Consider the following 72089-nt stretch of genomic DNA (forward strand, 5'->3'; position numbering starts at 1 on the left):
TAGGGAATGCTAGGGTGCTGTCTGCAGAACAATTCTGAGGTTCTGTTTCCTGCTGGGGGTGTTGGTAAATTCTGCGATGGATTCATGTGATTATTGATGTCTGCTTCTGAGCCCAGAAAGAGGAGTGGTGACCCCCTGATCCTATTAACTCCCAACCCTAAATGCTGAGCACTTCTTCCTAGACCTGCAGCCTATCTCTTAATGCAGTTGGTGCCACCAGGAGCCTGGGTTTAGCAATTCAGTCCTTAGCAATTCTACACCAAATGTGTGATGTTAACACCTAAGGTAAATTAGCCATGCAGACATTCGTTGTGGCTTTTCTTTTTAACAACAAATGCCATTGTTTATTAGCATGACAATATACTACAATGAAATGACGCTTATTAAGAAGCTATCATTTGGAGAATGATATCAACACGAGGAAGTACTTCAGAAAACATGATACTTCTTGTTTAAAATACTGTTAAGCTCTGCTTTTTAATTTACTCAAGCCCGGCAGGTCCTCTGAGAACGAATCGAAACTCACAGTGAAGCTTCCAGGTACCACCAAGAGCCAAGGTTCTGACCTACAGAGCCAGGAAGCCAAGTGATTCCCCACGGCTGTGACTTTCCCTCCGACGTGCCCGGGGGTCACAACTTACCATGAAGCGGGCTTCTGGGTATCTGACCAACAGGTGGCTGCCCTCTAATCTTGGGTGTTGGTCCTTTGGTCCTATTGCTTTAGTTAGTGAAGGTAACAGCTACCCACCCAGACCTGCAAGGGAAGGCAGCTTCTGGAGCTTGATTCTGTATGTTGCTCTCCTTGGTACCCCACACAGATGAGGCAAATGTGATGTGTATGCATATGCAAATGTGATGTGTTTGATCTGTATGTAATATATATATATATCGTGTGTGTGTGTGCGCGCGTGCGCGCACACGTGCACATATCTCCATTGTCCTTCTCCCTTTGGAATTGCTTTCCCCCCACTGTTCAGGATGAGAAGGAAAAGAGCATCCGGTGAGTGGGTGGGTAGTCATCTCAATTCCCTGACCCTTAACGTTAAGTCAGTTTGACTGGACAACTTAATTTGGCCTTCTGGCTTCTACTTAACCATTCTTCAGAGACTCTATTCCTCCAAATAACCTCGTTGGCAGTGAATTTGACTCCTGATGCTTCCGAAGCTTGAAATGGTAGTGTGTTTTGAGATTGGCAGGAAGCTCTCCTCCATCCATTTCATCCCCCTCACTTGTGAGTTTGAGGCTCCTTTGATTTTTGACACTTGGACCAGCTTCACATAAAGTGAGAGCACCTCCTGGGAGGCAGCAGGAGAGAGGAGATCCAGGGCCTTCCCCCCTTTCTCACTCATCCAGGGCAGACTGCACTCACTGAATGCAACACTCTTTCCTGCAAACCTGGGGCTGGCCTCAGAGTCCTTCTGAACATGTTGGAAGCCAACAGTGGAAGTCAATGTGTAAGGGGAAACCTGCTTGCCAACCTGACATTGAATGAACCCACGTCAATGAACAGTGAAGGCATGAGGTTTGCATAACTGATCACTAGCTCATGGTGCAGTGGAAGGCTGTGTCCCCCAGCTAACGCTTGAAGGTCAATGTGTGTGCTTCTTAAACAAGCAAGTTAGATGCTCCTGTTTAAGGGCTTCTCTTAAACCACCACAAAATATCCACCTTGTCCATTAATCTCTGTGGGAGAGCCTAACGGAGAGGATTGCTGGGGAGTGAGATGTGTCACTCCCCTGTGCACTGGGAGGTGCTCCGTTCCTCAGGCATGTCCAGCCAGTCCTGGCACGGGACAGCCCCTGTGTCCCTCTCGCTCAGTGCCCTGCCTCCTGGCCCCTGGGGTTTGCCCACCCCAGCCCCATCGGCCTAGGAGTGCTAGCTCTTCCATTTTCCCTAGACCTCCCCGGCCTTCTCCTCTGAGCATCATTTGCCCACCTTTGCAAGAACCGAACTCCCTCACATCTCCCTGTTATCTTTGGGAGCAAGCACAGTTTTCTAGCACACCAGGCATTGTGTTAATCATTAGTGGTGTATGATGTTTCATTATCACAAAATCCCCCTTCCCTCCACTTTGCTTCTCTCTTTACAGCCTCCCTGATCACTAGGTTGGCCGTTGGAAGGTGTCCCCTTGCTTAGTAGAGATAATCCCCTTGCTGAACAGAGGTACTCATTCATACTTTTGTACCCAATAACCCTCTGTCATAGATGACTCTCCTGGAGCCAAGCTCTTCTCTCCAGTCCAAAACCATGCCTCAGCACAGTCTCCACCCTTGCACGGTTAACCTCTTGATTGTCTGATATTTCAGGCAGCAAAGGATCAGCCCCTGCTGCTGAGAGCAAGTCAGGCAGTGGGGTCAGTCCCGTAAACTAACGGCTTCACTTAGCTGCAGCCTTGTCTTCTACACAAAAATCTTCTCTCTCAACGTTGTAGGCTTCTCAGGGTGGGGAAGAGAATAAGAAACTCATCCTCCGCCTGTCAGCTTTCACCCAGGCAAGGAGGGAATCTGAATGGGAATTCAGATTCCCATTCTATCTTCTGGAACACAGTTTAGGCTGGGGCCTTCTGAGCCTCCTAGCTAGTAAGCCTGACTTGGGAATCTGAGAATCTTTCGGTGGGGTGCAGGAAGTACAATGGTGTGCAAAGTGTGGGGTGCCACCCTCCCCGCACCCCCCCTGTCCATCCAGCCCAGAGAAGTAAAGTGAGCTCAAAACAATTAGCCAAAGGGATCAACTGTCTGTTTCCCAGACATGCTTCTGGTTAAAGCTACAGCAAAGTACAAAAGGTGCCAGGCAGCGAAGGAAAACATGGATAATCCCAAATGTTCACATTTCCTCAATTTCAAAGTTTTCATGGTGTCTTTCCCACGGCCGCTGTTCCAATAAGCAGAGGAACTGCTGGGCCATGGAAAGGGCCCTGGCTTTGGAATGAGAAGACCGGGGATGCGTACTAGCCTCTGCACTTGCTGGGGGTGTGACCTTGACCAAGGCCTGGGCAGAGCAATCTTGTGGAACCAAAGTGCCCCACTGGTAAACAGGGAACCATTAGAATGTCTTGTTCTCTGCAGCATTATGAGGTTCCAATAGCATGAGGTAGACCAGTTATGTGCTGCAATTTGCATTACAAAAACAAGGACTTTTTCCTTTTTTTCTCCATCATTCAACAGCCCATGATCCTCCCAGGAGCCCCTCTCCCCCCAGCTCTCCTGCCTTGCTGTATCCAGCATTTGCCGGGGCCACCCAAGGCCCGGTTAGTGGGGAGCTCAGTGGGGTGGGTGGGGGGTGAATTCGTGATGCTTCCATCTCGCCCATGCAGATGGGTAAGGCAGCTGAAATTAATGACATTCCCAGCCACTGCAGTGCTCATCTGCTTAACAATCCAATTTCTAGGACATTTTAGAAGTTGTTAGCTGACTGCCAAAAATGAGGATCATTAAAAATAGATTCACAGCTGTTCAGGAAGCCAGAGATATAATTTTACCTTCATTATGCCTTATTGCAGATGTTATTGATTTAATCTCATTGCATTTTACTGTGTAATATCAATTCACACTGTCTTTGACTTGGAAATTAGGAACTGTATTTATTCTTCTTATTCTCATAGCACAGATATGCTGAGACTGACAGCCACAATGACACCAGGCTCCAAGGTGGTGGCACCATTTGGCCAAAGCCTAATTGTAGGGGTGCGGAGCTAATTCCGTGTCATTGCCCACGAGAAAAATCATCTAAAGATGGGGGTCACTGTGCCTTTTAAGAGTGGGTCTACCCACAAAAATAATTTAAATAAATGAATCAAAAGAACACTTGGTTTGGCTTGCATGTCACCAAAAAAGTTGGTTCAGTGAATCTTTCACTTCTCTGGCAATTCTTTTATCCTGAAAATTTCACATTGAAAATTGCTAGAGAATTTAATCTGAAATAAATTAGTGTACATTAGGATATTGTTTCCCAAGAGGGGTTTCTCAGAACATTTGTCTTGAGATACTCTCTGATTTTTAAAAAAAAAATAAGGTCCAGGGGCGCCTGGGTGGCTCAGTGGGTCAAGCGTCTGCCTTCAGGTCAGGTTGTGATCCCAAGGCCCTAGGATCAAGCCCCACGTCTGGCTCCCTGCTCAGGGGGAGGTCTGCTTCTCCTTCTCTCTCTGCCCCTGTCCCCACTCATCCTCTCTCTCTATCATTCTCTCTCAAATAAATAAATAAAAATCTTTAAAATAAAAATTTAAATAAAAATTTAAAAAAGGTCCAGTGCTTGTTTGGCACACATATACTAAAATTGGAATGATACAGAGATTAGCATGGCCCCCTGTGCAAGGACGACATACAAATTCATGAGGCGTTCCATATTTTTATATAAATAAAATAAAATAAAATAGGTCCTAAACCCAAAAAGTCTGGGAAACACTAAATGATAAGTCCTTCTGTTAAGGAGTTACAGTATATGTTGGCATATTAAAGGTTCCAAGCATGAAAGAAATTTGCTTACTTTGTTTAATCCAGCGTTTTCCTAACTAAAGTGATGCAGAATCGTTTGTTCTCCCCACCCATTTACATCTCTGAGTGCTAGTGTATGGAAGAATACCATTTGGGAATCACTGCTTTAGGACAGTACTGGAAGAAGGAAGCCCAGCTCATCACTAGGAAGTCCCACACCTTTGTTGACTGCCAGTATGGCCGCCATCTTGAACCTAAATGAGCCATTCCTGATTTACAAAGGTTTGGTTCATGAACTTTTTGACCTGAATGTCTGTGGCTTCATCTTTCTTCCTTTCCCTATTTCACTGTCTCAGCCTCCAGACTCAGGTTCCATCCCATTCACTTCCAATTTCCAGCCTCCCCACCACCCCATCAACTCTGCCTCAAGAAAACTTGCCAAGCTCATCACTCACAGGTGCAGAGGGGTTCAGGGAGGCCCATGCCTACTCTATTTTTACTAGATTCAGCCATTTCCTCAAGTAAGTAGCTCTACACGAGTGAGAAAATTTGTTCATATGGTGTGCTCCAAAGCCTATATGACATCAAGTATAAAATGATTCCAAATTTGCCCTATTTTTTTGTAACATAAATATGTTTCATGGCCTTTAGCAACTCATTGAGCCACTCTGTCTTGATGAGTGGTTGGCATAGCACGCCTAAAAATGCACAAGTGTCTCTGTCTATATTTATAAGAGCTTAGAAAAGAGCCCCATATTGCCAACAATGGCATTTGAAGGGGTTCCATATGCAACACTTGGTTTGATGAGCTCACACTGGAGGTTTTACCAACCACAGTGGACATCATCAAGGATGGTGTGGCCCAAGGAGTTTTACTCCCTTTCTGCCTACTGCCTTGCAGACTTCCAGATGTCACTAGCTTCCAGGCTGCTGAAGGTCTGTGGGGTCCTCATATGTTTATGTCTATGTCACTTTCTTTTATTTCATAGAAAATATTATCCCTTTGATCATGACATCTAACATTTGCTACCAGGTGGCAGAGAATGTTAAGCAACTTCATTGCTATCTCTCTCTAGCCCTTCCTTGCTCTTCCCCACCACAACTTGGCTGATTTCCCTACACCCAGCCAGTCCCCAGTGGTGACTTAATAGCACTTCTCAGGATGACGACCAGGGGCAAATTTTGGGCAGGGTTTAGGCCCAAGGCAGGGTTCAGAGCACAGACCTAATCTTATTTGGTACTTGTTCCCCACAATTACTAACTCCCCAACAACAGACAACTTGTGCCTCACCCCTGGATTGTGAGCCACACCGTGCCTGGCCTTTTACTTCTCCACCTGTCCACAATGGTGACTAGCACTGAGTTCAATGCCTCCTTACTCATTGCTGGTTTAGCCTCTCCCAGCCAGTAAGGGATAGAGCCAGTGTGGGATTCAAAGTCTCTCGGTAGGCAGATTCATCACACTGAACCAGTTCATCCCGAGGTGTGATTCTACAGAGCAGTCAGCTTACTCCTCCATGGGCCAACTCCATTCTTACAGAAATTCCACTCTAGTAACGTAGGTTGAAAAGCTAGCTGGGGATCATAACTGCATACATTGTTGTGCCATGGAAAATTATCCAGTTTGTTTGTTTGTTTGTTTGTTTGTTTTTTAGCAATATAGCTTATGCATACAGCTTCAAGAATGGTGTTTGGGGCAGGCAGGTGGCACAGCTATACTGACAAACTCATAGGGTCATAGGTGGTCCAACTGGAAAGAGATCATGGAGGACATTTAGAGGAATGTCCTTATTTTTGTAGTTAGGAATTTGAACTCCAAAGACTGGCACAACACAACTAATTGACTAAGTAATGCTGGAGAATTCCTTTTTACATAAACCCAAATGGGAGAATTCATTTTCCATTCTTTTATTGATACCTTTTTTCTTTCCAGTATTTAAGTTATGTTACATTTTAGTAGCTCTGATGTGGTTCAGAATTATGTCCCTTTTGAAATCAAACTAAAGTGAAATCTCCAAAAAAATCTCTAAAGAATCTGAGACAATGACAGACCACAAAGGAAAACTCAATTTGGACCCATATTTGAATGTCCTGAAAAATTAATGCAAGAGCAAAATATAACTAATCTGTACACTGTACAGAAAATAAGTTTAGGACCTACTTTATTTTATTTATATAAAAATATGGAATGCTTCAGGAATTTGTATGTCATCCTTGCACAGGGGACCATGGTAATCTCTTGTTTGAAAATTTGTGGTCATTATGAGCGATTGAGGTTTAGACTTAGGAGCCAGAAATACAGAGCAAAATATAACTAATCTGTACACTGTACAGAACATTGTTTTCCTTCCCCTAGCATACTTATATAAGTATATAAGTATATTATATAAGCATATACTTATATATGACAGACCCAGACATATTAAGAAAATAATAGAAAAATAAAAATGCTTCTTTACAGGACTTAAGCTACTCCATTAACGGTGCTACTAAACAAAGGAATAAAAAAATAAATTAAAAACAGGCATAAAGAAAACTAGCAGAGCGGCGCCACCTAGTGTCGATAATCTGAAAAAGCATCTGCCCTTCCCTGCGCCCTCCTGTGGTAGAATTTACCATTCTTCGTAGTCAGAAAAACGAATTTCATAAACCTTGGTGTCTTTTCTCCGCTCCAGATGGGAGATGGAAAGAGATAGCATCTCAACACATTTTCTTAGCAAGGTATATCTTCATTCACTATATTTAAGACAAAACTATGGAGATCCAATTTCCCGTTGATCACACAATAGTCTTCCTTTACACATGATTTCAAGTGAACTGTACTCATTAACCTTTAAAATTTGAATAATCTTAAAAGACGTAAGCCCTTCGGTTACCATGACATCCTGTTCACATGAAATTTTATGAACGTCATTCCTGTATCAACATTTTAGTAACACTTCAAAGCCAAAACAAACTTTAATGAAAAAAAACTAATTTAGAAGTAAATGTGAGAGAATATGAGCCAGAAATAAGATTCATCTTCCTCTGTGCCTCGGTTTACCTATCTGTAATGTGGAAAATATTCTGACTCCAGTCTACCTACCTTCCTGTAGGAGTGGGGAGAGTTGCCATTGATAGGATTACATGAGATTGTCCATGGATGCTGTCGAAGAGTAGAAAGTATACGATTTAGACAAAACTGAGACATTTTATTTTTATTAAGAGTTGAAAATTTTGGTGTTGATCTCTAACATCAGCACTGCCTGAGTGAAGGAAAGAACGGCGAATGAGAGAACTAGATGAACTTTACCAATCCCGTGATTTATCCTTGGATAAGTCGAGTCCAGACTCTGTTCTCCATAGGGCCTGTTTTGGCTCTAATATCCTACAGTTAGATAATACGATTGCAATCTCCCTGCCGCTGTCCCAGCACAGGCCCTCGTTACCTCTTATCTGGACTATAGCAATATCTTCCTAACACATCTCTCCCAGCTCCAATCCATCCAGGCAAGTAATCAAGGAAGACAGGTATTTCCAGCATCAATCTTCCTAAAGTGTAAGTCCAATCATCCCATTCCCCTGCCAAAAAGCCTGAAATGGCTCCCCATGGCGTTTTGCAGGACAACCAGCCTTTATCGGCATCTACTCTGTGCCAGACAGTATAACTGGTGCTTTCCGTGCCCAGTGTCATTGCATTCATGCAATGACACTTTAGTTTGTCAGGGCATACCCCATTTTCATGGGGGAGGAAGCTGAAGCTCCTAGTTGTTCAGGGAACTGATTCAACTCCCAGTGAAAGAATGAAGAGTCTGGAATGCAAATGCAGGTCTCTGGTTTGAAAATTTCTGGTCATTGTGAGAGGCTGAGCTGTAGACTTAGGAGCCAGAAATGCTTGGATTGGAATCCAGGCTCTGCCAAACACGGTTACACATTGTGTGACCTTTGGAAATTTCCTCACCTCCCTCTGCCCCAGTTTCCTCATCAGTAAAATGGGCGCTTAGTGAGTGTTTTGTGTTACGATTACCACATTTTTTTCATTGAACTAGGTATGAAGTTCCTCCCTTAACATTCAAGGGGATTTTAACCTTCTGTTTTTTCTCCTACTACTTTCCTAAGAGTCCAATGCTGAATTGTTCCAATCCCTCCCAACACCACCCTCACCCCCCAAGATCTCTGCTTTTGCCACTGCTGGTGGTCTCCCTCTTCAGATCTGTTTCCTCCTCTCTACTGACCCCTAGTGGCTAGCACGGTGATGGGCATATGGCAAGCATGTAATAAATACCTATCAGTATTGTGGTAACTGACGGTATTATTAATATTCTTCAAAGCCCAATGCCAAAGCCACCTCTTTCATGAAACATTTTCCAATCCTCATGTGAGGTGCTATCCTCTTCTGAGCTACCTGATTGTTGCCCTACCTATTGCTTAGCACACTCTCTCAGGCGATGCTGACCAATTCAGTACTTGCCAGCCACAGGTGGCTATTGAGAGGAGGCTTGAGATGAGGCTGGCCCAAACTGAGATCTGCTATAGGTGTAAGGTCTATCCATATCCAAAGACTCTGTATAAATAAAAAGAAGTATTAAAAAGTTTCATCAGTATTTTATTAATTTTTAATATTTTAATTTTTATTGATTACATGCTGAAATGATAATATTGAACATATTAGGTTAAATAAAATATATTATTCAAATTAATCTCACCTGATTCTTTTTATTTCTAATTAAAATTACATGCATGATTTCCATTATCTTGCTATCAGAGAGCACCTTCCTAGGGTACGGTTATTTTTAACTGTTCTGATTAGAAAATGTAGTTCATAGTCATGGTATAAAGTTGAGAAAATATAGAAAAGCACAGGGTAGAAAAGGTGGTGTGTCTCACTACTCAGGAAGAAACACTAATATATATGGTCTAGGATTTTTATTTATAAATATATATTTTTTGGTAAAACATATTTTTTGACAAAGCCAAGATTATAACCTAAATGTTTTGTTGCCTACCATTTCCATTTGCCATAGTGTACGTCTTTTCTAGTTCATTAAATCTTCTTCTACAGCTTCATTTTTAATGGCTGCACAAGTATCCTGCTCATGGATCTACCATACTTCATTAAGCCAATCTGTGAATGTGCCAGAGATCGGCAGATGCTCACCAATCCTGTTTCCTCTTCTTGGGCACAGTGGGAGATTATGTTTCCCAGCATCCCTTGCAGTTAGTTGTGGCCACATGACCAGGTTCTGGCCAATAAAATGTGGTCAGAATGATGTAAGCCATATCCAGGCCATAACAGATCCAGGCGTTCCTCTTTGCTCTCTCTCTCTCTCTCTCTCTCTCTCTCTCTTCATTCATCTGTTGGATGAATGCAGGGGTCTAGGTGAGGGCTTTGAAGTTCTGAAAGATAGCAGAACTACAAGGTAGAAGGAGTCAGGATCCCTAACTCACTATATGGAAAGCCACCAAACAACCACCTCCAACTGTATCATGAGTGAAAAATAAACTTGATTGTGTTAAGCCCCTGAGATTTGGTATTATTTGTTAGAGCAAACTAGTGTTAATTCCTTTAACAACGAGTATGGCCATTTGGATTACTTCTCATTTTTGTTACTATAATCTGCAGCATTAGGATAAATTCCTAGAAGTTGAATTGCTGTGTCAAAGGATATGTACATTTTTACAACTTTTGGAAACTATTGGTAAAATTCCCTTCATATTTCTTGTATTCCTTAGCAGAACAGAAGCCATTTGATACATATTCACTTCAATTGCTTCTAAGTATCTTGTAGATAATAGGTATGTGTTAAATACTAAACAAATGTACATATGCCCAAAGTACATATGCAAAAGGAAATACTTTCCAAATAATGACTCCAAAGTATAGATTTCAGAAACTGCATGAATTGTAGAGATGCCTTTAAGAAATACAGGTTATAGAAAAATGGCAGCAAGTAACATCAATGTGCTTGGCTGAGAACTTCTTTTAAAAAGAAGGTGTGTTCATTTCTAATTCTCATGGTGAAGCCATGAAGAGAGTCAGCCAGTTTTGGCATACACCTCCCACACCGTGGGTTGCTGATATGCAGTTGGCCACTTGCAATTTTTTTTTTTTGCATCTTTTTGTTCCTCCATGGATTCTCCATATGAATCTCATTGCATATACCTGTGCTATGCATTTTTTCATGTATCACAAATGGTGATTTATTTGTAACTACATTTAGTCCTTTAAGAGACATAAATATTAGATTTGGGAAGGGTGAAGTTAAGAGTAAATAAGTTTTAAGATTCTTTCCGAATCTAAAATTCCACAAAAGGTTCTGCAAAGAAATGAATTTAATTATCTAGTGCATTGGCCTCCAGTCTGGAGGCCAAATTTTAGTCTATTGGAAGTTTAGTTTTCTAGAAGCCCAAGCAGTGACAATAGCCTATCTTTCTTTCAGCCACAAACCAATGCTGTTTCTTCATGTTAAAAATCACTGAAATAACTCCAACCCCTCATTACCCAACAATGCAAGTTTATGTGCAAAATTCTTTCAGAAGAATATGGTTTCAATCTGAGTGGAGTTGAAGTTTTCAAGTCCTCAGGATGCTGAGAACAGCAAAAACCGAAGTTCTAGTCTTCCCGTAATGAGATAATTCTCATGCTATTGTAGTAAACACTTTCACTGAGGTGAATGAAAAAACCTAGCACATTCTAAATAAATGGGTCCACCATGGCCCTTGATCTTATTTCTGGAAATTTTATTAATGGTTGAGACACAACAACCACAGAGGAACGAGAATAAAATCCTATCTTATTCTTTCTTGAAGGAAATTTGAGTTATAGACAAATGGATTTGAGAACACCCTATGATAACAAACCAGCTGCACAGTTAAAAATATTCTTTCTATGTGATGCTAAACAACATTGCTGGGTTTGTTTTCTGGAGCTGAATTAGCCTGACTGCTCAGCTATTTAGTGTCACAAAGGCACACCTCATTGTGGGGGATGAGGAAAGAAATAGTATCTTGTAACTAAACATTATGTCTTTTGAATCGGTCAGAAAGAGATGGGTTTTGGGGGAGCAAAGCTGCTGGCACAAGCATTTCTTTGTCTTATTTTGACCTTTTCTGTTCTTCCGTGGTTAAATGGTGTTATTTGAATGATAAACCCATCATCTTCTCAGATGGCCTGATGGCAGGGCTCTAGGTGAGACATCCAGCAACTTCCTTTGCAATCTCTCTCTCTTTCATACTCAGGCAAGACCAAGGCTAAGAAAGGTTCCTCTGAAGGACAAGACACCATCAGGCCAAAGAACAAGAGCTGAAGTGTGACGCATGAGTAAAATGAGGCACAAAGAAGAATTATCTTATTTCCTGCGTTGACTATCTTCCACCTCCCTACCTCTCCTCCCAGAGTAGAAGTTCTATCAACCTAGGGATCTCATTCTCTGGCACCTAGAATATGCCTGGCATATAGAGGATGCTCACAAATATATTTTTGAAAGGTAGAGAGGTAAGAAAAAAGAGCCATGAAACTCTTCCTGGAGAAAAAATTGCCAGATCTCCTAACACCTGGGTGGTCAGTATTCATCGACCACCTATAATATGCCAGATGCAGCACCCAAAAGAGAAACAAGAGTAGAAGCAATAACAGAATAAGATTCCAAACATTTTCTAGTCAGAAAGCAAGTTTCTAGCTTACATCAACTTACACCTGAGAAATGGATCTCAAAAAAGGGCAGAAAAATACTCTTTGACATTAAAGTAAAGCATGTGCCTTTCATTACGAGCATGCTCTCTGCTGTTTTGCATAAGTGACTTGCCCTATCTCTAAATCTATTTATGGTATGAGAACAGCTCCCCAAGCTCCTATCAAATGACACACTCCAAATTTTCTTTGCCATTTAGTATACATTTTAAATAATATAGGAGCATTGAGACTTTTTAAATAGGGAAAGTGTTTCAGGGATCCATATTGCATTGTGTTGATCATCAAGAGGATGGCTAGGCAAGGCTCCTTTGGACAACTGTGGGGACAAAGAGTCGAGGGAGAGTATAATTCTTTCTTATTGTAAAGAGTTTTACCCACAAAAATCACTTGGCCTTTCTTATGGCTCGTGCCGTGGGTGATTCCTCCTCATTCATGGACAAGCACCCAGCACCAGGCCCTTTGCAGATACAGTGTTTATTAAGTTTAGCAAAATCCTCCCCCTCTGGCTTGAGCAGCTATCTCCCAGATGCTCTCTCTACCCTCAAAAGAGGCTCATTGCCCTTCTCGTCTCCTTTCTTTGTCCAGGACACCTTCATTTTGGCTGATACTTGGGAAAATGACTGCCCTAATCATAATCTTTAAGATCTCTACAGAAAGTGTCTATAACTGGAATTTCCTCATTACTTTAATGTCCTTCTAGTCATAGCTTCATGGGCCTATTATGTGTAAATTAGAAACACATTATTCCACCAGCAAAGCTTTTCTTTCAAATGCATAGAATTTTATAACCTGTCACAATCTATTAAATTCCAAATTGTTTGTACTGAAACTGACTTTTTTCTGTAAGAAGATGTCAAAGGATCTTAATTTCAGCTAATTCTGGCAACCAAAACGAGTCTCCTCTACTTAATAGCTGGCAGTGGTCTCTGCAGTAAAATGCTTCCAGGAACAATTGGAAATTACTAAGATAATAGTGTGTTTCTTTAGATTAGTATCACCTCTGAAATGTGAAGCTTTTGCCAATTCAAAGCCCCTTTGCTGTCTTTCTAAAACTGAATTTCCTGAAAAGTTCTTAAATATTAAGAAGAGTTGACGTAAGTAGACAAGAAGACAGCAAACAGGAAAGCTAATGGACAGACTGTGAGTGACCTGTAGAGAGTTCTAGAATTTCATATGGGCTACTTCCAAATAAGGGAAAACTTGGCAGGCATGAGTTTGGAATTCTCTTTAGTTTGTCGCTCTTTTCAGAGCCCAGTACTACTTTTATTACTATTGCTCTATGGCTTCATGACCATCAACTGGAGTATTTCCAGAGATGATATATTTTTGGGTGGGAAAAGCATCATTTCCTTCACAACCAGCTCATTAAGTGTGATGTAAAGTCAGCACTGGAGTGAAGAGTTTGCCATTAGTCATCTGATCTCTACTTTGGATGTGAACTCAAATAGCTAATACCAAGAAGTTACTGTGGGACGAACCAAGGAGAACTCTGTGCTTTATGCTTGATGAGGAGTAACTAACAATAATAGCAAATGTTAATTAAATGCCAGGCATGTCAGTAAGTGCTTCATGCGTGCTAGCTTATGTAATCTGCAAACCATAAAAATAAAGAAATAAAAAGCCTCTGAGGCAGATTGTGCTGTTATTCCCATTTCTTTTTTTTTAAATTTTTTATTGTTATGTTAATCACCATACATTGCATCATTACTTTTGATGTAGTGTTCCATGATTCATTGTTTGTGTATAACCACCCAGTGCTCCATGCAGAACGTGCCCTCTTTAATACCCATCACCAGGCTAACCCATCCTCCCACCGTCCCCTCCCCTCTAGAACCCTCAGTTTGCTTTCCAGAGTCCATCGTCTCTCATGGTTCGTCTCCCCCTCTGATTTCCCCTCCTTCATTCTTCCCCTCCTGCTATCTTCTTCTTCTTTTTTTAACATATAATGTATTATTTGTTTCAGAGGTACAAATGTGTGATTCAACAGTCTTGCACAGTTCACAGCACTCACCATAGCACATACCCTCCCCAATGTCTGTCACCCAGCCCCCCCATCCCTCCCAGCCCCCCACCACTCCAGCAACCCTCAGTTTGTTTCCTGAGATTAAGAATTCCTCACATCAGTGAGATTATATGATACGTGTCTTTCTCTGATTGACTTATTTCGCTCAGCATAACACCCTCCAGTTCCATCCATGTCGTTGCAAATGGCAAGATCTCCTTCCTTTTGATGGCTGCATAATATTCCATTGTCTATATATACCACATCTTCTTTATCCATTCATCTGTCAATGGACATCTTGGCTCTTTCCACAGTTGGGCTATTGTGGACATTGCTGCTATAAACATCGGGGTGCACGTACCCCTTCGGATCCCTACATTTGTATCTTTGGGGTGAATACCCAGGAGTGCAATTGCTGGATCATATGGTAGCTCTATCTTCAACTGTTTGAGGAACCTCCATACTGTTTTCCAGAGTGGCTGCACCAGCTTGCATTCCCACCAACAATGTAGGAGGGTTCCCCTTTCTCCGCATCCCTGCCAACATCTGTTGTTTCCTGACTTGTTAATTTTAGCCATTCTGATGGGTGTGAGGTGATATCTCATTGAGGTTTTGATTTGGATTTCCCTGATGCCGAGCAATGTCGAGCACTTTCTCATGTGTCTGTTGGCCATTTGGATGTCTTCTTTGGAAAAATGTCTGTTCATGTCTTCTGCCCATTTCTTGATTAGATCATTTGTTCTTTGGGTATCATCAAGACAGTATGGTACTGGCACAAAAACAGACACATAGATCAATGGAACAGAATAGAGAGGCCAGAAATGGACCCTCAACTCTATGGTCAACTAATCTTTGACAAAGCAGGATAGAATGTCCAGTGGAGAAAAGACAGTCTCTTCAACAAATGGTGTTGGGAAAATTGGACAGCCACATGCAGAAGAATGAAACTGGACCATTTCCTTACACCACACACAAAAATAGACTCAAAATGGTTGAAAGACCTAAATGTGGGACAGGAGTCCATCAAAATCCTAAAGGAGAACACAGGCAGCAACCTCTTTGACCTCAGCTGCAGCAACTTCTTCCTAGAAACATCGCCAAAGGCAAGGGAAGAAAGGGCAAAAATGAACTATTGGGACTTCATCAAGATAAAAAGCTTTTGCACAGCAAAAGAAACAGTCCACAAAACCAAAAGACAACCGACAGAATGGGAGAAGATATTTGCAAATGACATATCAGATAAAGGGCTAGTATCCAAAATCTATAAAGAACTTGTTATTCCCCTTTCATGGAGGGCAACCCTAAGGCTAAAGAGGGAGAGTTAAGTTTTGAACGTAGGTCACTCTTTAAGGTTTTGTTTTAGAAAAAGTCATCAGTTTCTCCAGTATGAGATGACCTGGATCACAGAAATGTTGCAGATGCTGGAGCTTTCTTGTTGGTGCTGGTAGGTCTCCTTGAATTTATGTGGCCACAGAGCATTTGTTCTCCATTAAGTCGGGGTGGTATGTGTCTGAGGATATTCCCAAAGCAGGAGAGGCACTGTATTCAAAACAGACATGTTATAGACAGATTCTCAAGGCATTCCAAATGACTGGTCAATTCAGTCAATTTAGGACTGAACAATTCAAACTGATGGGTTGTCTTTGCATTGTGCCAACAAAGTTTCAGGCAAAAAATCAGTCAATTTCTGTGAACCCATCATTCCAACTGCTTGGCCCTGTGTACCTAAACTGATTGCTGGATGTTTTTCACTTTTCTCTCATTTGTTTTTTACATTATATGATTTTCCTTGCTTAATTTTCCTATTTCTGTCTGATAAATCCTGTCTGAATAACTGAGCTTCTCATTAGAACCATTTTACCAATTATGCTCATGGCAACGCCAAACGTGGGTGTACTTAATTTACGTGTTGGTAGTGAAAATAATGACATTTCACCCAAAATAATAGCGTATGTTTGCCATGTTTCATGGATTATAATCCTTTTATCTGCTTTTCTCTGAATGTGGTTTGCAATAAAATTCATTCTCGGTAATAAAGTCTCCCAAATGAAATTCCCTATTTTATACTCTTTTATGTGGCCTGAGACACTTGGGCAACACGTCCTTTAGAAGAGATGTAATTTGAATGCATTGCACTTGAACACAGCTGTCTTTTATTCAGGTGACCTTTGGGTTGCAGTGAATAAAAATTCACTCAAACTAGGTGAAAAACAAAATGCACTTTTTCAGGAAAGTGAAAGATTTGCCAATTAATCAGAACATCCTTTTACGAAGTTCTAGCTCATCAAATTTCACTTTCCCATTTGTCCATTCATCTACTCATCCATTCCCTTAAGATCCACTGAGCATCTATAATGAGCCAGGCACTGTGGACACATGAACAAGGGCTCCACGATCCTTGCTCTCAGGGCGTCTTGTCATCCCTCGCCTAATCTTCCTTCCTTCTGAGCATTTCTGTGTGTGCTATTGAAGGATGCTGGAAACTCGTGCAAGAGATAGGAGTGCAGTGAGGAGAAGCTGTAAAATGGAAAATCTCATTCACTCTTAAATCTATTAAAGATTAACGTTGGAAATCCAAATTGTGCATTTGGTTAAGATGAGAATATATTTCTATGGAATGCACTATTCATTGACTTCAGGGCAAATACATTTCAAAGCTTAAATAAAGAACTGAGCTCAGTGGTCACTGAGACAGACCTAACCATTTTCTTGGAATGATACTTGAGGCTCTAATCAAGTAAATCTCCTAACCTAGCTGCTGTTGTTCGCTTTTTCTCCTGTCCAACTGTGTGGCATCCTCACAACCACCCAGAGGCTGATAAAAGTCCAGATTTGTGGGCTCCATCCCCAGGGTTTCTGGTTCCTGAGGTCTGGAAGGGAGCTTGAGAATTTGCATTTGTAGCAAGTTCCCAGGTGATGCTGATGCTGCTGGTTCAGGGATGAGATTTTTGAGAAACATTATTATAAATAAATGTTACTCAAAATGCCAACTGCAGATGTGAACTCTTCATTGCTAGTCTGCAACAAGATGAGTACAGGAACTGAAAGGAAGCAGTGGGAATCTTTTATAATTTGACACTGCCGTGACATCCAAGTGCATGATCAGTGGGCCTATCTCACTGAATAGGGTAGAGATGAGCTCCGGGCTGTCAGCTTTACATTGTGAGTCACATGTGTACAAGCTACACACTAGATATGCACAGGGAGCCCATATTTTATTCTGCAATTGACTGAAAAGAGAAACCCAGGCTGTTCACCATATGTAGTTTGAGAAGCACCACTCTCTAAACCATCACACCATACTGCCTCATTTTTAAAAAAAGTGGTTAATACACAAATGAGTCAGGGCATTCCTTCTCACACAGTTTGGGGCAGGTGGGAGGAGGAGGAGGCCATGTCTCAGCCTGGTGCCCTCTGCTGAGGGAGGCCCAGAGGAAACAGACAAGGCTGTTTTGGGTGTGACACCACACACCAGTGGAGTGGGTCAGCCCAGGGGCCAAGGAGATCAGGCTTTTTTGAGGCTGGAGGCCTGGAAAAAGAAACTGACCAGTCAGATTTTAGGATTTCCAACCCTCTACAAGGGTGAAACCAGGTAAGCAGGAAGGTTGGATGCTTCCAGGTGAGATCACTATGGGTCCCTCAATTGCAGACAGCCAAGAAGACTCAAGACCCAGCACTGGTAATTCTTTATGGTCACAGAGTCACCTGATCCCAGGTCTGAGAAACTGACTTCATACCTGGCCTTAGCAGCTTGGGTATGACTATGTCTATGGGTGGAGACCCAGAGCAATCCCCGTCATGGGTGCACCCTAGGGAAAAGGGAAAGCTAAAAAAATCATCCTTTTATCTCAGCTACTTGGGCTGGCATTTTCTTTTACCTCTTCAAACATTTTTATTAAAATTTCCAATGATCTGATTTCTGTTGGGATTCAGCTGTTCTTGGCCTTAAATTCTAGGATCCTCTTGGGCTGGCTAGACGGAAACCCAGGTGATGGGGCCTCCATGATTTCAGACTTGATGAATGTGTCTCAAATTGACTTTGCTAACTGTCTTTTCAAATAGATCTCCTGATAGCTTTACGATTTTACTAGCAGTGATTTATTTTTTAATATTTTGCACTTCAAGCTCTGATAAATTCAGTGTTCTTTCTAAGCACCTGTACAAATTAGATTATAGTTAGAGGAGGTTAGCATTTTTCCATGTTCAATATGTCAGGGCCTGATAAGCATGCACTGCAGCTGGCTATTTGCTTTTTTAGTCCCCACTGAAGTCTGCCCTTCTCTAAAGCCCTCCTTGGCTGGAGTCACCCCAAGAAGAGGCTTTCATTACCCTGTATCCAGAAGTAGCCATCAGCTTTGTTCTAATGGCCTCCAGTCACTCATTTGAAAGAATGACCTTACATCACCAGCTACCTGCCAGGGCCTTGTCCTTGGGGCCGGAAAACTAACTGCCCCAGAAATGCTGCAGACTGGCTGAGACACAGAGAGACTACCAGGCTGCTGATAAAGATGTGAGTTTCAAGATGATGACCCAGAGAAGCAGAAAGGACTGTAATGTGGGGGGGGGGGGGGGGGTATACCCTGGTCAGGGGTCAGATCTGGGCTTGATGGCTGCCATATCATTTAGAATGCTTTTGATTGCAAGTAACAGAAAAACCAAGTCAAACTGAGATAAGAGCGAAGGAAATTTAGTGACTCATATTGGTCCAAGAGGCAGAGCAGGCTTCTGAGTCGATTGTTCTAGGGGCTCAAGGACATCAGTGCCTCTTCTCTCTACCCTACTGTTTGAGTTTCATCCTTAAACTGATTCCCTAATTCCCCTCAAGGCTGCGAGACTGGATGCAGGTTGCCATCGGGCTTCCTCATGAGAGGCCCTCAGAAAAAGAAAAGGGAGAACTCGTTCTCACAGCCAGTGCAGGAAAAGTCAGTCACTTCAATAAGATTGGCTAGGGGATATGCCCTGAACTGATTGGCTAGGGTCTGGTTTACTTGAGCCAATCGCTGTGCAGAAAGGATAGGACTTCCGTGGTTGGTTTAAACCAATTAGAGTCACTCATTGGAGTTAGGGGTGGAGCTGATGGCTCAAAACCGAAAGTGTGCCAGACCTCAGGGGAGGAAGGAATGGCCGGAAGTGGGCAACCTCCACGTGGTGATCCTGGCTCGCTACTCTCCTCCCCCTCATCTCTTCATTTAACCTCTCTGAGCCTCTGCTTCCTCATCTGTAAACTGAAGATTACCTTGATACCCACCTCCTTGTTGTGGTAGAGATTAGGAAAGAGAGAAGAGTAATAAGGAGTTTTGCACTGTGCCCAGCACACCGTTAAGTACCCAGTGAAAATTATGAGGGAGAAGATCAATGGAAGTAGGTGCACGTTAATGCTTTCTTGGGCTGGTTTCCAACAGCTCTTCCTGCTTAGTGGATGCGAGTGAAATGGCTATAAAAGGACAACAAAGACTGTTTAGAGAAAACATTTATGCTGATTTATCCGGACATTATTTAGGTGGAAAAAAACCTCAAACCAGGCAGTTCTAATACATGCAGAGGGTATTGCTTAGTGAGTTTAAGCATAATAGTAATAATGGCAGTAATAATATTAAAACAAAGATGAAATGAAGAAAAAAAAGAAAACGAAGACAGAAGTGGAGTAGTTGCAGTTCATCGAGCACAGCTGAGTGTTGTCCTAGGCACCCGACGTGAGTCGTGAGCTCTTGACCTTGGCTTTATTATATCTATTTGTACATGAGCAACGAAACTTTACCCAAGCTAAGGTGTTTGCCTGAAGTCAGTAGCCGTTATGTGACAAAACCTGGATGTGAACCCAAATTACTATGATTCCAAAGTTCATTTCATGTCTGTATTTCAAAACTACTTGCAAAGGACGGTGCCCTCATTCATTCATTCCCCCACTCGGGCTCCCAGCAGCTGGCCCCGGGGCCCCTGCCATGATTGGTGTTGGTGAAAAGAAAGATGAATAGGACCCAGAAGTGCCGCCAAGAACCAGACAGTGTCCACGTCCTGGGGATTCCTGGCTCATTCGACGAGTTCCCAGGGCCAGGTTGTCTGGAGCAGAGTTTTGCGCTCTTTCTCAGTCAAATGAGAACTGTTGAATCACTAATGATGATGGAGGCACAGCGTGCTCCACAGCTTGCAAGACACAGGGGGCTGCCCTCTCCCCCCCAGCTCCCTCTGCCATCTGCTGTCCTCAGTGAGACAGTTTAATCTTGAGCTATCTCAGGGCGAAGGAGGTCGGACCGTCAGAGGTCACCTTAACTCTCCATAACTCTGCTCCAAAGAAATAATTGTTTCGGAGGAAAATGGCTGTGACCAGTCAGATTCTCCTTTATTCAGAATCTGGACTAGATGGAGAGAATGGGTCTTAGGGGTTTATATTGTTGATTCTGTTCAATTCCCCCAGCTGTGTTGAGATGGCCTCTGTGCTAGGGATATGCAAATGAGTATCACAGCGCCTCTGGCCTCTGGGGTCCACAAGCTGACAGAGTAGACAGAAGCACGTAGAATGTAGTGCGTATTAGAAGAGAATTGTCTGGCATGCCTCAGTATGACTGAACAAGTTGTTAAAATTTCGGCAAATAAGTCCAAACGGATGAACACATGCTGTCCTGACTGCCGATCCACCTGCCCCATAGTATCCATTTTCTACCTTTTCTGCCCTGACCCCTCCTCAAGGATCCTTCCCACGCAGTGGCCCCCAACTTCCCCATGATCCCCAAACTTCCCCTGCCCCAGCACCGCAGTGGCCCTGTGTTTTGATTGGTCGGCATCTGAGCATGCATGGAACATCTGTTGCGGACTTTGATGTCTGGCCACACTTCAGCCATGCTCCCCAGAACTTCCCCCAAGTCTTGTCCCTTTACCCCCATTCTGCAGTCATCCTCCTCTGAGTCCCAAGAGAGACACTTACTGCTAATGTCAGCCCAAAGGAGTAGATATGGGTCAGAAATACAGGGCTCCCACGAATTGAGGTCTGCCTCCTGGGAATCAGCTTTAGTGTCCCCTGAACTTTGGTTTTTGTAGGAACACAGGACTCAACAACCAGATGGCTGGATCCTTTTATCTGGTGATTGGAACTCTATCCATTAGGATGCTTTCAGCTACTAGTAAAAAAAAAAAAAAAAAAAAAAAAAATCAAACTGGCTGAAACAAAAGGGAAAATTCAAAGGAAAAACACTATGGATCCCAAGCATGGTTCTGTCTCATTGTCTGAGTGATCACAGTGACCTCAGTGTCCATGTTCTGCCATATTCAGTTGGCTTCAGCCTCAGGTGGACCCCTCTCATTGTTGCAAGATGATGGGCAGCAAGCAAAATCAGAAAAAGATTGTATGTTCTGGTGTTTTTATCCTCAGTAAAAAAGAAATCTGTCCCCACAGCCCTTCAGTTGGCTCATCCTTCTGTCTCATCATCAGAAATGGATCACACGTTCCCTCCTGTTCAATGGCCAATGAAAGGATTGCAGTCACCATTGCTGGCTTTTTCAATCAAGATTCCCAACTCCTTCACCAGCAATCAGGAATGTTTGCTACTAGAACCTACTGGAAAGAGAAAGGTAGAATTGGAGAAGATGAGGTTGGTGAGTAAGGTAGGGAACATGGGGGTATGTCACTAGAAATCAGAAATTAAAAGGCAAAGGATTTTGTGGAGTAAAGAAACCTGGTTTGGAATGCTAGTATTACTTAGGCCATTGTTTCAGTTGTTAATTACTATGTAACAACCACCCCCAAACTTCGTGGCTTAAAACAACAACCATTTATTATTGCTCACTGGTCCACAGATCAGCTTGGTGGTTCTACTAATCTGGGCCAGGCTCATCTGAGCTCGTCTGGGCTTTTCCAAGTATCTTCAGGAGGCTGGCTGGGGTGGGTTGGTCTCAGGTGAGATGGCTCATCTCTGTTCCACATAGGCCCTCATCCTCCAGCAGGCTTTTCTGGGTTGGCTAACTGGACGGCTCACCTGAGTTCCAAGAGAAAGAGAAGAAGGAAGTGTTGGAGGTCCAGGCTCAGCATCGGGACACTATCAGCAGAACCTCATTCTAATGGCCAAAAGCAAGCCATGGAAGCGGGCAAAAGCTGCAAAATCACATTGCAGAGTGTGTGCGGAGTGTGGATCCTGGGAAGCGTGAAGAATGGTGATCACTTTGGCAATCAATCCACCACCGTGACCTTTGCAAGACATTTCTTTTCTCTACACCACCATTCATCACCTCTAAAATGACACTAATAATAGTATCGACCTCAAACTCTTATTTAAGGATTAAGTGAGAAAATGCGTGCAAAGTGCTTAACCCAGTGGTGGGCACATAGTAAGCATTAAATAAGTACTAGCTTTTATTACACTTGTATTTAGGATTGCAACTAGTCTTATTATCATTATTATTATGGTTGTTTTAATGATTATTATGATTTTGAGTATCTGTCTGCTGGGTTATGTCTCCCCCAAGGATAGAAGCCTAGTGAACTGATTTCCAAAAAGCCCAGACTTTATGGAAATCCTAGCTGACTCCCCAGAAGCCTGCTAATCAAGGGAGGGTGATTTCTGAGAGCTCCCCATCTGCCTTCCTCCTGCTGTTTGGTGAGTGCCATTGTCTCTGGATTTTTGCTGTGCTGGCTCCTTGGAGCTCCCTGAGCTCTGTAGCTCAGTGGGAACCCTCCAAGGGACGGTGGTTAGCTGCTATTTCAACAGAAACCACTAGTTTTTGGAGGAAGGGAGCAGTCTTCTCTCCTGGGACAGCTGATTTTTTCTCCTTTCTGCTGTTCCATCTGTGCCCAGTGCAGAACTCTCTAGAGGGGATAATAGAGTTCATGGTGCCCAGTGTGGGCTGTGAGTGAGGGAAGGAGAAATCTGGCAGCCTCGTCTCACACTTACTCCAACGCAAGCCTCCAAGAGTTAAAACCGGTTGGCAATTTCTTGGAAAAGGGAATTTCTCTCTTAAATCTGCAAAAGAGAAAAGTTTATCGTTTCATGTTTTAGGGGTTTTTTTGTTGTTGTTGTTGTTTCTTATGGTGGTTTTGTTCACAATGGAGGAAAAAAAAAACAAAAAAACCTCCCAGTGACGGTCCTGGTGTTTATAGGCCATGCAGACTCTGCAAGCACCAAGGAGCAAAGGTGCAGGGGCTCATTCCACGAGGCAGCCTGCTAATTTCATTTGCCACCACGGTTTTCCCATCTGCTAAGGGACCAGCCCAGACAATTTGCCATGTATAATTCACAGTCCTTTGTAATTTCAGCTCAAGCCGAATCAACAGCTTGCTCAAAATGCCATGGTGAGGATTCAGAAGGTGACGCTCCCATCTTTTGTCCTCACTCCGTGCCAGCGAGGGCCCTTCCCTGTGCACACCTTCTCTCTGTCCCGCTCTCCGCGTCTCTGCTTCTCGCTCCCTACCTTGTATCAGGGCCGGCCCAGGGCTTCCAGGTCTCTCCTGTTTAGCAGGCTCTGTATCTCTGCCTCGAAAATAGACTGCCACTGAGGCCATTGTCGGGGCTCCGCAAGGTAATTACGGCCCCCACCCCCGCCTCATCTGGCCAGGGCTAAGATGGATGCTCCATTTGCATTATTTATGTCTTTCCTCACGTTCCAGTGATGTGTTTGTGCATAACATATGTAAAATTCTGCTGACATGGGGAATTCATTTGGTTCGAGATGTTCAAAAAGCAGGGCGGGAGGCGACCTGGTTTGTGTAAATTCACAAGCTATCAGACAGCTTTGCTTTCTTTTCCCTGAGACACAGAAGATGGCTCCTCATGAGAGTTCTTTGTATTACGCTTGACAGTCGGATGAGCTCTTTTGCTTAAAGAGCCTTGGTTCCATTTGGATTGTCAGTCTTCCACCTTCACATGGGGCCGGTGAGGGACTGAGGCCTATTTTGAAGTTCAAATGCAAGCCTGTCCCTGTGTTGCAACTACAGCCAGAGAGTATCAGAGCCACGAGGCCTGAGAGCATCTCATTGAATCTCTTCCTTTTGTAGACGAAGCCACTGAGGCTGAGAAGCAGAAGGTGGCTCGCCAAGCAGCGAGCCGTGGTATATCAGGTGACTCAGTCCTTAAATCCCTTCCAATAACACAGTGTTACAAGGGGGCAGGCACCCTTCCAGGCACTTTACTTACTGTCTCACTTAATTCCCACGAAAGACTCAGACACTGGGACTTGCTATTCTTCTCGTTTCATAGAGGAGGAAACTGAGCACAGAGAGGTTAAATAATTTGTCCAGGGTCCTATAGTACTGAGAGCGGAGCTAGGACTCAAACCCAGGGGGCCTGGCTCACGAGTCCCTGATCTAACCACAGTATGCCTCTGTCCTAAGGCTTCTCTGAGCTGCCACGTTGATTACAGAAGGATGCCCAAAGCTCCCGCTTTGCAACATAAGGCCTGCTATGATCCTGCCCCTTCTGACTTTCTGAGCTTCGTTTCTGCTACTCCTCAGAATGTAGCCCAGAGTTGGGAAGGGCAGTCTTGTGCATGTCGTCTTTCAACCCCTGCGCAGCCGCAGAAGAATGGGCCCTGGGCCTGGAACATTTCCTTGACAAGACATGGGGGGGCCCGCATAGCCTCTGTGACTAGCTCTCCTTGCTTCAGAGCATTGTGTGCTCCCTTGTACCGCTAAGCGCACATGTCAATGGCCCTCAGGCACACCCCAGAACTCTGTAGTTCAGGCCCCAGGGGAAGAGAGAGAGTCACTTTGTTGCAGCACGAAATGGGGACTGCAGTCACACTGCCCGTGGGGGCTGCTGGGTGGCTCCAGGGGCCGTGGTGGGCCATGGCAAGGGGCTGGATCTTCCACACGCTTTCAACAGAACGCTCATTACACCAACTCGGGCTTTCTTACCTCCCCAACTGAGCACCGTCCTAGCCCATTTTCTGATGTTGGAATCACCCCTTAGGGCGCAGGTGATGGACGACAGAGCAACCAACTCCCCAGTGGCCCCGGGTATGAATCTACCTCCTCTGTGGACCAGGGCAGGGGGAAAGGACACAAAGAAAGGGCCAGCCCCTACCCCCGGGGTCAGGTAGTACTCAGGCTAAGGGTACCTTCCTCAGCTTCACCTTAACCTGACTTTCCTACGATATTGGAGCAAGGGCTCCAGCTGAATATTATGAGCCAAATATCATGAATATTATGAGTTTATTATTGAATAATAAACCACTTTTTATGACTTATAATAACACACATCGCTGTATTACTGCAGTAAGAAGCAATGGCAATTTTACTAAGGAAAGTCCTAGGAGATAGTCCTTAAGTGCTATAGACATATATTTCATACATATTCTGACACACTTCTACGTCGTGCTATGGGATGTATTCAGAAAATATAATTGATAACTGTGTTCTCTAAGCCAGTTGTTTTCAAATGTCAGTTCATAACAAAGCTTTCACAGACCCACAAAAATAAGGGCAGGATATAATGTGTGTGTGTGCTTCTAAATTTGTGAATGTCCTTTCTTGGGAAGCAATGTCACTTATTCAAAGATGGTAGGCTCTTGTTCTTTTAAAATTATCAAGGCAAGAGGAAAGGGCAAGACATTTCTTTCTTCTGTGAAATAACAGTGTTCGTCCTATTGGGAAAGTCTCGAGATAGTGTATTTCAATTTCTTCATTTTTTTGATATTCTATTAGATTCTTGGTTTATTTACTTTATTTTATTAACTCATTCGAAAGCTAAGCAACCTCTGTGTCACCTCACTGAGAAGATGATCCATGCCCTACGCTCTCCAGTCCAGAGTATCTGCTCAAATCTGGTGGGACTCGGTCCTCTGTCTCTCCGGCAGCCTCCTCCTCAGAGCCCTGCCTCCACGCAGGTTCGCATGCTCTCACAGAGCTCATGATGGGCCTGTCCTGACGTCGCCTCGAAACAAGAGGCCTGTAGCCCAGATGACCCTCCACTTTTCTACTCTTCTGTAGTTGGTCAGGAAGCTCTGCTTGGTGATCACAGCTGCTTCTTCCATGACCCTGTCCATGGTCCCCCTACTCTCTGCCCTCAGCTCAGCCGGATAGGTTCTTCGTCTGTGGGATGACTAAACCTTCCATCACATGATCTGTGTACTTCATGTCCTTGCCCTTAATGGGTTGCCTCAATTTCCCTTTGCCAGGGATCATCTATCTGAATTCTATATGATATCATTATCTTCCATCTTTTTGATAACGAGGATGTGTGCTTACCTGCCTATGTAGCTTGCACAGAAAGGCAGATACACACTGAAATTTAAAACCTTAGGAAAGGTACACAAGTACCTATCATTAGCTAAAATAAAACATTGTTGCCAAAAAGTTGAACTTGAATCTGGTCAAACTTCTAGATTTAACTAATAATTTACAGGAAATTCAGGGAAAAGGGGCCTGATATTGTTAATAAATTGGAGAGAGAGAGAGAGAAGTTGAGATTTAAAGGCTGAAAGAGACTTAAGAGACACATCAAACTATTGCCACGTATAGACCTTATTTGAATTCTGATTAAACCAAAAACTTCTTCCATCTCATTAGAAGGTGAATATTCAGTAACTTACTTTTTGTGTTTAATAATTTAAAGGAAAGTTTCTAAGAATAGATTGTTATTTGTTAAATATCAATGGTAGAATTTTTAAAAATATAGCATTATAGGCAAAATGAAGAAAAATATCCACTTCAAATCACAATGTATTTTTGTTACAAAACAGTAAAATAGAGTGTTCAATGATACGACATTTAAGCATAAAAATACTTTCTATTGGGATGAAATTATGAAAGGTGAGTAGAAAACAAATGAATTATGAAAACTTAGGAAAATAAAGAAATATAAAATTTCAAGAGTTTCTTTCTATATTAAAAAAAAAAAAGTAGTGAGCTGGGTATCACCTGCTCTGGTTCTTAGATTCTGTAGATACTTTTAAAAGGATAATGTAGGGGCACCTATGTGGCACAGTTGGTTAAGCATCCGACTCTTGATTTTGACTCAGATCATGATCTCAGGGTCCTGGGATCGAGCCCCATGTCTGGCTCTGGGCTCAGCAGAGAGTCCGCTTGGGACTCTCTTGCTCCCTCTGCCCCTCCCCCACCCACGTGTGTGTGTGTGTGTGTGTGTGTGTGTGTGTGTGTGTGTGTGTGTGTACTCTCTCTCTTTCTCAATAAATAAATAAGTAAAAGCGTAAAAAAAAAGGATAATGTAACAGTTTTGTATTTAATGTCAGTATTTAAAACATGCCAGACATTATGTCCTCTGTAACTGCTATAATTTGGGGTGAAACCATTTAGATGCCTGCCTAACAGTGTGACAAGGGTACACAAGTTTCAAAATTCTTTCAGGGGAGACACAAGCACAAGAGTTTGAAAAGCCCCCGTGAAATCCACCACTCCTCACCCTGTTTGAACAGGAACTCCCTTCTCACACACAGCACTTCTCCGCAGTGTTCAGAACGCGTTGCAGGAAGCCCCCCTGCAGTACCCTCCACAGCCTCTGCCTGTGGCCCTGCGGTGGCAGATGGTCTGCTTCTCAAGGTCCGTCATTCATCCCTTCACTTAATGAATGTTACTCGGGCAGGTACTCCGTTCAAAAGCCTGTGCTGGGCCCTCGGGAAATAACCTCTGGAATCACATTCAGTGTTAAATTCTTTACTTAAGTCCTTCTGTGACTGAGGCTAACACCGACCAAATTGTTCCGCTCCAGCCTGACTCTGCTGGATGGAAAATAGTGAGACAGACGCATGCAGTGTCTTCTTGAAAACAGAAACGATCTTAGGATGGCCTTGCACAAGCATTGGACGTACACGGAAAAAAAAGAGTATTTCGGAAGGCGTGTCAGTGTTCCAAAAATTGAATTCTACTCTTAATTAAAATGACCTCTTGGTTCTCTGGCAGGACCCCTGAAAAGGTGAACTAAAAGCCAATTCATGAGGAGGTCCATGTCAGAAAATACCTCCTTATTACTGGTGGAAAAGAACACACGCACACACACTCAGGTGAGATAGGCGATGAGTCATATCAGTATTCCAGATCTGTCACTCCGTGCCTCCAGGCTTTGTAAATGCTCCAAAGATTATGTGTACATGGAGTTCTGATCTGGAGATGATTTACCTGCCGCAGGCTGACCAGCTCTGTTGAACAGAGTCGGCTGTATTTTTGGGGGCTTAGAAGATGACATTAATATTGCCCATATTATCACAGAGAGCAGACACAGAGTTGCAAGCTGCATTTCTGAGACGTGAGGGCTTCAGTCATGTGTGTGCGCTGTTTTCCGGTGCGTGTGTGAAACCCAGCAAGCTTTTTTTTTACTCTTGGTTATGTATTTATATGCACCTACCTTCCTTATCCTACACACACACACTCATTTGCACACTCTTGTGCACTTCAGTGTGATTCTTGCACACAGCTATCCCTTCTTTGATTGTTCAAAGAAAAAAACCCCTGGGGATGAAAACTCACTATTCCTTCCTGAACAACACACGAGGCCTGCCTCCTCTGGGCGTAGATGGTTGGGATGCGGTCTGCAATCTAGTTTTTTGCCTCTTTGTGTTTTGTTTGGTTTTTAGCAATCAGAGAGCCGGCCCCTGTCCTTGCACAGTGATTACTTAAAGCATCAAAAAGAGATCTGATCCACTGTTCTCAGAAGCTGACTCTAGGCATCATAGAACCCGAGGGATTTCTGCTTGTCCCCTTTATTTACTCACCCTTTCAACAAATATTTATTGACCACCTATAATATGCAAAGCCCTGGGCTAAGTGGGAGGCAGAATTATGTGTATTCCATAGATCCTGAGCCATGTATTTTTCAACATCTTATTGTCTCTGAATTTGGGCTGTTTCCATGGCAATGCCTTTTTGCTCAGTGGCACCCAAACGATTCCATGTCCTCTGACCAATGGCCTCTTAGATTTGACGGGGAAACTACATTGTCCGCGACTTCTCTGCTTTCACCAAAAGGAAAAATATGCAAAACAGGAGAAGGTAAAACTCCCAAATTGGCAGACTTTCCACTTATCAGCTCTTGCAGCAAAAAAAAAAAAAAGAAGAAGAAGAAGAAGAAGAAGTCTTAGATGCTTGTGTGATTTGAAGATGATCTGTGTGTTTCATTTACTCACGCTCTCTGTGGCCTTAGAAATAGATCATAACTGAGTATGGATTATCTATTGTGATTCTGTGGTTCTTAAATTCACAAATGACTTTTTTATGGCTGTGGAGTGAGTGTGTGTGTGTCTGTGTGGGTGTAGTGCTTTCTACCAAGAAACTTACTTGGAAATTGATTTTTGATCCATTGTTGAAGCCATAATTTGAGGAGACAGTTTCTTAGGATACATCGATAGTATGTCAGTAGAAACTAGTTAGCATTATTTTTAACAGAGCAAAAGAAAGGTTTTTCTGTTAATACTATTCATTCAAACGTTTTTCGAGTCCCTGTGATGGGTCTGGGGCACCACAAAGCACTGTTAGGAGACAGAAACAAATGGGATACTACTTTTGCCTTCACAAGACTTAGAAAAGGAAAATCTGTAAACTATGAATGGTCACATAAGGGAGAATAAAATGAGTCAGGTGATCAAGACCCAGGGATGCCTACGTGAGATCTGTATCATTCCACAGCAGTACACTGACTTTTAAATATAAACAAAATGAAGGTAGTTCCATTTCCTCTGAAACATGGCTACATCAGAGACAAAGACCCCAAGGGGAGCTGAGAACAGTGTCCCAAAGCAGCCCTTCCATGGTTGATACAGAGGCAGCTCCCTTCCATAAGGGAGGGGTGGTGAGGACTATTTATTTTGGAAACTTCATCATCAGCCCAATTCTTTGTGCCTCCTAGAACTGCTGTCATGACTTTCTACCCAATGATAGGTCTTACCAGTAATGCCCTGCCTCTCATCCCAAGAACCTTGCCCCTTTCTTCCCTGCTCAGCTTCTCCTTGACCCTCCCAATGCTCTCAATCCCTTGCAGAATCCTTTCGATCTCCTCATATAATGCCACCTTCCCTTCTTTTGAACTCCAAGCTCTTCCCGGCAGGACCTGAGCCTGTGTGACACCGAGTAGACCCTAAAAAGAAATGTTGCTCTATCAAGGAGGAAAGAAAGGAAGAGAAAGAAGAGAAGACAACCCCTCTTCTTGACTCTGTGAGTTTACTAACCTGAGGGGAATTGGGGACCGGCCACAAGCAGGACACGGTAGCTTGGACAGCAGAGAAAGTCCCCCTCTGGGCTTCCCTACGAGAAATATCCGGGAGCAGTGGATCTCAACCAAAACTTGTGCCCCCAGCACATGTGACAGTTGATTTTTCACCTGAATGACCGATGGTTTGGGACCTAGTCAACTCACCTGGAATCCCCAGAGTGTTGACTTTTAAGTCACTTTTCTCTCTTGGTGTGCAAGTGATTAAAAGTGAAGTGATGGAAAAAGATAATATTAAATCCACTCTCACTTATGGGGAGAAAGGCCGGTCACTTGCAAATTTTGCTGTTTTATTGTTAGTAATGGATTTCTTGAGACGAGCTGGTTTGTAGACACCCCAGCACCATCATCAGCCCCCTCCCCAGCACACTTCCCACCAGGCCTTGCTTGCCTCCCCCCCGACCCCAGGTCAGACACAGAAGACAGAACCCAAAGCAGCAGGAGTTCTTCCCTCACCCAGTATCCAAAAATCCAGCTTTCTTCTTTTAACTCCTAAAATATCGATAAACCTGTCAACAAAAGGTTGACAGGTTTATTGACATTACCAGTTTAAAGAGAAGATCACCCATTCTAAATATGTTCATCTCATTGAAACATAAGACGCAAGACCCTTTATTTCCCGTATGCTCAGGTTTAGGCTACTTGATTTGTAAACCATCAGATCCTTTAATAGTTCTGGGGAAAGGAACTGGCTCAGAGCCCTTCACCAGTGGCGCGGGGATATCCGCTCACGTTACAGTCTCATTTTCCCACCCTTCTCAGCCATGGGCTTCCTCACCCGTACACCACACCGTGGTGCTCACTAGATAGATAGGGTTCCCAGATTCAGCCAGTAAAAGTACACAGTTCCCGGCTAAATTCAAGTATCAGTTAAACAACAAATAATTTTTTAGTATGTATATGCCTTATGCAAATTTGGGACATATGCATACTAAAAATTATTTGTTGTTTATCTGAAATTTGAATGGACCTGAGCATTTGTATTTTATCTGGCAATCTTATCACCAGAGACCATTGCTTGGGATTCACCAAACACTTTTATATCCACCATTTCTTCTGAGCAAAGGGTTTGGAAGTAATAAGTACCAATAATGGTAGCAGCTCAATCATTGGGCAGTCTGTGGAAGGAGAAGGATGTGGAGACTTCCTAGCATCTCAGAAATCCCATATGGGCACAGGTCCAACCTGCCTGTGAGAAAGAAGACCAGCCATAGTGATAAGGGAGAAGGGAGACAGTGGGCAAGGAGGTAACAGATCAAAAGAGGGGCAGAGCATCTTCCAGGGACCACAGCAGACACGATGTGCCAGGCTACCCAGAGTGTCATGCCAGGAAAAGCCGATTCTGTCCAGTTCTGGCTCCTCCCTCCTGAGTCTCCAAGGAAAGTGGAGAACGTGACAGAGCTTTGGAGACCATAATATTCAGACAGAAGACCTCAACTGATTTTCAGCTTTCTTCCCTTTGCATCTTGGCCCAGGACTTTGACACAAGTTCTCATAAAGCCTTGGCAAATATCTATAGGTGGGAAATGGTTATAGGTACCTTGATTAGCTCAGAGAAACAGTTAAATCTGAGTGTGGATCGTTTAATCACAGTATCTGGAATATATAAACATGGCACATATTATCTCCACCACCCCCCTTTTTTGTGGCCTCAAAATTTGATCCAAGTCTGGGAGTTAAAAAGTCCCATTTTGTGTAATCAGGTTCTGGTTGAACATGATTGCTGAATTATTTTAAATTGAAGACACATGTCTGGAGGCTGAGCTGTGTGTATTATTTCAGGATGGCGTCCATTAGGTCTTATCCACAGGGGCTATCTTCAACTTTTGCCACATTCAATGCATTCTTTATACATCAGTATTTGCAAAATGGTGAATCATATATAAGGGAAAATTGGAGGGAATATGGTACTCGTTAAAGGGTGATTTTTTGAAATTATCTTGAATGCATTATTCAGACCCGCTTCCAGTCTCCCCTGCTAAGGGTCCCAGTGCTGACTGGAAATTGTCTGGGGGGGGGGAAGGAATATTTTAAAGACAATAACAATGCATAAATAAACAAAACCCTGCAGTTGTGCAAGACCCTTTTGCAAGGATACATCTTTGAAAACTTTATAACTGAATCAACATTTACTTTAACTCCCTGTCAGCCCCCAACACTTGAAGTGTCTTAATTGCAGACCTAATTGCCGCAGCCATGGGCTTTTTCCCTTTGAATGCATGTGTCCCTGAACTGAGACTTTTGTCAGGCTTCACTTCACAAGGGCAGACAGTTGATTTTATAAATTGTTGCATCATGTCAAGGGCTCCTGAAGGACTTGAAGGTCGCTGGCTCTCCATAAGGAGCCGTGGGGCTGAGGAAAACCCCACTGCTGAATCAGTCTCTCCCAACGCCGCCTGCCCCCAGAGACGTCCTCCATACTAAGAGCTGGGGCGTCTGCTGTGTGGTTGTTGGTTTTCACTGCTTTAGTGAGGTATAATTTCCACACCATAGAACTCCCTCATTCAGAGTATACAGCTCAATGATGAGCAAATTTACAGAGCTGCGTACCCACCGCCACAGCCTAATTTTAGAACATTTTGGTCATCCTTCAAAAGTAACCTTGTGTCCATTTGCAGTCATTCTTCATTCTCACCTCCAGCCTTCAGCAATCACTAAGCTACTTTCTGTTTCTACAGATTCACCTTTTCTGAACGTTTCGTATGAATGGAACCATATAATATGTGGGGGGTTTTTTTCCGTCTGGCTTCTCTCACTTGGCATAACTTTTTGAGGCACACCCATACTGTAGTATATATCAGTACTTTGTTTTTATTGCTGAAAAATATTCCATCATATAGATACACTGCATCTTTGTTCACCCAGTCCTCATGACATGTCTGTCATAAATCGGCAGACATTTATTTGGGTTGCTTCTACGTTTAGGCCACTATGAAAAATGCCGCTGTGAGTGTCCATGTACAAACAGGCATTTTAAAATGAATTTGGAAAACATAAAGTAAAATGAATTTGAATGATTGTTAGTGTCATCCACAGTAAACTGTAAGTTGATTTACTTTTCATTTATTTAAGGGGTTACCCATGCTTTTGTTCAGGCCGCCTTTCGGAACATTCCAGAACAAAGTAGGCTCCCGAGTACTTTAAGAAATTTTTATCAGAGTGAGAACCTTAGTAATTCCAGGGCGTGAAGTGGTTAAGAGAAAAGGAAAAAAATCTGGAAATTTCGAGACTAAAAGCCACCCTCAGAGTGGCCTCAACTCCTTCCGTGCCAGGCATAACCTGGAGTTTAAAGAACTCAGAGCCACACATGCCGGTCACACAGCCCTTCCTTCTGGCAGCCTTGGCGCACACTGCCTGATTTCTGAAAGTCCTGCTGACTTAAATAACGTGGAGGCTACTCAGGGAGAAGTGAAGTTGGAAGTGGCAGGGAGGTGAACAGGTCATAACACGGGAACGGAGTTGTCAGGCTTTGTTTATTTTCATGCCTTCTAAGGCTTCAGCGACTGATAGGAGACACTGGCAATTCTGTCATCGAAGAATGAGCATTGCACACGACGGGGAAGCCGCTCTATCAAAAAGTGCCCTTGCGAGTTGCCCCCCAATCACCCACGTAGAGCCGTGAAAGACCCATGTCAGGAGAAATCCCTTTCCAGGAATCATCATAGAAAGCAGGCATATAAAAAGCCAAATGGTTTCTAGAATGTGGTACTGATCAAAGTCAAGCCCAGCATTCTTGTCCTGGCATGTCACTAACCTTCTCTGTGGCCTTGACCAGGTCGCTAACCTTGCTGGGCCCTGGTTTTCTCATTGCAAAATGAACGAGTTGACATCCTGATTCTTGCCTACGTTTTTTTTTTTTTTTTCTTCATTCAATATTCTGTTTCTCTGGTGACTTTGAAAACTTATACTTTTGAAACCCACATTTAAAAAGTTAAACCAGTATTATCATCCTGTTAGCAATCAACTTACTGATGTCAAGAGACACGATCTGGAACGCCAACTGGTGAATAATTAGCATTTGGAACACAATTTTTTTGACTGCCACACAAAGTCCCAGTGGCACTCCAACACTGTATGTAGATAGGAAAATTGTTGTTGATTTTTCAACATATTCTCCTGCAAGTCGTTTAGCTTCTTTTGTGTCAGAGTTGGGAATTAAACCAACATTTTAGGGCTTCCAGACCTTTATTGTATCAATTAATCCGGATTGCCTGGGAGCAAAGAAAATAATCATTCAAGGGGCTGTGTAAAATAATCCACCTAAAAACAAAACAAAACAAAACAAAAACAAAAAACCCTCTGACTCACTGGCCAAAAAAAGCCATTTTTCCCCCTTGTGTTTTTGTTTTCCGGTTTAGGTTCTTATTGGAATGGTGAGATCTTGCTGGAGAAAGGGGTTGGAGGGAGTTACTTTTCAACAATAGGTGGGTAAGACTCTATTCTCCCAAGAAGGAAGAATGTTCCCTGCTGAGAAGAATGCCAGCCAATCTTGTACCCTTTCTTCCTTGGTGGCCTGTGGTCTGTCTCTCACCCAGGAAGCAACATGACATCTCCTGCCCAGCCTCTCAGACACACAGCCAGCTGTTGAAGGTTGACACTGTTTTCATTAAGACTTTCAAGTACATCTCTTAATGGGAGCAGCAGTCTCTGTCCACTTCCCTACGGCGAGGACCCGCCATGGGGCTTACAATGTCTCCTGTCCTTTCAACTGCTCCATACAGAGCATTCCAGGGCCCTGGCATTCTGACTGTTCTTCAAAGCCAGTGACCAGCCCCGTAGTGAAAGAAATCTGGGGACAGATGGTATGAAATTGAAATCACATCATCACTAGCTTCTCCCAAATGCTGGCCTGTTACTTTGGCGAAGCTCCACAAAGCTCCGTGGCACTCATGCTGATCTGATGGAGGCCTGCGTCTTGAATGTGGATGCCTGAACATCAGGGCTGGTAGAGAGGGGGCCCATCAAAGAGGAAATTGCATTAATGTCGTGTGGTCCCTCCAAGGCCCTCAGAACCACATGTGCATTTGAAGAAGTTCACATGCCACCAGACAAATGAGGAGGTCTCTTTTCACTTATAGACCCATCTGTTGTTGAAGAACAACCCCGTAGCAGGGAGAAGCCATTCTGTGTTGGAAAGGGAGCCCAGTCCTTGAGATAAAGACTGCTGTAAAGGTTTGTTTTGGTTTGGTTTTCTGATTTTCATCTTTGAATTCAGCTGAAAGGTAATCTGGTGAGGCTGTCTGAAGCCAAGTGCACAGCATGGCATGGAGACCCCGACTTTCTCTTTGGATTTGCTCTGGATGGAATAGCAAATCCTCACGGGAGGGGAACAAATCGAGAGGAGGAGGAAGGGCCCCAGTGCACCCTGGAGGGATGGTGGGGATTCACAGAGAGGCCTACAGTGTGCTGGTCTCACTCCTTCCAATCGCCAAACTTCCATCCATGCGCCCAACAGTGTATGGAAGCAATCAGGACGCTTTGGTTGCTGGCAACTCCTAGCCCGATGGTATTAGTTTATTTTTATGGTGAAGAATTATACTTCCTCCTCTCTTAAATATTGCAAAACAGTATGAATATTGTATAAGTCTATAAATGTAAAAGTATTTTAAATGGCATATTACATTTCTTCCAGTTCTTACTCAAAAAAGCAAACGCAATTATTAAGAGATTAATATCTTTTTCTACCCCAGTGTCATTCCAAAAGGTGGGAGAAAAGCAGGGGACGTGAGGTTTGATGATTTGTATTTAAGAATCCCTGCCTCTCCACCTATTACTTGGATGATTAAAAAAAGTCTGAACTTCAGTATTCTTATTTATAAAAATCAGCATAATAACAATAATTATTATGATGGTGGTGGCAGCTTTAAATGATTATTATGAAAATGAAATGCTTTTTAAATTGTAGTGATTTATTATTATCTGTAGGAGGATAAAAAACCCAGTAAATTCACTGATGCATCTGGAAAAGGTCTGTCTTTGGTACGGGCTTGTCATTAGCATGAGATGCAGAGAAAAACCCTGAAAATACCGAGATGAACGGTGAGCTGGTTTGAACAACATCCTTGTCTGCAGTTCTCCTTCTGATCATGTCTCCAGGACATCCTCGCTTCTCCAGCATACTTCTCTGTGCTTCGTAAACGGGGAGATAGTGCTGTCAAAAAATTCCAGATCATGTCAGAGAAAATCCCCCTGCCATCTCGCATCTCTTCCAACACCCTTTCCTTGGAGATCAGACACATTTTCCTGGCAAGATGTTCATTATTCAGATGTTGCTTTGCAATTTCCTTCAACTCCTGCTCTCCTGCAGGTTAAACTATGCCTTTCTTTCAGGATATAGGGAAAACTTTGAAGAATGAGAAATTGGAGTCAATTGTGGATAAAGTTCTGGAATAGTACCAGCAAAAATAAACTGCAATATCGTCTTCATTGCAGTTGATTGCAAATGATTCATCACTTTCTCACTCATGTTATTGTAAAAAATACTGGAGTCCCGAGTTTCTAAATTAATGAAACCCCTTATCGACAGCACACTCTTTGTTTAATAACTTATTCCTGACACAGACCCATTGTATGAACATCTATTGATCACATGCTTAAATGGATCACAGTACTGCATTTCTACCCATGGGGTCCGAATTACCCACGCCTCTGTCGGTCGGCAGTACCCTGAGGTTTACTTTGGTTAATTCACAGGGAGAAGCTCGGAAAGACGGGACAGGAGACAAGCAGTATGATGCTCAACAGAAAGGAGCCCTGAGTTTGGACAAAAGGAGTCTGAGGTGGCACATTATTTACAGAACTATATCTTTTTAAGGTTACACACTGCCAAAAATCCATATGAAAAGTACAGTCTTTGGATTGAGTTGGGCATCATACGGATAAAGTAACGAGACGCTCTTAAAATTTCATTTTCATCTGGATGTTATAGAGACAAGCAGTGGCTTTTGCAATCCTGCTAGCAAAGCATTCTGAAGCTTTTCCGAAGGGGGATAGTCAGGGATACTTTTGAAATGTTGAGAAAGATCCCTTGTCTAAGATAGAAACAAATACAAAACTTTGCCCAACAACTACAGGCAATTCATGGATTGCCTGGATTTCCTATGACATATACCCGAAGTACTTCTCTATCTCCTGAATTTACTCCCTTCCTAGCTACTTTTCACATGAATTATGGACATGTTAACGATGGAGAATCTCCTGACAAAAAAAGCCATATGTCTTAAAGAGTCTGTGATATTCTTTATGCAAGCGATAGTATTGATAATTAGTATGGTCGTATGTGGTTAATAGTAACTTTTTGTTTCCAAAGCTTTTTTAGCCCCAAATACACAGCAGACAACAAAGACATCACCTTCGTGTTACCTTTTAAATATTATAGTTTAATACAAAAGAAATCTATTTTCTGGAAATGATTCCCCAACTCTTTGTTTTCCAGAAAGGATCTATGTCTTTGTATCCATCCATCTGTTTATTTCACTGTCGGTCACCACTGTAACAAACTCTTTCAGAGAGAAGAAACAGGTAAAATCAGCTTGGGAGAGCAATCCCAGTTAGAGAAATCCCAGATAAAGAACGGAACTAAAGCATAAAGTAATTCCTTTCTGTAGCAAATGATTCTGGACTAAATCTCTTCCATAAGAAACAAATTTTCCACGCAAATGAAACCTGGGTTTTATTTTTAAAGTATAGTGTTCTATTATTTTTGAATAATGAAAGGAGATGTAATATGCCAGCATTTCTTCCCCATTTTATTGAGAATTAAGATATAGCAAAACTCTTTTATAACATACGTCAAAAGCCCAGAAAGATCTTTTAAATTTGATCAAAGGTTTTCACTTAAATAAATCAACTTTTTGAAAGATGTTATCTTATTCTGGAGTGAATAGTTGCATAAATCCATATTCCTCTTTGTTAACAATTTAAAAAAAGTATTTCTTAGTGTAAAAAATCAAAAGCATCTCACAGCCAATTTAAATGTCATGAATTAATTTCAGACAACCAAAAATTATAAAAAGGCATATGTTGGTTTTCATTTTCACCAAGTAAATTATGGTAGTGAAAATACCCAGGTCAAGGGATTTCCTCATGCCACAAAGCCTCCTGTGTTATTTACCGAAGACCCAAAAAAGAAAATAATTACATTTGGGCAGATTATATAGGCGAGAATATTGTTTAATTGTACCTTAAATGGAGTCTCCAAGGTGGCTGCTTTATATAAGAAAAGAACCCACAAACATAAATTTTATAAGTGGGCTGTTCTGCATTTGTGGAGGGAATGTTTCCTTTTCAGAATTACAGATACATAAAAATCATGCGTCTCCGCTGGTGAAAGACCAGTAAACGCTGATGTGTTCTGTAAAAACTTAAATGCTGGAGGCCAATACTCACAAAATTTAATGATCTTTCTGCTAATAAAAGCCAACTTCTTAAAAAAAGTTAGGAAAAGAAACAAAACATACACATTCTAAGTGTAGTATTTCCAAATTTCGTAGAATGGAGTGTGTGAAATCACCTACTTTATATTTTTAGTTTGCTCATGTTTTTTAAGGTCAATTCTATTCACAGAAATAAACGGGCGTGTGAAATAAATACAGATGTGCCTGGGTCATCTTGTCATGCCTTGCTTTGAAGGAAACCAGTTCTTATTGAAAAAATGACAATAAGGTAAAATAAGAATGAGGCTGGTTTTTTAAAGCAAAACAAACAAACCAAAAGAGGTGGGGAGGACAAAGCCCCATAACAACCCACTTTCTTTTATATATGTTTGCCACTAAATTCGGGGATTTTATACACTGGGTACTTGATCAATATCCACCATGGACACCTTCCCTGTGCGTTGTATGCTAAGTTTCTCTTTCATTATTTGGAACTCAGCACGTTATCTCTTAGAATCGAATACTCCACTGGGTGGTAGGATTCCCTGGCTGGCTCACAAAATTCAGAGTAACCCACAATTTAGCTTGCTCTATGTACGAGTAGTGTTCACGCGGTTGTCAGGTGAAACAATTCCTTAGAAAAACTCATTCTCCAAACCATCTCAGGCTTTCAGTACTTCTACCATGTGGGCCTAGGAGTGGCTGGGGGGAAGGGAGGAGGGAGAGACACAATGGTTAATTTTGATGACTGTGAACTCCTAAACTCTCTAGGGTTGTCTAAGAAGATGAAATCATGACTCTCCTACAAATATAAAAAGAACTTGTGTCAAAGATTTTTTTTTTTAACTCATTAGTTAATGAGGGAACAAGTAAGATGTTGCCATCGGGTCAAAATTCAAGGAATCACACATATATGGGCAATAAGTTATGCCGAGATAAATGTACATAGAACGGCAAAAGGGTCTATCCATACAGAGAGCAATGAGCAACTACATTCTACCAGACACGAGTAATTTGCATTTCTATAGAGAAGAGGCCTTTTCATTATCACCAGTTTTCTACAACTCGCAGAATTATTTAAAAAAAAAAAAGCTGGAAAACAATGAGAAGTGGAGATAAATGCACAGATGCATCAGAAAGGACACTCAGTAACTTCTCTTCCATCTGCCACAAAGTGTTTCACGATTTTTCCTTACACTATGTGTAACATCAGAGTTTGTCCAGGTCAGTCATAGCCCTGGTACTGTGAGTTGGGTAAGAAACGCTGAATTCCAGACAGCAATCCCCCCACTGTCTGTTGATAAAGTCCATGCCAGGGCTGCCCGACAGAACCACAACGCAAACCACAAACGAAGCCGCATATGTCATTTCACACTTGCTGGTAGCCACTACAGGGGAGGGCCACCCTATGCCATATTTAAAAAAGAAAAAGAACCAGGTACAATTAATTTTAGTAAAACGTTTAATAAATGTATGCAATCATATCATTTCAACATGTAACATGTGAAAGAATTAATAAGGTAATTTATCTTCCTTTTTTCTTTTCCTTACAGTTACAAACTTTCAAAAGCCTGGGTGTATTTTACACTCACAGCACATCTTAATTCAAAGTAGTCACATTTCAGATGCTTTACTAGCCACATGTGGCCAGTGGCAACCAGACAGCACAGGTCTGTATAAATCAAACATTCATGAGTGAAGTTTTGCATTTCTCAAAATATTAATTAAAACGTTTAGGTCTATCTCAGCCCTTCCTAGCCCCACACCATTATTTTTAAGGTAGCCGGGTTCTCTGATTTCCTCATTTTGGAATGAAGTATGATCAATGCTAGGGGAAATGATAACTTGAAGTGGTTGTCTAGTGTGGCCCCGTGAATATTCTCATTAGCAGCTTATACTGTTGTCTTTTCCCGGGGAGACGGTACTCACCCCTGTGATGTGAGAGAGAGCGATGAGCACACAGGGACACAGCGGGAACCATAATAATAAACATAATATTGCTTTGCCTGTCACCTGAGTGTGAGAGCGCCCGACAAAAAAATTAACTTTTTTATTTTCATATCACCCTTGTGAGGTAGAGAGGACAGATGTTTCTCACAATCCCTCCTTCACTGAAGAAAGACAAGAGACACTTGGCTTCTTTGCAAGGGCGTAACTGAGGTGTATCCACCTCAGCATCTTGTCCGTTGTATAGACCTCCGCTGGGCACAAATCGATCCCATTCAGAGTTCTGCCTCCCGAAGCGGGAAAGGCCCCTCTCCACAGCCTCCTGGAGCCTGCTGCAGAACGGCATCCGTGCCAGGTTGGGTAGGAGCAAGAAGGAAATGGGGGGGGGCCTGCCTCTCTGTGGAGCCACAGCAGGGATGGTGTGGGGAACGTCCCTCTTTAAACCGACGTGTTCAAAATCTCTATATTTATTTACTGCTTTTTATTGGGACTTCTCCCCACAGGGATTTCTGAGAAAAGAATGAAAGTCCCAGGGTCAGACAACCCACTGGGATCCCTCATAAAAAACTTTATTTCAGATAGTTCTGAAGTAACACTTGGAATTCTTCCTTTACTAGTATAGTCTGGTGTTTCATATAATCTGAGCCAGGAGAATAAGCCATGGGGCTGTGTGTGTGTGTGTGTGTGTGTGTGTGTGTGTGTGTGAGAGAGAGAGAGAGAGAGAGGGAGGGAGAGAGAGAGAGAGAGAGAGAGAGAGAGACAGCCAGAGACAGAGGGAGGGAGTGACAATGAGAGAGAGAAAAGCCAAAGCCTGCTCTGAGACCCAAGACATTTCTCCCTTCTCCATTTTCTTAGGACCCGAGGGACTAAAATCAGTGTCCAGTGGCCTACAGATTGCCTTTCAATCCCCACCCCCACCCCGGCCCCTACCCTGTCTTGAACTTTCAGAAGAGCCTGAAAGTCTTCTGCCCCCGACCCGTCCAATCAACCATTTTGTCTCTGGTGGCTGCCATTTGCAGTTGTCACCTCCCTCGCGTGAATGGCACTTTTACCACCAGGCTGACAGTCATCCCATTCAACTGGCAGTGTTCGTCTGTATTTAACATTAGCTGCTTAATAGTAACCTATTGAAGCTCTAGGCTCTACAATGTTTGAATAAGGAGGGGCAGCATTCAGAAGAGACGACATGTGCTGAATTCAAGAAGGGGGCTATTGCTTTCTTACTATAAACAGAATTGATTATAAAACCAGAACCCAGAACTCCTCACCCTTCATTCTGGCGTGAGGGGGTCGTTTCTCTGCAAGGCCTTCTTTGAGTGCTGGCTTCTCCAGGTTTTCACTGCATTCCAGGGAGGGAGATAGAAACCAAAGCAAACAAAGTGCCCCCAAAGGACCCTGTCCTCCCTCCAAAAAGCTTCTATTTTTAATTCTCTGCAGCTTTTAAAACAGTTGAATGGGGAGATTTCAACAGTCTGTGGTGGAAGAGAATTCCTGCTTTCTCTAAGGACGCCCACTTTAGATAATCCCAGCTGGCCACGGGACCCCAGGCCCCAGGCTGGGCCAACGGGTTTTCTTGGCAGTTCCTTTTCAGCACATTCTGTCATCACAAAGTAACTTGTAACAACTGCGTTGTCCTCCCCGCAAAGAAGTAGAGAGCATGTTTTGAGCCACTTGCTCACTGCAGGCAAAACGTACCTACTTGTTCCCTGAGCTCTAACGCTAAAAACACGTTTCACCAGTGCCTGGGACGTCAGAGGGGCGCTTGACTTGCAACCAGGGATCCGTAAGCTCTCGGTGGGACTTCTCATTTGCCCCACAGCCGCGCCGCAAGGTGGGTGGCAAAAGGCAAGCCCCTCTTTGTCAGGTGGGGAAAGGCGGCAGACCCACGGAACCCAGCAAGGGGGTTCCCAGACATGTGTGGAGGATGTGAGCAGCAGAAGTGAACGTTCCTTGCGCGGCTCTGTCAGGTTTGGGGCCTCAGGGCCACTCTGTCCAAAACACACGTCCCAGGGTGCCATCCGTAGGCATCAGATGGGCGTTGTTGCCCCGCTGCTGAGCTAGGCACCTGCGCCCCAATCCCCAGCCATCTGCTCTGCTGCCCCTCTGGTCCCGGGGCCCGGGGACCACGGGAAGCCCAGAATCTCCTCGGCTGTCCTCTCCGTGATCCCAGGCTGCCTGCATCTGCAGGGCACACTCTCAAACAGACGTATCTAAGGCAGTTGGCCGTAGAAGGTACTAGACCCAAATAACCTCTCAGGGTTCTTAAGGATAGGACTTGAAGGGTGGCAAGGAAGTGCCAGATTAGCCGCGGGTGTGAAGGTGGTGGGAAGGGCTTCAACCAAGTGGAGAATTAGATAGCCCGGATTTCAAAGTTCTCTCTGCCTCCTAATGTTACAGCCATTAAACCAAGAATTTAAATCCTTCGCCAGAATGCTCTGTTTCCTAATACAGATTTCTTACTTGGCAAAAGACTGCTTATAAATGTCTCCTCCTCTTCTCTCCAGCTTTCAGAGCTCAACCAAAGCCCATTTTATATTAAATAAGGAACAAAGCAGTAGGAACCAAGAGAACTAATGTGTCCGGCCCATCCCCTGCACATTATTTCATCTCAGCTCTGAATCCAACGAAGCCCTATTAGTAAGTCAGCCCTGAACTTGCTGCAGAAACTAGGGGCCATCTGGAGCATATGTTTTCAATTCATTTACACTTGACTCATCAAACCAGGCTGCCTTTTTAAAAAGAGCTATTTGATGTTTCAGGAATTATTTCCACCTTTTAAAAGAAACCTTCTAGAGTCTTTTCTCCGTCCACCACGGGAAGCTGCAGAATTCTAGAAGAATAGAAACTCAAACGCAGGAAGGTTCAGGGACGGTTCAAAACTCAGAGCCATGAATTTAGAGAGGGTTCAAAAGTTGGCAAAGTGAACCCTCTCATCCCTGCCCACAAATAATAAATAACAATCACAATAAGGAAGAGGAGAAAGGGGGACAGCCACTGGAAGGCCATAAGTTATCCTGTCTTCAGACTTAACAGCTCTCTCCAATAAAGCAGGGCTTCTTCGGAGGACCTCGGTTGTGCTGCCTGCAGGGAGCGGCGCTTGTCTTCCATCGTAAATTACCTGGCCGAGGCTAAGCTTTCCTCCGGGTCCACCAGACAGGCAGCTCTGCAAGACCCATCACCCGGCGCTGGGCTGCTTAAATTATCCTTCATCTGGCTGTGACATCTGAAAAGCTAGGGGGAAACCGATCACCCCCGATCTGACCTTCCCATACCGGTAGGGTTTTCTTTCTTACAAAGGACTGCACCCCCAGAAATAGACACGGCAGCATCCTATATGCAAGCAGAAATAGGGGGAGGAAATAGAGCTTTCTATACACATGTCCCAACAAACAGTACGACGTTTTCAGACGCGTCCACGCTAAACTAAAGATGTCTTTTTTTTTTTTCTTTTTCATTGAGACGTGACCCTTGGTCCTTTCCTCCACGGACTCAGCCATCCTGATGCTTCCAATCACGAGGTAAGGAAGCGAGGGAGGGCTGGAGGGAGATTTAAGTTTCCCTTCATTTGCCCTGTGCCATCAACAGCCTCGCTGCGCCTTTCTGACCAGATTCGGATGGCTACGCACACAGACGGCCACGTGGCCGCAACTATCCTCGACTTTTGGAGTAAATGGCAGCAACGCCTTAAAATGTGATCAAGCCTTGAGAGCAGGTACCAGGCCAAAAGAGAAAGAACTCTTCTCCATAAACAGTTCCACAGTAAATCAGAAAGCCTTTTCTTCCATATGTCACCTGACATGTTTAATTTGTCTGCTCTGACAGAACTGTGGCCAACAGAGCGGACCATTGGTGAAATCAGAGCAGGCCTTTGTGAAGACGGACGGGCCAGAAGGCGTGGAAGGGCACGGCGGAGGGTCCCCGTGGTGGGCATCATGCATATATGCCTACGGGCTAGCTCCGTGTGACAGGGTACGAAAGCTGGGAAGGGAGACTTCCGGCCTTACAGGTTTGCAAACACATCAAGCCAACGGGCAGACACAGGAACAGTCATATTGTCCAAGAAATTTAACTTTGTTCTTTCTTCGCCTGCTTCTCCTTGGAATTCTGCCTTTGTCATAAATGAGAGGAAGTAACATAGATCCATTCATTTTCGTTTCAGCTTTTTACTTCTGGAACACAAAGATTTACACCAGAGACGGGAAAATGTACTCTCTCCAATGTCTGCACCCCCTCAAGGGGAAGCCAGTGGATTTATTAATGTCAGGTTGGCTAACCTTGGATCTGGTCATACAATTTGTTGTGGAAGGAAGAGCTCTTTACCTGGAGGAGGAACCCACCTTGATCTGGCCAACAAAATGGCTTTTGAATACCTACACTTTATTTATTTAGGAAGAAGGATCCTGGTTACCAGCTATGAAGCCGAATTCTCCCTTCCCTGAACCAGTTGGGATGCCCTATTATCATGGCATCGAAGAAGAGATTGTCTTCACTTCTGAATCTATATGGAAAGTAGACCATTTATTCCGATCCTGTGAAGTTGGAATAATTTCTCCCCACTGTTGCAGATGAGTAAACTGAGACTTGGACAGAGATCAAGTCATTACCCCAAAGCTACCTAGTGGCAAGACCCGCATTCAATGTGCCAATGGTGATATATATGTACCTTAATTCTTCATTTTTGCCCATTTCCTCTTTTCTATTTTAATATAAGGAAAGTGTAATACACACCCATGAAAGTGCATAAATATTCAGCTCTACAAATTCAGCATCTGGATCAAGAAACAGATCACTTCCAACCCACAAGCCTCCCTCGTGCCCTCCGTCATGACTCACCCCCTTCAACAATTTTACTCCTCTTCCCTGTTTGTGCCAGGGGCCCAGGGTGGGGGCATCATATTTGGTTATGAGCACATGCTGTGGAAGCCGCCGTCCTGGGCTGCAATCCTGCCATAACTTTTACAAGTCACTTAACTTCTCTGTCTCAGTTTTCTCAACTTTAAAACGAGGGGATTCACAGAACTACCTCACACGGGCATGGTGGAGGTGAAATGCTATAGTACATCTAAAGAGCTTAGATCAAGGTAAATAGAAAAGCTCAGGACAAACCTTCAGGAAGCACCAGCTACTATTATTGCTGGAACATTAGTTCCCACTCTCAGAGACTGTCCACGGGAGACTAGGAAGGTCCGACACCAGAGCAAGGGAGAGGAGGACAGAGGAATTCCAGGCAAGCACGTGCTGAATGTCAACAGAAGAAATAAACCCATCTCTAGTTTGGGGAAAGGATTCAGCTTTCCAGTTGCCCAGAATAAAGCGTTCTGAGTAAAACTATTACTTGAAACGTGCTACTTTATACCTGTGAAAAGCACCTGCCAGGGAGGAGTAGGCACACGCGCTGTTCCAGATCATCCATGAGCTTTCCGTGACCCTCACCGTCTAGAATCCAATGGGTGCTTTAAAATTTACTATGGCAGAAAGAAATGGGCATGGAGTCTTTTCTACCCAATTCACAGTTTCGTTCCTGGCATAATTTTTTCAGTAAAATAGATTCAGGCATTTTTCCATGGCACATTTTTTAATATTTTTGCACCACTTGAAATTTTTTTTTTTACCCATTTAATTTAGAACTTCTCAAAATTCTCTGCAGTATAAATCAAAAGGAAACAGCTTGTTTAAAGCATAGGTTCTGAGAAACCAGAAGCCTTGGGAAAATAAAAACACAAGATTGAGAACCTGCCAGGCAAATTTCCTTTTTTTCCCCAGCACTTACTGCAACATCTACATATTTAATGAAATACTTAATCCAGTTATCAAAGTTAAAAAAGAAAAGAGAGAGAATAATAAAAACATATTTCAAGTAATACTAAGAATGACAAGCATATAATAGCAATTTGAACCACGAGTTGACTACAATAAAGCATTAGCACAGTTTAGGTTCCCAATAAGTATGACAAAGATCGAGGCCTGACAGACTGATTTGTTCAGTTAGGACTGGGTTCAGGAAAACTCAGAATGGATTAGAAAAGAGGCTCAAGCTCGAGTCCTCTCTCCCTCGCCCTCACCCTCCCTCTCTTGCCTCTGGTTTTCCTTTTCATATTTGATTGTGAGATAAGCACACCGAGATAACTATTAAACTCTACCGCTGTGCACTCTCCAGTCCTGATAGATCTTTGCAAGGCCATAGAGATAATGTTACTTACAGAGCTTTTCAACAGCGTGGCCATGTTGCCGGCCAGGCCCTCTGTCTGATGGGAACAGAATGCTTCCTTCCTGGGTGGCTGGCTGGGCTGGAACAGTACATGATGTTCAAGATAAGACAACGGAAGTTCGGAGCACTGAGCTCGTGTGGTTTAACCAAATGAGGTAAAACAAGAAATGGAAGGACAGTGAGAAGCTGCCTTATATGCAGCCTCGTGTCAGAGCCGGTGTGGGGATTTGGAATCGGACAGCATCTCCCTCAATCCTGGTGGGATGGACTTGTCCCTGCTCCTCAGCTCTGCATAGATAGAAATACGAGATGAAGCAGCTTTGTTACCTTTTAGGGATGTCGAAAATACCAAAGAGATCATTGTAAAGTGATTCTTAATGCCCTTGAACTTGCTTTGAAAGATAAAGTAAATTGAATTTATAATTTCTAGTCCAGCGGCTGAAGAGTATGTCCACCCATTTCTAAAACCAGGGATTACTGTTTGATCCCTTAGAATCCTCCAACACTTTAGACAATTGCGCTCACTCAGAACAGAATGCTGGCTCTCATGGCAGCCGTGGCCACTGGCTTCCAGACTTTGACCCCAGCCACCCTAACCGTGGCGCACATGACCCGCTGTCTGTCCAGAAGAAGGTCTCATCACCACCACCTTCTTCTGAACCTTGGGTTCCTCATCTGTAAAATGCGGGTGATAACAGTATTAGTTCCTGCCTCATGGGGGTATTTCTGCTCAACCTGCTGCAACCTACAGGTGAGCAGGGTGATAGACATACCTGGCCATAGCTGGCTCTGTGACCCTCAGCAGGTCACTTCACTCTCTGGCTGTCCATTTCCTCATCTGTAAAATGGGAAGAAGAAGACCCACCTCATAGTAAATTCAATGGCATATAACTCTTGTTTTGATTTGGCTTCTCTCGTTTTGACTCACGTTTTCAGTCTCTCTCCTGTTTGTGGACATCTGACAGGAGCCAGTGATGCCCCTGGCTTCATCCTCAGCTCCCCTCCATGGACACAACTTAGATTCTCCCCTTATTGGTCAAGGGGCTCACACCAACTCAGATCCCACCTACCTGGCTAGAGATCACCTGGACCTGATCAGGGGAAGGTGGGGTGGGGGTACGGACTGACCCCCGTCAGGAAGCCATTGCTAAATAAACAATGGGATCTCCTCAGCCCCTAGACTCTCCTCCTTGACTCATTCCTTATGCTGTCTTCTGGGACGGTGCCCTTTGCCTGGTTTTTCAGGTATTCCTCTCAGGAAACAATTTTTGAGCACAAACACCAATACAGATGTGTAGATTTAGACATCATGCACATCCAATGTTCTGCTGATATGTTTTGTGCATCCAAAAACACACAAGCAGTTCCAAAAGGCCAAAAGCAGGTCCACCAGCCAGAGTGAGCCCCCATTCTCAGCACAGGAGCATCAACCCAAGTCAGGTCAGCTCTGTGGGTGAGTGTCCTGTGTCGTCAAGCAGGGCGCCTGCTCTGAAGGGTCCCTGGCTTGGTTAAATCACAGATGTCACCATCTTGAAATTCTTAAAATTTTTATCCTTGAACTTGTGCAGTCCCATGGGGCAAGGGAGTGTGCATATGAGCAGAGGAGGCATGCACAGTATGGGTGTCCCCCGTTCCTTGCTCTCCTATTCACACATGGCTTTGGCAATGCCTCACGGGCACAGCATTCTGGCGGGCCCAGCATGTGTTGGTGTTTAACGAGACTCAAACAGAGTACAAGGTAAGCATGTTATGGAAGCCATCTGCTTCCAGAGTGTGGTAGAATGTGCACATTTCAAGAAGTGAAATAAAAACAATTGAGTTAGTTTTGTGAAGTGTTTCCACTGTTCTGGTAAGAATTAAATTCGTATGCATGTACGCAGTATGAAAAACAAATTGCATAATTTCAGTGATTTTGCAGACAAGTTAAGTGCTCTTCTATTCCCATTTAAAATTGGCATTCCATGATATAAAGATGAATGGTATAATTCATGCTAATAATTTAAATTTTAAATTTTTGTTTACTTAAAATGACATCAGACAGCAAATAAAAAAGACCATGACAAGTTAAGAAAGAGACTGTGAAGAAAAGAAACTTTTTTCTATTTTAGTACCTTTAGTGCCCTTTCTTTCTTTTTTTTTTTCATATATAAATGGATTTTATTTTTAAGGCCAACTGTTCATTTCTTTTTTTTAAATTTTTTTATTGTTATGTTAATCACCATACATTACATCATTAGTTTGTGATGTAGTGTTCCATGATTCATTGTTTGTGCATAACACCCAGTGCTCCACGCAGAATGTGCCCTCTTTAATACCCATCACCAGGCTAACCCGTCCCCCCACCCCCCTGCCCTCTAGAACCCTCAGTTTGTTTCTCAGAGTCCATCGTCTCTCATGGTTCGTCTCCCCCTCCGACTTACTCCCCTTCATTCTTCCCCTCCTGCTATCTTCTTCTTTTTCTTTTTTCTTAACATATGTTGCATTATTTGTTTCAGAGGTACAGATCTGTGATTCATCAGTCTTGCACAATTCACAGCGCTCACCATAAGTGCCCTTTCTTTCTTGCTCTTGGAATGACCAACCTTGCCTCCAGTCCTCTGACCCATGTCCAAATGACCCACCTATCTCTATCCAGAGTGAGTTCACCCAACTCCCTTCTCTCACTGGAAGAAAGAGAAGATTCTGCCTCCATTTTGCCCCAGGAAGAGTTCTGTCCTCTCAAGACCATGGTTCATACATCCAGTTGCTTTCATGTTTCATATTTCATTCATTCAACAAATATTTGTGTGTTTATATACTTAAAATAATGAGATGTTAAGTATTCGCCCAAGAGAATAAGTACTTCTCCCACCCTGTTTTTGACACAGCAGAAACTTCCTGCCACAATGGAAAGATCTCAGTTCAGAAGAATATTGCTAAGAAGCTCAGGGACTGAGCCCTAAGTGAACCACCCCTTGGCATTCTTCACCCACACCCAGGAGCTAATGATTTCCAGAAGTGGCCACTGCAAAGAATTCATAGGAACATGGGTCACTGTGTCAAGGATCATGTCAAGAAGAGAAGGTCACCAGTTCCAAATATTTCAGAGGTGAAAAGGTCATTTTTATAAATACCGTATCCTTCACATTCAGCACACCAAGGTACGTGCTTTGTCACAGTTTGGTGGGCCACCAGCTGTCACCGACAGAGTCTCTGTCCAAATGAAATTTCTCCGTCTTCACCAGCCAAATGTCACTCTCACATCTTGATTGACAGCTTTTTGCAGGAGTGGACACGGATCGGGCTTTTGCCTGTGGAATTGACTAAGTGAGTGGTTCAGAAAGGGTAGTCCAGCGACCTCTGGGGCTTCTTGAGATCCTTCCCGGGGTTCATCCTGTTAAAACTATTTTCATATAATACTGGAATGTTATTTGCCTTTTTCACTTTCATTCTCTCATGAGTTTACACTGTCTCTTTCTAGAAGCTATAGGACATGAAGATTTCATTGCTCTGACAGCTGATGAATGGAATGGGTATTCTTGTATTTCAAAGATGTCTCCATTTTAATTTCTAGTACTTTCTAATATTTATAAATGTCAGCTCTCTTAGGTCATCAATAATTTGGGGTCCTAAGTCCAGAACATTTGAGCAAGGCTGGACTAAGTGAAGTTAGGTATCTACCACCTTTTCCATTTCTCCAAAGACGGGTCTACTCTCTCCTTCCTGAGATAATTTTTCTCACAGAGCCAGCAGTTCCCAGTGATCCTTATAACCCACTAAGGAGACTGCCATGTCAATGACCAATGAGCAGATGAGGATAATTCGGCCTTGGTCACTTTGGCAAGCAGAATACTGAAGGTGGAGGGCTCTGCAGAGTGACTCTTCACGTGGCACAAGCCACAAACTATGTTTTATGTAAGCAAGGGGATTGAAAATGTCTTTGAAGAAAGAACAGTCCTGTATATATTAATTTTTAAAGTTCACTTAAAGAATATAACTGGGTTTCCCCAAACCATAAATTAACTAATTAATTAATTAACAAGTTAGATAAATTGCATCCAACAGAGTATATCCCTGGAAAAGGAAATCTCTACTGCTCCCTAAAGAATGTCTTACACACACACACACACACACACACACACACACACACAGGAAACCTGTCATGGACACATATGGTATTTAATCCATACCTGTTACAGAGCAACAATAATTTTACCTTTTCATGAACTGTGAGTCATTCTGCCCTAGAGAGGGCTTTTGGAGCTTCATAAATATTGATCATACACCCTAAATTCTAACAGGCAGTTTCCTCACATATGAATGATACTTCTCAACTTCACTCTTCATTCTCCATATTCAGTCACAATGTTGACCGCCATGGAGGGAAAAGACATGCCATGTAGACGGAGACTCCTGATAACGGAAGCTGAGCCACTTCGAATTCCAAGTCTGTCTGTCTACCTTCCTTCCTTCCTCCCTTTCATTCATTCATTCATTCATAACCATTCCTCAACAATGAGCCAGGAATTGTGCTGGGCCCTAAGAGCAATGACAAATAAAGCAAAATGTGCCCTCAAAAGAGCTCACTTCTCCTGGATGTTGAATAGAATTTGTTCTAAAATTGATCTCGATGGGCTTTAAAGTGACACATGTGAAGAAAATATTAGAACTTCTGATTTGTTATCTTGTGTATGTTTTCTAGTATAAATAATATATCAGTTTAGCAGCACATGCATAAATTATAAATTAAAATACACAACCACTGAAAGTGAGTACACCCGTAAATTTTTACTGACAGGGTGTTGCAATTCAGAAAGGTTAGGGACAAGGCTTGAACATGCCTTGCTAGGCCTTCTTTTTTAAAAAAGGAGTCAGTCTGTGGTCATCATGAACACTTCCTTGGCTGTTCAGCAGCTGCCTAGGAGTTCATCATAAAATTAGTATGTGCTCTTAGCTGGTTGGTCTGTAAGGGAATTAAGAGATGATAGACTAGATCTTTTCTTTTGTGGAAGCAGCAAGACCCAGAGCAGTAACTGACTTGCCTAAGCCCTATCCCAATTTGGTGAAGGACTTAGCAATGTTTTCTAAAAGTATGATTCTGAGGGCGCCTGGGTGGCTCAGTTGGTTAAGCAACTGCCTTCGGCTCAGGTCATGATCCTGGAGTCCCGGGAGCGAGTCCCACATCGGGCTCCTTGCTCAGCGGGGAGTCTGCTTCTCCCTCTGACCCTCTTCCCTCTCGTGCTCTCTATCTCTCATTCTCTCTCTCTCAAATAAATAAATAAAATCTTAAAAAAAAAAAAGTGTGATTCTGAGTCACCATCACAGTGGGAGAGGCCTCGTGGAAATGCAAGATGCTGACCTGAGGATCTGGACATTTTGGGTCTGCATCTCCAGGGCCAGGGCCCCCAGGCTCCAGGCTCAGCAGCAGTGGAAGGTGGAGACCTGGCCAAGGTTCCCGAGCTCCCAGCACCAGGCTCTCTCCTCCAGGCAGGTTGTCACGGCTTTTAGAGCAGGAACTATGGTGTTCAGGAACAGATGTGCAGTGAGGTTTGACCCGAAATAAATGGCTGTGGGTTGCTGATTTTGCTAATTCTGGGACTGTTTCTCAGGGGCTTGTTTTTATCTCTTCCTTTGATGTCAGGCTGTTTGCCATCATTTCTTACTGCCTTTAGTGTGATCACTGCTAATCTCTCTTCCCTCCTTCCTCGTCCCCCCTGTACCTTTCTGCTTTTAATTTGTTGTGGGCTGGGAGTCTACATAAATGGGCTTGTTAGAGTGTGTGTTAATTAAGAGTCAATTAGACATAGTTAAGTGCATTGCTTTGTGACTGGTGTTTCCGGGGCTGCAAGCCTGCTTTGCTTCCTTCCTGCTTCTCAACTGAGTTCCAGAAGGCAGAGGTTGAGGGACGCCTGACCTCTGGATAAGTGGGGCACTAGGATATTTACTTTCTTGTCACATTTCACTGCTGTCAAAGCTCAGAGAGGCTGGCCAGCCCCTGGAGGAGCCAGTGTGCTTAATGATTCAGGACACCTGGGTCTGACCCCCCTGCTCCTATGTTTCTCTGGGCTCAGAGTGATTTACAGGCAGAGTGGATGGGATCCAGGAGGCAGGAGGAAGGGCGGACTCTCCAGGGTGGACCAGGAAGTAGGTATTGGCTCCTCTGAGAAACACACTAATTTCCAGTTCAAGAAGGGTCTAGGTCTGTCCCCCTTTACTAGCTGCTGGGGAATGTCAGCCATGACACCCACAAGGGTAAATCTCACAGTGGGTTGTGGGGGCGGAGGGCACATCTCTAGCCTAGAGAGCACAATCAATATATTTAACACCCAAGTTCGTCCCATGTGAAAACACTGCTGTATTTTTTTAAGACCTTCAGTGGATAACGATATCTGTAGAGCCTAAACTTTGTCTGTGATGCCATTGTTAAATGATGTAAAGACAATCAAGATCGTAAAATTTTCATCTTCATCCTGTATTGGGAAATGAAAATTAATTGTCCTCACAATGTCCCAGGCCCTTCACCCTTCCTTTATTACACATAAATATACAATCTTTTGAGCAGAGACAACTCTTCTTTCTGCAGTTAAAAAATGACAAAAAGAAAAACAAATCGGGGACCCAAAGTCAATGTTATTTTACTTCATGGGGTTCTGTGCTTCTTATGAGCTAATTTCTTGTTTTTCCCAGAAAAAGTAATATCTTTAGCTAACATCCCAGGTTGGGACATGCATGACTGGAGCTTAAGTGTGTGTTTATTTTAAAAAATGGGATTTGAAAAGAGGCAAAAAGCAAAGGGTACTTGTATGCAGGGAGGGATCATCCTGATCCATTTTCAGTGCTTAATTACAAAGCTGCTCCAACTAATTTCCTTATTGTGCCCACAGCTGCTGTTCTTTTGTCACCAGTTTATTTTTCTTTGAAAATCTGAAAGGCATCAGGGCTCGCCCGAAAGTCATCAGGAGCAGAACTGGTGTCCCAGATGCCTCATTACTGGTCTCGTTTACAAGGCTGTTTGGTTGTTTATGTCTTGCATTCAAATAATTTATTTTGTTCAAATCCTCTTGCTTTGAAAATGATTTTAGAACACCGGGCTGTTTTATCACTCAACCGTTCCCCTTGCTGGGTAACAGGAACATCATGGTTTAATCAACATCACAATTTCCCAAAAATCTCTGGGCAGGCCTTATTTGGTCAATACCAAAAAGTGTAGCGCTCCAAAGGCTCTTTCACAATGACCCAGGGCGTCTGAGTGTCTTTGGTGGAAAGCAAAAACTTGTTGTTCATATGAAATCATTGTGACTTTGGAAGATGTTCATCTGTAAGTCTAAATGTCATATGGGATGGCTTAGAACTTGCAAAGGCTTTCCTTTTACAGCCAAGAAGATTGGCTGCTAAAACTAGTCAAGGCGCTTGCAGAGCTGGGTACTGTGGATATTAGTAAAATGCATTATATTGCAAGCAGCATAGCTGAGAGCTTATGTACTGGTTCCCGGGAGGGAGTCAGAGAGCCCTAAATTCAAATCCTGGCTTGGGCAAGTTTTCTCAACCTCTGATGCCTGGGTGTTCCCAAGTGTGAAAGGAAAATGAGCAGTACCTAACTGCTAGAGTTGTAACGAGAACTACCTTAGCTAATGCTTGGTAAGCCCTAGGCAAGAAGGTCAGTCATGCGGTCAAACTCAATAAATGAGAACTATTATTATTACTGTTTGTATTGTTTGGCCAAATATTTGTCTCGTTTTTGGTTCATATCAGTATTATGAGACACAGCCTAAGCTGATATCAAGTGAAAATTGTTATTAACTGCTTTAGGTGGGTGACTGTATAATTTATGGTCCAAACCAGGACATTTGGAGAGTGAAACTGTGCTCTCTTAATAATGACGCCAGGACAGTAGGCCTACGTTAGGACCATCCCAGGCACGGGCCCTCTGCCATAGGAGCCTCAAGCCAAAAATTATTAGAACTGGAAAGAACCTTTCATACTTTCTGGTTCCACACTGCACTTTTGCAGATGAGGAAGATGAAGTCCAGAGCAGTGATGTAACTTAACCAAGGTCACACAGCTAACGATGGGAACCTGAGTCTGAAATGTCAGCCCTCTCATTTTAACTTCAGTGCCTGTCCCACAAGACAGTCTTGTTTCTGAACGTCTTTAGCAAGACGGGACACGATTTTTCTTCCTTATCTCTTCTACCGAAAGAATCCCAAGCCACCCTACTCTCTTTTCCTCCATTTTCCACGGAACAGATCACAACCTGGACAGAACAATCGTCTTGTCACTCTTTGAACCGACATTCCCCGTACTGTTGTTCAAGGTCATTTTCCCATTCTGTTTATTTAGTCATGGGTTGGGAGAGAAAGAGCACAACTGCTCCCACCCTTCTTTCTATTTAGAAGTTCTTTTAGGACACTCCTGATTATTCTTTGTTCCTTTTCCCTTTGGGATCAGTGAGTTACCAGTAGTTTTTTACCAGGATACCTGCTTTCAGTCATATTTTTCCAAAACATATCGCCGGGACACCTTTGTTTCTAAGCGCCCCGGAAATTGTGCATGTGAATATACATCTTTAATCCCTGTTAATTATACCATATGTATAATATTTACATTTTATAGACGTCAGCAGCTTTCATTTTAGGTATTTTGTTAGGTTATTGAGACAAGGCAAATATTCCATATGCAGGATTTGACTCTAAAGAGACAAGGGAGCCAGATGATCAGAAATCACACGTGTCAGGCCCTGCTAAGGTGCCTCACCAGCCTCTCTCTTTAATGAAGAGCACATTTTATAACCATACTCCCATGCAAATGCAAATTTATGTAGATTGTTTATTTAGACCCGAGCTTTTGTACATCAATCTCCATGTTCGCTCCCCTCTTTTTTTTTTTTTGCCTTGAAAGAGATAATGTGGTTATTCCAGTCATGTCTCTCCGGGTTTTATGGTCTGGCGTGCCCATAAAGATGACAAGAGGTGCATTTCCCGGGCAGCGGACTTCCGCTGCCATTCTGCATCCAACAAGGGGAAGCACAAAGCTAACCCAGTGAGAGGGGTCACACGTTTCGCTCCTGGAGGTAGGTTCAGCGAGGAGGAAGGCACCCACCTGGACGATCATACAGCTGCTGGATCCCACTCTGCATCCGCTGGGGGCATTTCCGGCGACTACCCTTCCGCACCCTTCCAGGTTCGTAAGCCTGACACGCCGCCTCTCCACGCCGTGTTTCACACTTAGATTCCCCTCCAAGGGTGCACTACCCAGGGAACTTCTCATCGCTCTGATTAAAAGCCCGTTTTTGGGAGAAAGAAGTAGGACACGCAGACGGCAGCTTGTGTTTGCTCAGAGCCTGGTTAGGACTGAGTAAGGACTCAAGGCTAGAAATGCCAAGAAGATTCAGTGTAATGATTTCATTTAAGGAGGCACCCTGAGTCGTGCTTAAGAGCACAGACGGATGTCAGATAGATTTGAATTCAAACCCCGTCTACACCACTGTATGACCTTGAGTGAGTTACTTAACCGCTCTCTGCCTCAGTTTCCCCATCTGTCAGTTGGGGAGGCTCAGAAGCTCTGCTTTCTGTAGTGCTATGAACGTTAAATGCAGTGAGGCATGTTAAGTCCCTTGGCCTAGTGATTGTCACATTGGAAGAACAAAAGAAACGGAGGCAACAATTTTTTCATACGGTGCAGGGAATAAAAGGCGACTGATATGTTTTGCTTTAAAAAACGGAACCCAAAGCTCAGGCATCAGAGAAGTTTACACTGTGTGGCCTCTCCCCCACATGGAGACCTGCGGCCCATTCCGCAGCCCCGATCATGCCACCTCCCCATGCGGGTGGATGGAAGGCCACATTTGTAACCACGGCTCCCGGTGGCTTGGGAGACACAGGACAACAGTGCAACTTCTCGACACAGAAAGTACGGGTACCAACCCCTCTGCTTAGCACCGGACGCCCCTACCGGGCCCCAGCCACATTTTCGGGCTCATCGTGGATTTCTCCCCTTCATGCTTCCCACTAAGTGCTGCAAGCTGGCCCAGGTCCCCACGTGGGCATTCTGTTCTCTCTATTCTCTTTATCTGGAACACCTTTCCTTCCAATCTTTGTCTAAAACCCAGTCCCTTGAAATGGCTTCTGAGTGAAGGCCTTTCTTAGCAACTTTTTGTGGAGGTTAGTGTTGCAAATAAGTAATAATAAAAAGCAATCTCCTTTGAACGCCCCAACCAGAAGGAGTCCATCCTCCTTCCGTCCCTCCTAGAGAGCACCAACGATGACAGGTGCCAGAAGCCAGGGGCGGAGAGCCTTGTAGGATAGCGATTTCTCTTCTTGTCCTATTCTTTTCAGAAGCCGGAAACTACATGGAGGCATGGAAACTTGTAGGTGGTGGGAGAGGGATGATAATGGTTTGGGGAATTGGGCAGCAGGTACAACAGGAGGCAGAAACAAATGATGCTGCCTACGGGGGCGCCTGGGTGGCTCGGTAGGTTAAGCGTCTGCCTTCGGCTCAAGGTCGTGATCGCGGGGTCCTGGGATGGAGCCCCGCATCGGGCTCCCTGCTCAGCGGGGACTCTGCTTCTCCCCCTCCCACTTCCCCTGCTTGTGCTCTCTCTCTGTCAAATAAATAAATAAATAAAATCTTTAAAAAAAAATGATGCTGCCTACATGTGACTCCACATGGCCTGACAAAAGCAAAAAGGGCCGTGGGAGGGTAGAACATCCGCAAAAATGCCAGGATGAGCAGGATCATGCTGACTTGATTTACAGACCAGGCTTGCTTCCAGTTTGTTATACTGACCCTTTCTCTGTGGCGAGATGTTATAACCTGTCTTGCAGCCCGTCTTGTAAAGGATCACCTGAGGGTTCATCAGGGACCACAGCTTCAGAACAAAGGGGCGAAGGGTGCCCTCCCGGGGCCACCAGGGATCTTTCCCTAGTGAGGTCAGGAGACAGGATGCATCAGCTCGGGCATGGGACATTCACTTTGATTCTCAGCCGGAGGGAAATGGCACTGCCTGTGTTGCCCGTGCATCTGGGTTTGCAGCCCTGAGCTGAAAGCCGAGACTCGGCTGCCGTGCTCCCAGCCCCAGCCGGGGGCGGGGGGCCGGTGGGCTCAGGTTTCACGCGGGCGCCGAGGCCCTGCAGGTAAATTCCAGCGGGTCCATTTGATGTGAAATCTTCCAGCCTGACCAAGAGTCACTGACCTCAAGAGCGGCAGTTTAACCTCCGTGATTTGGTTTATATTGGTAATATTTACATTGGGGACTTGATTAAAGCTGACCTCATGGTGAAAACGGAATCCAATACGTATTTGAAACCCTCCTGCCTTCTCCCCGCAGTGTCAGGTGCCGTATGTTTCCCTTCTCCCCTAATTGGCCAACTGGCCGCCCCTCTGCCGGCATCCACCTCCCTCACTGACTTCGTGCAATGCCTTCCATTTGGTTCTGTATCTTTGCCCTCCGACGGTGTGTTTGAAAGTTCACCAGGTTCAGAGCTGCTGCTTGCCTGAGTTTGAGGACAGCTTGTCTGTCCTAAAGAGGTCCTATTCATCACAAGGTACAGAAATGACACTGAATACGCCCCGTCTTTCTGTGCAAAGGAAACGTTCACCCTGTGCAGCAACTCAGATATCCCAGCTCCCACCGTGACAAGGACAACGGAGCTCCCGGGGGAAGGAATGCAGTAACTGTTGGGTCGGGATAAGGCTCCTCTTCCTACATGAAAATTTTATTGGTATTGCTTTTCAGATCAATATGTCTGTAAAAGTGAAGGGGAGGCTACTGATAAAATGTGTGTTCGCTGACATGTCCAGGAATTCCTCTGTCCCTCGACTGGCTCAGTTCAGCCAGCATCCATCGATTGACCCCCTTCGAATGCAGGACCACCTGCGGGCAGACAGGCCGGTGAGGAACATTAAATCTGAGGGATGGCTGTGGGTGTATTAGGGGCGGAGACATGGTAGGAATCAGACGTGAAAACATAGAGGTTAAATAACAACATAACACTCCGGGGCGAACACCCTGCTGGCCTGTGCATGTGGAGACCCAGCTTTGCCACGAGCTAACTCTGGTGTCTTTAGTAAGTCACACAACCTCCTGGGCCTCAAGGACTTACCCCATAAAGCATGGACCCAGAAGGTAAATTAGGTCAATTTCAGCTTGACAAATGTGTGACTCCAACAGTATAAGACAACAACGTAAGAGTATCATAAGATTGAATGTGAGGAAGTTGCACATGTGAGGTCTATTCAGAGGAAGGTGATAGCATGGGGTGCTGGTGCTGGGAAGGGGGTCACAGTGCAGAGCCTGGGCCACCTGGGAACACTGGTCCTACAGCCTTGGGCTGATAGTTCCTGTGGTAACCTTGTGGTATGAGGCACAGATGGTGCATATTCCTGGTAGTTTGGAGATCAGAAGTCAACCCTTCAACTAGGGAGTGTTTTTCTACATCTCAGGCATGTGATTTCATGTCGTCCTTGCCACAGCCCCGTGAAACGGGCATTATTGTTCCCATTTCACAGATGAAGTTAGAGGCTCAGAGGGTTAATTTCCTCTGGTCACATGGAGGATAGAAGCAGGATGTGAACCTGGGTTTATCCATCTTAAGGCCCACACTGTTCACCTGAGCCACGGTGTCGGGCCTCAGTGCTCCCCACTGAGTCAGCTCAACATTACACCAGTGTGTGCTGCAGTAAAGGAGACAACTATGGCCTCACTCACACTGAACACCACCCACCAAAGAAAGCAATAGGCACACACAGTTCACTGAGGGAGCATCTGGTCTACCCTCCTTGCACAATGAGAGAGCCCAAGCTTCTCAAGGAGGTGGAAACAAAGCCAAATGCTTGGAAAGGAATAAAAACGATGCACATAACAATGAGTTGAAAGACTATTAAAAGAAAGGCAGGCCAGCAGCTGAAAAATATTCAGGGATCTGAAGCTTTTTCTTTGAATCCAGGAGGGTGTTGGGGGCACCTTGCCTGATATAAAGAGGCAAGGAGATCTCTCCCTGTTCTGCCCTTCAGTCGATCTGGCATCAATAGTCACTCGCAGTTTGGGCTAACCAGCCCAAAGCCTTTTGGGGGTAGAGACTCCTCTGTAAGTCACACATTCTCTGGCAAACTACCCCCCTGGTAGGGCACCCCCAGTTGTATTCACACGGCCTGACTTTGCCACACTTTTGGCAACTAGACTGTAAGTGTGGAACCAAGATGGCGCACACTTGGAGGTGGGCTTCAGGCACTAAAAAGCCAGCTCCACACATCACAGAAGAGCATATCAAATTATTGGGATTAGTGTGATAAGTTGAAAAATTTTTTTCAAGATAGAGTTCTTTTTTGTATCTAGCCAAATAATTTCTTTCCCTTTATCTACAATCAGAGGATTTGGTTCTCTCAAATCCCAACCTTTTCTATCTGTGAAGGTTATTATTGGCTTGGTTAAACAAAGTACTTGTTTTTAATAGATGTAATAGATGACAGAGTCATTTTGAAATTACACAGTTGGTGTAATAAAACCAGTTAAAACCTTATTTTAAAAAAATGTCACAGTTGGTCAAATGTATTAATGGCATATGGTTTAGTTTTCTTTCTTTTTTTCCCCCCAGAACAATATGTGGTTCTCATTTCACAGAGTAGAGGATTAATGGAGCAAGATAAACTTTCTCCTGGCTTTTCTTCCAGACAATCTATACTTTCATTAACTGACTCTGGTTTTATCTATCCCCTTTCTATGTCTTGTCTTCCCCATCTTGTCTCTCTCTTCCCCATAGCACCCACTTATGGAATTCCTAAAATTCTGGGTAATGTAAGAGATAAATATTACAGCATGTACAGCATGTTTTAGAAGGAAAAGTTAATGCAGAAATTACACACTACATAAACAGAATGCCCACCACTGGCAGGCACGATTATTTTCTCCTGTTGGTATTACAAACTGTAATAATAAGGTTAAAAATGTGCCTCAAAACATAGTATTTCAGCTGCATGTAATTGTCATACCAGCGAAGAACATAACTGCATTATTTGTCTCCTCTCAAATCTCTCACTCATCGCTATACCTTTCCCAAGATTTCCATTTCGAGGTTCACTTGGTTATTTCTAGAGAGAATGCACTGACTGAAGTTTTGGGGTCAGGACTCACCAGCCTTACCAAGTTGTACCTGGTCAAGTGGCTCATCACCAGAGCTGTGCCTGAGCTTTGCCTAGAGCTGGGAGATGCCATCTCTAATCTACAACCCTGCCATGAATTTGTTTTTTGTCATAAATGAAGCATGGGGCTGTGCTTTAATTTTCCTCACTGCCCTCTGTCAAGTAATAACCATAAATATTGTCCCGAATCATTAAGTCACAACCTGAAACGTGATCCTGCCCAGCTCCTGATCAGACGGCCATCTGGAAGATGAAAGAAGTCTATTTGGGTTTCGGAATGATCCAGACTCTAATTTGTAGTAACAGTCTTAACAGGCTGTTTCAGAGACATTAACCAGCAACTTGTCTCAGGTTCTCAAGGAAGGTCCATTATCCACAGTTGGAGGTATTCGCCTCCAACAGAACTGTGAACTGTAACCGTTGGAAAACTACCAGGCTCGCTGGCTTTCAATCAAATGCCACGCTCTTCCATGGACACTAGATTTCTACCCAAGGGCAAGAATATACGCAGAGAACAAATGCATACATAATATATCTCCAGATATTCTCTATGTCATAGAGAAAGCAAACATTGCAAGAGAGGAAAACAAATTGCAGCTTCTACAAGCAAACAACAATGCACCATGATAGATATATAATTTTTCCTACTACCCTGAAGTTACTTTTGCAGAGAAAAATAAATCGTTCTCTTATTTTGCTGTAGAAATAATCATGTAAACACTAAGAGAAAGTCATTCTGTAAAATCTGGGAAACATGCTTAAACATGAGTACACCACTGGTCAAAGGAACTATTGGCCAAGCAATTACTTTAAATATCTGCTTCTCCTGATCATTAAAGATGGAAGCAAATCAACAGGAGATGCTTTTCCATTTCCACTTGACTTTGGATTGGAAGACCATGTTTCTTCTCCGAGATATACATAGCATCATCTTCACTAAGGGAGTGCGTTGAATTTAAATTTTGAGCATTACAAATACACTTAGAATTAAGATGAAGATATTTATTTATAAATGCATGAAGTAAGTGGTACTTCGGGCAATGAGCTTGTCAGTGGTGTCTCTCAGCAGAACCAAACCAATGCCGAAGTCCACAAGAGTGTTAGGTCTTCAGGAAAGAAAATTTTGTACCAATTTTCAACAATCTTGTCCCTTTGCCTCAACATCTGCTTCAGCACCTCTTACTTTCAGAAATTAAATATGTGTATTACTGTATGTTAGCTATACTAGAATTAAATTTAAAACAATAAAAAATGTAGGTAAAAATATATATTAACTATAAAAATAAATGGCATGAAGAAGATAGATGAAAAGAAATTTAAATGCATCTCATGGCCTTATTTAATCCTGAATAAACCAATTGTAAAAAAAAAAAGTCCATGATTTGAGGCAATCATGGAATCTAAACATTGGCTGAGTACTACATAAGATTAAAACTAATCACTAATCTTGTTAGATGTAATGGTATTGCGATGTTTTTTCTAAGTACTTATTTTTTAGAGATACATCCTTAAGTATGAAATGACATGTTGCCTGAGATTTGCTTTAAAATACTCCAGAAAAATATGAATAGTTATTGAAGAAGGGTGGTGGATATGCATGGTTCATTACCCCTTCTTTCTTTCCGCTTGTATATATGCTTGCGATTTTTTATAATAAAACATTTTTAAATGTACTGGTTAGGAGTCTGGAGCAGGGGTTCCCAATCAAGGGTGATTTTGCCCCCCAACTCATCCCTGGACTCACTTGGTAAAGCCTGGAGGCATTTTTGGTGGCCACAGCTGGGAGGTAGAGTGGTACTGGCATCTAATGGGTAGAGGCCAAGGTTGCTGCTACATATCCTGCAATGCACAGGACGGTAATAGCCTCCACAATAAAGAATTACCCAGCCCCAAATGTCAATCATGCCAAGACTGAGAAAACCTGGCCTCGATTATGTCCTGTTAATATGCAGTTGATAAATACATAAAATACAGTCTCTGCTTTTATAGAGTTTCCCATCTTCCAAGGAGAACGGGACAAGAAGACAAATTGCTATCCTACAAGGCACCCCGTCCCTGGCTTCTGGCACTTGTCATCATTGGTGCTCTCTAGGCGGGATGGAAGGAGGATGGACTCCTAGTTGGGGCTTCAAAGGAGATGCTTTTTGTTATTACTTATTTGCAACACTAACCTCCACAAAAAGGTGCTAAGACAGGCTTTCACTGAGAAGCCATTTCAAAGGACTGGGTTTTATTTATTTTTATTTTTTTTTTTAAAGAGCACTTTATTTATTTATTTATTTATTTATTTATTTATTTATTTATTTAGATTTTATTTATTTATTTGAGAGAGAGAGAGCACGAGCAGGGAGCAGGCAGAGGTAGAGGGAGAAACAGACTCCTCGCTGAATAGAGAGCCTGATGTGAGACTTGATCCCAGGCCCCTGGGATGACCTGAGCTGAAGGCAGACGCTTAACTCACTGAGCCACCCAGGCGCCCGGGACTGGGTTTTAGACAAAGATTGGAAGGAAAGGACTCTAGATAAAGAGAATAGAGAGAACAGAATGTCCACATGGGGGCCTGGGCCAGCTTGCAGCATTTAGTGGGAAGCATGAAGGGGAGAAATCCACGATGAGCCCAAAAATGTGGCTGGGGCCCGGTAGGGGCGTCCGGTGCTAAGCAGAGGGGTTGGTACCCGTACTTTCTGTGTCGAGAAGTTGCACTGTTGTCCTGTGTCTCCCAAGCCACCGGGAGCCGTGGTTACAAATGTGGCCTTCCATCCACCCGCATGGGGAGGTGGCATGATCGGGGCTGCGGAATGGGCCGCAGGTCTCCATGCGGGGGAAAGGCAAGAAGCCGCTGCAAGAAGCAGGATGAGACTGTGCACGAGAGGAGGCAGGGACTCCGTCTATGGAGGGCCTGCTCTGTGTCAAGCCCCGCTCTAGACACATTGCACGCAGCATTATCCTTAATGTCTATAACAAGCCTGAGAGGTAGGTGGTATTAGCCCCGTCATATAGGCAAAGAGACACCAACGGGATGAGAAATGTGCCTTTTCCTAAGGTCCCACAGCCCCTAAGTGGCTTAGGTGAGATTCAGAGCCAGAATTTCTGACCCTAAAGCCACACCATGAGTCTCACCTCTCCAGCGCATCTGCACATGACCGTAGCCCCAACGGTGACCGTGAGCGCAGTGCTCCGGGCTGGAAGCCCGCTGCTGGCCTTGCAGTGGAGGTGGGCAGGCCTGGCAAAAACCCGCCCAGGCTGGGGCCGGGGCAGGTGGGCGGGAGGGAAGGAGCAGTCACCACGGTGTGGAGTCAGGCTGCCTGCCCAAGGGTGGGCAGCTGTCTCTGCACTGAGGGGCCCTAGGTGGGGCGGGGGGGCAACTGTGCATCTCTGGCCAGGGCTATGTCTTGAGCCCCAGCAGTGCACTCATCTTGGGGCTTTGAGAAGCTTACGGTACTTGAGCATTTGGCCCAGGGGAGTTATCAGGAGGTAGAGAAGGAGCAGGAAGGCTGCCAACTCCATGTCAGAGTTCCCAAGTGGAGCCCGGGCTGAGGAACCGTTTGGGTGGTCCAGAATTGGTGCTTTCCCAAAACAAGCAGGGGCCGTCTCTGTTCCCGGCAGCCTCCCGCTGCGGCCCTAATCCCGCACCCCCCCACGTCTGCCTGGGCTTCCAGAGCTCATTAGTGTGCACGGAGAGGAAGCTGTCCCGTCTGGGCAGAGTGGGTCCGAGGAGCAGGTGGGTGGGATGAGAAACGCTGGAAGCCACCCACTCTGAGGAACTCAGCAGAGAAGGACTCTGGAGCCGGCTGAGGGGCAGAGGGTGCTGGCTCACCCACTGCCTACACGTAGCAAATCACACATGCCTTGCACACAGATTTCAGGGCTATGACAAAGACTTATTAGGGTCAGCCAGACCTGGGTTCAAATCCGGAAGCTATTACGGGAGTGAATGGTGCTGATTTCAGAGAAGTCACATTCACATATTGAATATTGAAAAATATTCAATACAAGTTTAGCTATAATCATTAATATTATTATTATTATAGCTGAGAGAGGCCAAGGAAGGAAAAGAATTATTCTCGGATACGTGTCCTCCAGGGGCTATTGGCAATATCTGGAGTCATTTTCTGTTGTCATAGTTGGGGGTTTGCTACTGGTATCTAGTGGGGAAGGTCTAGGGATGCTGCTCAACATCTTATAATGTACAATTCAGCAGCCCGACAACAAAGAATTATGCATCCTAGGGATGCCTGCTATGCATACCTGACAACGGAGAACCTGTACTCAAGTCAGGGGTTGGTGTTCAGCCTCTCAGACCCCTCGGGATAGGGCAACAGCTTCGTCGTTCTTCTTTCCTTAGCTACCAGCCTTCCTCCACCCCCTGCTTCCTGACTTAAATGGAACCTTTCTTGATATATATTTATAGGACATTGCTTGTGAGCCAGGCTCAGTGTTGTGTGTGTAACCCTCCCCTGACCTCAGCCCTGGGAGGCTCTGGGGGACACCGAGCAAGTTCACAATGCCCGGAGTTTTGCCTCTTCAGACTTTTCCAGTCTAGAAAGCACAGTGAGACTCTCCAGAGGGAAGTGACCTCGTGGATTGTTTGCTATGCCTGCTTTCTGCGGGGCGGCTCCAGCAGGCTCGCAGATGGCCCCTCTGAGGATGACTATAAGGACAGGGCAAGGTGTAGAAGTCTGGAAAGAAGGGCCATGATGATCTGGAAATGCCTTCTTTTCATCCCGCTGAAAGTTTGGCTTCTGTTTGAATCGAAGTTCGGGTCAACGTTGAAGCTCCCTGTCCTGGGTCACCCCAAGCTGGGAAGGCAGCCCTTCGGGTCTGCTTTGATACAACCAGCGCTGGTCTCCTTGTCATCACCCTGTCCTGCCCCTTTGGAGGCTGTGCTGTGATGTTTTGCTTCTTCTGATGTCAGTTAAGCCCTACGGTCCCTGGCCCGTTGTGGCCCGCTGCCCGCCACATCTGTCTTTCAGTCCAGCTGGCCCACACCAGCCCCTTGTGCCCACCTTCCCGACTCTAGGCTTGTCTCTGCGCCCACAGCAGCCGTAGCTGTTTTTGTGGCTCTGAGAACAACGTCTAGCAGGGCTTTTTGGGGCTTTCTTTCCCCCCCTCCCTCAATAGGGGTAATAATGGAGAAAGTGTGGAAGAGCTAGCTGGCATGACTATAACATGGGGCAACCTTCATCTGGACCAGAAGGGTGGAATTAGAACAACAGCCCGCTCCGACTACAGGAGCTCCCCATAAACGTGGTTCAACTCTCCAAGGGGACCGTAAGGGTCTGGAGTGAGGAGAGCCACCGGACAGGGATTCAAGTGCCTTGAGATGAATTCTAATGTGTGGAGTCTCCTGTCCACACTCTATACATAATGATTTGTTCCAAAGACACAGCTACCAACAGCCTTCCCGGTTTACCCATGGCTCCTGGGTATTCCCCCAAACCCAGCAGCACGACTGACCTCCACTGCTACCAGGCACTGGGCATAGTGTACTAGGTAAGAGCTGGACTCTGGAGCCAGCCAGTGGGGGTTGGAACCCTGCCTCTGCTGCCTATTAGCTGTGTGGCCTCAGGCAATTTACTCGACCTCTCTGTGCTTCCATTTCCGCATCCGTATTATGAGGGTGATTATAGAGCATGCGCCATGAGGTTGTTATAAGAATCAAATGAGTTAACATCTGGAGAGTGCTCGTGTCAGCACCTGGCATACAATAGGTATTAGTAAAATAAAATAAATATTCAAGGATCCAATGTCAATTTTCCTATAGAATATATGGGTAAATACTGGGCAGATGCTCTCAGCTTTTTAGATGGTGGGGTTGAAATTCCCCTGGAGGATAGTGGCAGAAACAGACAAACAAAACTTCTTGATAGCCTCAGCTTTGGAGAGAGACAGTTGTATGCTTTGCTTTCTTCTCCTGTAAAATGGGAAACAAATAGAAACCACCACATAGAGTTTCGGGGGGAGGGGAATTAAAATATTTCAAATAACATTATAACATTCTCAAGAGAGTACATGGAAAAATATTCAATACAGGTTTAGCTATAATTATTAATATTATTATTACTATAGCTGAGAGAGGCCAAGGAAGGAAAAGAATTATTCTCGGATATATGTCCTCCAGGGGCTATCGGCAATATCTGGAGTCATTTTCGGTTGTCATAGTTGGGGGCTTGCTACTGGTATCTAGTGGGGAAAGTCCAGGGATGCTGCCCAGAATCTTATAATGTACAATTCAGCAGCCCGACTACAAAGAATTATGCATCCCAGAATGTCCAATAGCATCATGTTGACTATTGCGACCTAACTAGTAAATGTTAATGGGATAAATAACTGTTGGGACGATGATCAAAATATGATGGATGAATTAATTGAATGAATGAATCCATGTGGATATCCTCACTATACTAAATATCTGCTTTCTTTCTTCCTTGGTTCATTTATCAAGCAACTACTATGTGCTGATCACTGTACAAGTCTCCAGGAATTTAGAGATAAATAAGACTTAGGTTTTTCCTTGCACACCTTGTAGTCTGGCTGAGGACACAGATCCACTAATTAATCCCCTCCTGCCCCCCACCCTCAATAAATAAATACACCCTTCACCTTCTTGCTCAAATAAAAAACATAGAATTCTTTCTTCATTTATCTCTTCACTCGCCCACCTCATCCAACCCAACAAAGTCCCATTGAGTTTACCTCTAAATCATTGTATCCTTCATCTTCATCTTCATCTTCATTGCTATTGGGATAATCCAAGCCAATATCTTTCTCTTTGACTCACTGGTCTCCCTCCTTCCACTCTTGCCCTTTACAATCCATTCTCCTTATTAAATGAAAACATGTCACTCATATTCCTAAAACCAGTTGCTCCCCGTCACACACTGTGACTACCAGGATCATTGCTCCCAATACTCACTCTTTCCCTTAGTAGAATTTTGCATCCATATCCTTGCCATGGCATCTTGGTGGGAAGCATGTATTTTCCCCCGCCCCTTGACCTTGAAACTGGTCATGTAACTCCTTTGGCCGATGGGCTGTTAGCAGACGCTTTGCAAGCAGAGGCTAGAAACACGTTTGCGCAGTTTGACATGCCCGTGTCTTCCTGCGGCCCACAGGAGATACCGTGCCTTGGGAACTCCTAGTCCAAGGAAGACGTGTGTAGAGACATGCAGAGCAGATATGAGCCCAGCTTGAAGCCACCTACCTGCACACCTGCAAACAGAGCTGGTTGCACGGGGGCTACATTACTACTGTAGCCAATTGGCAATTTCCATGTTTTCACCTTAATCCTGAATCCTTTCCCTACTGTAAAAACATTTCTTCCAAGTTTGATTTCTGTATCAGGATAACCCTGAAATTACACATTTTTCTCTTTGAAGATTTGGGGCTTCCCATGGAAATCCATGGATTTACAAATGAAATTTAAAGTACTCTTACAACTTTGCCTTAGAGACATGGAGTCGGAAAGCTTCTGCTTGCATACTGATTTACTTAATAACAAAGCACAGTGATGAACTTGAATATTACAAAACTTGGCTGATTTCAAATCTATTAATAAATTGTTACAATAGCTTGTTCAGTCATACAGGGTCCCTTGCTTAAAAGGGCCCCATGCTTGGTCTAATTGCTCTCCTGTTACTATTTTGAAATTATTAATTTGTTTCAAAAGGGCTCCACATTTTTATTTTGTGCCAGGACCCCAAATTATGTAGCTGGCACCCCCAAAATGAGTGCTTGTTATTATAAATTACTGAGATTTGTGTGGTTTCATTTGTATTTTTTTCCTAGTATCTATCAGCTTCTGAAATGATGTGCCTTACTTGTTTATTTGTTACCACTGTCTCCTTCAAAACAGACTATAAACTCCACAGCAGCAAGCACCTTGTCTGTCTTCTGTGTCTTTGTGGGCCCAGGGCCTGGTGCATCACAGGCATTCAATAAACTCTTGTCGAATAAATCAGTGAACAACTTCTCTAGCTTCTAGAATCAGGCAAAGAGCTGTGAGAGCTTCATGGACAAAAACATCGGTTCTCCCAAAGGAAGAAGGTTTACAGAAGAAGCAATGCTCAAGCTGTTCCTCTCCCTCACTCACCCTTTCCCATCTTTTGCCTATTCAGAATGCCCAGCACTTCAGTGGAATCTTCTAGAAATCATTTTCTAGAAATCTAGCTGAAGGAAAAGATAAGAAAGGCTTCTTTTCTTGGGTCACCACAAGGATAAGTTCCTTAGCTCGAGGGGTGGTGGAGCACAGACTGTTCACTGCACCCCTGACTCATTCTTTCTTTTTCTTTTAATAATGCCCAGAATTTCATCTGGCGCTGGCCACTCAGCTTGGGCCTCCCTTGCAGCTGTTTGTGCCATGTGACTCATTCCACTCCGTAAGATAGAAGCAGAAGTAAATTGCACGATAACATCCACTTCACAGAGTTGCTCTAAGAGTGCGGTGAGCCGGCATCGCACGTGGAGGGCGTAGAATCGCGTCTGACTCAGTGAGCACTCAGTCAGTGCTGGTCACAGTCATCTTTATTGTTCGAATTTCTAATTTCGTACTCGTTCTGGGATTAATTATGCATCTTCCACTGTTCTTACAACCACGTGGTATCATGAGTTTCTCATGATTGATTCAGAGGTTGTTTCTTAGTGCCGTTCAGCAGAGTTTGTTACCGTGGAGGAGACATTGCAATGGATGAGTACTAGGCAGGTGCCCACCCCCATCACGTTCCAGTTCCCATGGACAAAGGTATCCCTGGGGCCTTGGGAAAATGCATCCAGCTCAGATCTGATGTTAACACTCTGTGCTCAAGCTGAGGCTTTACCCAGCACAAGCATTTCCCAGAGCACTTAGAGCCTTATTAGAAGTGGCCAGACTGTGCACAACTTTTTTAATGATATCTAGCTCCCTATTTGCAATATTTCCAAAACACTCCACTGTGAAGCTGGGTCCAGCTATGAGAGGAAAAGAGAGAGAGACTGAACAACAAAAAAAGATTTCCCCTGGAAAGAAATTGATTTTAAGTTTCCGTTGTGTATTTGTGACCCTTTCTTGCGTCTTTCATGCTTTGGCCAAATGGCCAAGAATTAGTAGTTTGAGCACATGACTTTGAAGATAGATAAGCTAGACATAAGCTAGATATAAGTCCCAGCTCCATCTCTCCAACTGGGTGACCCTGGGCAAGTCACAGTGTCACCAAGTGTTTAAGGATGGAGTAGTAATGCCCACCTCACGCAATTGCAGTTGACTTAAGGAATAAATGAGATGATGAATGCAAAGTATTTACAACAGCATCTGGAGCACAGTGGGCTGCCACGGTCATTACTGCCACCTAGTCCAGAACTAATTGGGCACGAGTCATCTCTGCCACATAACTTTCAACAGAGCTTCCCGATGACAGATCTGGTTTCGCAAGTCACCCACAATCAACAGATCCAATGCACAAATAATTCCCATTCTCCCAGAGGGACTTCAAATTCCTATTGTCCTGCTCGGTTAAAGAATTCATAACTGCCTTCTGCCAGTAGTGTTCAGCATTTCAAACCAGGCTCTGTAAATAGAACACATTCCATCTTCTTTTAGCCGTGCCCCTCCCAGCCAGGGCCATCTCTTCCTAGAACATTCCCATCCATTTCTTCGCATTTTCCAACTTAGAGGCCGACTCACGGCCTTGGGAATCATATCCCCCATCGGTTTCTCACCGGAGGTGACTCTCTGGGAACAGGCTGCAGAGAGGGGCTCCGACACATCTCCTGGGCTGAGATGTGGGCTCAACACACTTTAAGTGGGGAGGAGTTCCTGCTGAGCTTCACAGGCGATGGCCGAGGTTCATGAGCAAGTGCTTGAGTACGGGCACACTCGGGGGATCGCTCAACTCAAGGGGGGCAGGAGCAGAGCTTGTGAGAACAGGAGATGAGTTCAAGCCTCAGGCCCCACCACGCATTCACACAGTTACACTCTTCCCTGCATTTTCTCCCAGAGAGCAACATGAACCACAGCAGTGTGCCGAGCCTGGGCTGCACCAAAGAAACAAACAAAACACCTCTCTCATGGCCTCACGCTATAGAGCTCACCCCCTCGCCAGCATAAAATATCTGTAATAATATAGTTCATTGCATCAATAAGTCATCGCATTTTCTACTGGTCTTGGCTATTGAATCAATAAAAGTTTTCCATTTTAAATATATACATCACTTTCCTGAAAATAATGCTCAGGGTGTTTTAAAAATAAGTTAGGAATATTTGTCATTCACACATAACCCACCATGCAAAGAAAGAGAGAGGAATCGGGCTATCACAGGGACAGAATGCAGTTGCTAGGACGTGGGTCTCAGTGGGTCTCTCGGTGTTCTTCGAGTGCAATAATGAAGGCATTAAATTACCAGGTCAGAGGCCCCAATTCACAAAGAAATAATATCAGTTTATTATTTCTAATCTTATTAAGTTAGAAAATAGTCTTGAGATGTAATGTCATCCCAGAATGGCTAAAGTATTGATTATGTGAAGCTGCATTCATGGATAATTCAAGGAGCCTGATTTCATTTAATTTCAGTAATTTTTAAAGCATTCCAACAAATTTTCTATAAAGCAAATAATCCTAAATTATTCCCATAAATAATGTAGATCTAAGGTCAAATTTGCTTAGTATTTACCAGTTACACACTTTACATTATGAGTTAGAAAAAAAAGATTATTTTTAATCCATTTTCCCAATCCCCAGTGTCTTCCTCAAGGCAAATGGGCCTTTAAAAAAAAAATATTGCAATTTTAAAAGACAAATATGGACATTATCAATATAGGACTTGTGACAATCCACTGATGCTTGTCATTTTCTCGTAATTCTATTATGTCTAAAGCCGAAACCTCAATACTCTGTGATTTGAAATTATGGCAGCAAGGAGAAGCACATAGCCAGGCGTCACAGTGTCGCCGGCCCTGTGGCAGCCGGACTTGCAGAGAACACTTGACCCGGCCAGAGCCTCATTCTTCCCTGCCCATTGGCAAAGCTCTACCTGGAGGTAGGACAAAAAAGAAGTCTAATCTCCCCAGCCACACACCACCTTCTCCCCACACGCTCCAGGAAAGCGGTCCCGTGGCCGCAGTGTCTGGTGGGCAGGAAAGCCCAGCTTCTAGTGCCAGCAGCTTAATCCAGCATTTAATGAACACCTGCTATGTGCCAAGACCCAGGCTAGGCTTTGAGGGATAA

The 72089-nt window shown here is 43.9% G+C and overlaps 2 long non-coding RNA genes and 1 other non-coding gene across 3 annotated transcripts in view; 2 read left to right on the forward strand and 1 right to left on the reverse strand.

The window, feature by feature from the left end:
* LOC141373797 (uncharacterized) overlaps positions 1–653 on the forward strand; it is a 5925-nt gene extending 5272 nt beyond the window's left edge. Inside the window, exon 3 of the long non-coding RNA XR_012380121.1 lies at positions 492–653. This is a non-coding gene — a long non-coding RNA (uncharacterized lncRNA). The remainder of the gene's footprint in view (positions 1–491) is intronic.
* A 3591-nt stretch (positions 654–4244) lies between these two features.
* On the forward strand, positions 4245–4347 carry LOC112825370 (U6 spliceosomal RNA). The gene has a single exon (XR_003208669.1). It is a non-coding gene; the product is annotated as a U6 spliceosomal RNA (small nuclear RNA).
* Positions 4348–18985: 14638 nt separating this feature from the next.
* Positions 18986–46978, reverse strand: LOC141373873 (uncharacterized). The gene is made up of 3 exons (XR_012380253.1): positions 46769–46978; positions 21886–22074; positions 18986–21656 (listed from the first exon to the last, which is right to left on the reverse strand). It is a non-coding gene; the product is annotated as an uncharacterized lncRNA (long non-coding RNA).
* Positions 46979–72089: the final 25111 nt, after the last annotated feature.

This window comes from Callorhinus ursinus, unplaced genomic scaffold (genome assembly GCF_003265705.2).
Source record: "Callorhinus ursinus isolate GAN/ISIS: 27379988/994484 unplaced genomic scaffold, GSC_fseal_2.0 scaffold12, whole genome shotgun sequence".
NCBI lineage: Eukaryota > Metazoa > Chordata > Mammalia > Carnivora > Otariidae > Callorhinus > Callorhinus ursinus.